Source organism: Battus philenor, unplaced genomic scaffold (assembly GCF_028537555.1).
Source record: "Battus philenor isolate CCGP_79_NKW_IND1 unplaced genomic scaffold, ilBatPhil1.0.hap1 SCAF_1, whole genome shotgun sequence".
NCBI classification, from domain to species: Eukaryota; Metazoa; Arthropoda; class Insecta; order Lepidoptera; family Papilionidae; genus Battus; species Battus philenor.
Window position 1 is genome coordinate 4633253 of NW_027181661.1, and position 72089 is coordinate 4705341.

The 72089-nt window shown below is 31.6% G+C and overlaps 1 protein-coding gene across 1 annotated transcript; it reads left to right on the plus strand.

Annotated features, from left to right (window-relative positions):
* Window positions 1–13819: 13819 nt before the first annotated feature.
* On the plus strand, window positions 13820–59164 carry bma (SCY1-like protein bma). The gene is made up of 17 exons (XM_068771164.1): window positions 13820–13981; window positions 33227–33451; window positions 34387–34548; window positions 39982–40102; window positions 43644–43739; window positions 44753–44898; window positions 46865–46995; window positions 47251–47374; window positions 48491–48636; window positions 51103–51256; window positions 51331–51580; window positions 51967–52103; window positions 53816–54074; window positions 54527–54786; window positions 54931–54999; window positions 57283–57423; window positions 59138–59164. Exons 1-17 carry the CDS (start codon window positions 13820–13822, stop codon window positions 59162–59164), a joined length of 2610 nt encoding a protein of 869 aa, XP_068627265.1.
* Window positions 59165–72089: the final 12925 nt, after the last annotated feature.

Here is a 72089-nt window from a genome sequence, read left to right on the forward strand (position 1 = left end):
TCATACCATTATTAAGAAAACGTCCTATTTTTGATTCGCATACGTGATTTTAACTAGATGGTCCTACATCTCCTATGACTAGAAAAACCATTGCCTTTTTCTATAATTTTCCCCTGAAATATCGATAAGTCGTTTTAGTAACATCCCATGACTACCTACATCACTGGATCTAATCCACATGGACTTTTTTGAGGTGATTATCTAAGCGCTTAATTATGAACACGTGACGCTTGAAGCCTAGTTAAGTCTAAAACTTACAATACACTTCTTCTTCTAACGAAACTATTAAAAATTTAAGTATGAAATTTGAACACAATAACATAATTGTTTATATTCTTTATAAATCATATGCAATATTTAATTAAACTTTGTTCATTATGAAATAAACTTACGAATGTTTTTTGTAGCAATATTTAACAAATAAAAATATATCGCCATAAATCACAAAGAGTTCAGGCGTTCATTGAATGAATAAAGTAATAAGTTTCTCAATACGTCAAACGAATCGGATGACTTACTTGCATTAAACTTACTGTCAATTAAACATTAGTTCAATCAAGTGTAAGTTAAATAAACATTCACAAGACTAGACTTAACTCAAGATGCCTCACAACTTAATTAATGCCTAAGTTATGCATACAGTCGAGCATAACTTATAATTTATCATTAATTTTTCAAAAAGTTTGGATTTATAGAGATCTGAATAATCAGTTTACTCGTTTTTGTAATATGAAATAGATTATAGTTGTTGTATAATAGCGGTAGAAAATTTTTATATATTATATTATTGTTACTGATTTTGAAATTGCAATCGTAAATTTATATTCGTTTAAGTAATAAGTTGCATAAAACTATATTGTTTCATTTTTTTTTCATTGCTATCTTAGTGCAATGGCTGTAATAAAAAAATACTTTGAATATAACATTGAAAGTCGATATAAAAAGCTATAAAAGCAACAGATGATCTCGTATAGCTTTTATTAACAATCGCTAGGAGCATCAGAAAACAAACCACTTTATATATGCGATAAATTGAGATATAAACTTTATATCGCTTTCCAGCTACATCGCTTAAATATTAACAGGGCTCTTTGCAAATGCCGTATAAAAAATTAATCACCGGATTAGATTTTAACACGCGGTGGTTTAAAAGAAAATTTTTGTATGGAAAACTAGCTTAATAGTAATTTTTGTAATGGATGTTTTATATAGTTTTTAAAATTGTTATCTCTTTATAGTATAAGATTACTAAATGGGGCGTCGGATTCTTATGCATTACTGCAGAAAAGCGAATCAGCAACGCTGATCTCGTTGTTTAAAAGCGTAAAGACACTAAAGAAGACCACCAATCTCTCGAGATCGAATCTTGTTCTGATGACTCTTATAGTTCGCGAGCGACAAATTAGAGAACTTCGTCGTTCATCAGGCGAAGTGATCTCTAGTTATTGCCTCAGAGAGGGTGCCTGTTCAAGTCTAGCTTCCAACCGGGATGTAAACGATCGCTAAACCTTCATACAGATATATATATATATATATATATATATATATATATATATGTAGAGGTATATCTATGTATATATATATATATATATATATATATATATATGTGTGTAGAGGTATATCTATGTAGCCGCCCACCATGAGGGTTTCAGTGGGATTGAAACCCACAACTTTTCGTCTCAAGATATCTTGTATATATATATAGAACATTTTCACTAGCAACATAAATATATACATGTTTTTATAGATCCGTAGGGGAAGTTAGAAATGCACTCCGGGTTTTTAATTAATTATAAAGTCTACTGCATTGGCAGGCAGTCTTACCACTTGTTAAGTTTTATTAAAGTGCAATCAAAAAGTTTTTCGTTATCCCGCAGAAGTGCGGTATGAACTCGCACTTGTCTTAAGAGTTCTTTACAAGTTGTAAACACTGAAGGTTCGTTTTATCAATGATTATTCGAACAATGTAATGTAAGAGAGGTTAGTTTATCAAATCATGTTATTGCTACTTTGCAAAACATCCAGAGTCGATTATATTATATTCCCTGGGGGTAAAGATAAAACTCTACTTTGCTGGTTGTACTTTGAATAATCTTTCGACCTTTTTATGTTATTTTATCGAACTACCTAAACTAATATTTCAATAAGTGATTTTTCACAGCTGTTTCTCCTGAATTCCTTTGATGTCGATCACTTTTAAAAAAAGTACATTACTTATATATTAAGACGTCCTCTTGCAAATGACACCTTTAAGTAAAATTAGTGCAACCGTAAACCGGTTTTCTTGAAGCGGATCCTTGATCTATTACTGAATCATCATCATTTCAACTGTAGATCGTCCAATTCTGGACACAGGCCTAAAGATGTAAGTTTTGGGGATGGGCGTCTTACACAACCGTCGTCGCTCCGTGATCTCTTCTTCAAAGTTTTAAGGCATGCCTGCATACTTTCAAAGCTTAAAAGCCGTGAACCGCCACTCCAACTCGTCAATCTACTAGCTTATGTCGATTACTTTGGTTATTCTACCAATCACCTCATTCCTGGCCTCGTAGAGAAACCCCTAGAATATCCTTTCTCCATGGCTCATTGAGCAACAATGATCCTGCAAATTAGACCCGAAGCAAAGGACTACATTTCACTGACGCAATTCATCATTGGTTACACAAATTTCTTGTTAGTAGACAGTGAGAAATCCTAGATTCGGTCAGAATTACAATAAGTATGTTATTCCTAATTATTTTATAGAAATGTGTAAACAATGCAAGCAATTAAAGACAAGAGTACCTGAAAATTTGACAATGAATATTCTAATTGATATTTTTCATTTGTTTCTTATTGGTTAAATATGATGGACGATATCAGTTCTTAAATAAAATAATTATAAATTGACAATGTTTTTAAAAATAATATTTTTGTTTCATTTCGACGGGTTAACATTATTTTACAACTAGCTTTTTCGTAAGTGATAAGAATGTACATTTTCAAAAAAGACGTTCAATCGGTTTATCCACATCTGAAATTAAATTCAGAATAATTTAATGTACCAAGTTTAACAATTTAAATTTTGTTTACGTTTAGTTAAGAATCTAAACCCATAAAGTAAATAAAATATATTTGCAGGGGAAAAATGTGTTCTATTCGATATCGATTTTTTTAACAATACTTTTAATATATAAAACATTATGTAGAATTATTAAAACAATATGTAACAATCAGTAATAAGTTCAACAATAAGTTCATGTAATACTACTTATACTTGTTAAAAAAATATCGTAAAAAGAATGTCATTAACAAAGACACGATAAAATTTTACAATCAATAAATCACCTGTAACAGGTTATACTACACGTCCTTAGGGAAATTTGTTTAGGGAATTTTTTGTTTTTTCAACGTTATCTGAGAGAAACGAACGTCCGGGTTCCAGAAGGAGAATGAAATTTCGAATGAAGAATGCAATTCCGGTCTTCCGGAATGGAGTTTTAGTCATTCATAGCTGTTGTATCTACTCTGTGGTACCCATATTCTAAAAAAAGATAAATATATTATTTTGTCATAAATTGTATTTAACCAACTTCGCCGTCTAATATAAACCTTTCAAAAATACTGGCTGAACTTAATCGTTAAAAAAATTATGTGCTTTTGCTTATTGATTCAATATTAAATAATAAACAAAAGTAATCTGTAGATTACTTATTATTATTTATTATTTATTACTTATTATTTTTGTAAAAAAGTATTTTTTTATATTGCAAAATATTAGTATCAATGAGATTATGTCAAAACAGAAAATTTTTATGAAACACGAATTTTTGTTTGATTATTCCTTAATACGACCATTTGTGTTCCGAATACAGTCGAATGTAAAGGAAAGAAAAATATTTTTTTATTACTTTCATTACAATTTTTCAATTGCTTCGTTATCATAATTTTCATAACTTTAACGAATATATAAAAAATTACCGTGTTGTTCGAGCATTATTTTTACAACCACATTTGGTAATCAATGTTTAATAAAATTTATTTATAATAAACGAATTTTATAAATATTAAGAAAAATGAGCTTAATATGCTAAAATATTAAATTTACAGCCACTCTTAACTTGATCTGATCCATTAGTGATATTTCTATTTTTTCTCAGCCTTGTATTCTCATCGTACAAAAATAGATAAATATTTTATTGTCTTCACTACATTCAAAAGATTTTCAGATTGAATACCTTGTTAAAGCCTTAGTACTCGTACAACCTTTATTATATTGGTTTCTGTATTACAGATATATCGAAAATCCTATTGATTCCGCCTCCTTTGTACAGTTCAAGTGTTCAATTACATGTTGGAAAGGAAGCGTATGGGTGAGGCCTGATTTACGTAAATAATCACATGCTTTATATTCACGTGTATAAAATTAAGCTTAAATTCATTTCGCATCTTTATACCTATTATCGGGATATTCTTGTTCGGTTGACGGAAAATAAAACGTTTGTTATTTGATAATAAAAACGTAAGATCTTACTACTAAAACTCTAAGATATGGACATGTTGATTTGAATAAAATAAGTTCTTTTCTGTTGTTTGGTAATAAAAATATTAAAAATTGTTCACTATCATTTTCTATCTGTCTCGAAAACGATGACTGAAAAGCATTATGTATATTAAAGTAATAGATTCAGACTTAACTAGTATGTTTGTAAACATGTGTCACCTGTTTCAAAATAAGAGGCCGTATATTTTTTTTCCACGGACAATAACTATCCTATACAAACTACAGAGTAAATTAAACCACTAGTCCCCGTCATTCGATAACCAACTGGTCTTAGAAACGAAGCCATATCATATATCACAGGGGACGCCAAACCTCGATCATAATAGTTAGATATGTTACTATAGTTTCTTCCACCACTTCTTCTTCCAAAAGACAATAGCAAGCGACCAAATCGAGGTTCAGCCCTCTCCGTATATTGATGATTAAGAAGCGAATATTATCGATGAGCGACACACCAAGCCGAGGTCCCATCGTGGTGGACATTGGGAGTAGTCATTCCATTACAGCGTCAACCGAAGAAATCTAAGAGCTCGACCACTTTCCAATCCGATGAAATAGTAGTACAGCGGCCCATGCAGAGGCTCCCCCAGGACCTAAGAGCTTCTATTTTAAAAGAGATCTCAAGCCATGCGCCTTCTATATCCTGCCGTTGAACCTGCAAAATCTGCAAATTCCATTCAGACAGCAATAAGAGTCCCGACCAAAATAAAATTTTTACCTAGATTGAAATCAAAGAATAGCAGGTTAGGCTTAACTCTTGCAGTGTAGAAAATAGAACATTTATTTTCGCAAATAGTGGTTTGTTTTTAAGACAGTGAATAAAAATAATCGAGGTAATCAAGCGAATTGGGAAATGAAAGTGTAAGCGAGCAGACCACATAGAGCCAAGAAAAAATAGCCGCCGGGGTCTTAAGTTTCTGGAGTGGTGACCATGAACTGGCAAGCGTAGCGGAGAACGTCTAACCACGTAGTGAACAGAAAACCTTGTTGAGATGATCGAAATACGCTCAAATTAATGGGGGAGGTCTATGTTTAGTAGTGAAAGTCCTTTTAGCAGAAACGATGAAGTTATGACAATTACCCATTAAATAAAGTGATCGACATGAATTATGTTTTATATCGCAATTTTTAATACGGTTCGTCGATAAAAAACAACCTTCAGTAATTACGATTTCACGCAGCGACGGTCCGTTTTAAATTTTCGGATCCAGTCCATCGGATTTTTAATATTACAATGCTGCGATATTAAAAAGGAGGAAATAAAATTTAAAAAAAGATATTTCCTTTTGTACTCTGTGTTATTTTAAGTTATGATGATGTTAATATTGATTCGCGATCTTGAAGAATAACAACTTTACAAATGTTATACGATAGATAGATTTTCCACTTTTACACGAGTATAATTATATTTTCTAACAGTAGTAATCTAATTCATATCATCTTAAACAGTAACTTTCTTAAAATCGGCTTAAGAAAACTTAGAAGAAACATATGTAATCTTTTAATATTATAGTCCAAAATTTATTGAACACTAGTATTCCTTTCGTAGAATATTAGATTTTAATTAATTCTAAGCTCAGTAACAACAACATAAAGGCATTTTATTATTTAAATTAAACCTTTAAACCTTATCGCTTTGATTAAAATAACATCTTAAATTAGATTACTTTGAACGCTTATTTACGCTATGGTTTTAATTTTAACGAATATTTATCTCGGCTGTTTTCTATAGAACTTATAATAATTAATCTAGGTAAAATATATAGATGGCTTGACTATTGGCTACTTTAGTTAGTGGCAGCGTTTAGAGTACACAGTTTTACGAAAATTTGCATTAAAAAATATCACTTAAATATTAGGATTCATTAGAACAAACAAACGCAATTCTCATCTGCTTCTATCATTTAGTAAATTGGAAGTCTTTGTTCCGATATTGTTCAAATTTAACATCCCGGTCGAGTAATTTCTGTAAATCTATTTCGATATTTATTTAAAGTCGTGTTCCCATTGATGATATCAAGTACGCTCTTCTGAAAGTATGTACACGTTTTACTCAAATTTACAATTATAATACCGCAGTTAATAATAAATGGACGCCAACCACGTGGTTATAAATGATAATGATTAGTCACTATTAAATTGACCCACCCTATATTATTAATACACTTTTCTAGTGATCGATTTCCACACGCGATTACTAAATCTTTTTATAACAATACCTGTATCAGTCTGGTACACTACAAAGGTCCTAGTTTTTAGAATGGTGTGACTAAATACCCTCTTCAAAATATGTCATAAATGTAATAGTTCACACATTGAGTGAAGGTATATGAGATTCGCACACTTTAGCAGATTTTTCAGCAACCGGTAAATTTTAAGATGAGTTAAATTTCACATTGAAGTATAATAGGAAGATATTTAGGAAACGCAAATCGATTAGGTATAAAATTTTCAGTGGACGTATAACATCTAGGACGTGGTTTAATTTTATCAAAAAAAAAAATTAAACTCGTCTTGGACAAAGCCAAATTTCGAAGCATATTAGCTAGCCTCTAAGACAAAAAAAAGCAATGTAAAAACAAATTTGAAGTATTTAAGATACTGGAAAAAATGCGAACCCTTCTTAAATATTACAAAACGGCCAAACAAAGTACATGAATGTTGTAATTTGAAGAGGCACAAAGGAAAGGATTCTAAATACGATGTATCGATTCAAATTATAAAATAAATGTAATTCTAAATAATCGTAAGTTCAAATACAATGTGTAGTATATTCTCTAAAAGTAAAAGTCTATCCTTACAGATGTTACGAAAATGGCATATTAACCTAAGTTAATATTTCCGCGAACTTCATAAACAAATATAAAATTCAAAAGTACTAACACTAAAAAATATAAACGAGAATGATTTATTTTAATTTTAACTCTATTAGTTGTTATTTAATTATAATATGATGTGCGTGTAGTGCATATAACATAAATAAAAACTCTCCGATTTTATTTCTGTCCACGGTTAGAATCCAGGTGGTCTATAGAAAAAAACTAAGTATGTAATAAATTATAACACAAAAATAGGTTTCGAGCTGAGTTTCTAATAAACAGATCTTTACGAAATAAAATAATAATCGTTACATTAAAAATGAACTTGTATTATTAAATCTTTAGCATATGTAGTGATGATTGAAAATATAAATAAATTTTGAGTTAAATAAACATTTGCTTATTTAAAAGTAATAGTTGCTTAATCTCTGAACGTCTCGTCTAGTGCTCTCGACGCCCGAATACCTCTTAGGATGCGTCCAATGTTACCCTACAGGCAAATGTTGACATTCAAGCGGGGTAAATAAACGTAACAAGTTTTAAATTACTTTCAGAGATTTCTTCCGAGAAATTGCAGCTTCGAAAAATTTAACATTTTTTTTTCCTTTAAAAAAACTTATGAAAACGCTGGAAATTACGTCTGGTATTGCTTCGTGAAATATTTTTTGGATAGAAAAGGTATTTTTTAAGAACATTAATAAATAGAAAATGAGAACATAAAGAACAATTAAAAATATAAGAAGGCTATTCAAAAGTTTTCACAAATATAAATAATACGACAAATATTGTCAGTATCATAAATATACAATACTGTTCTCTCCGTTCATATTCTGAGAAAATCTCATTAACCATGACTTGCAAATCTTGACTTGAAAAAAAGATGCTAACGGGTTATTAAAAACTATTATAAAATAATAATTAATGTAGTGTAAACTTAAATGTATGAGTCGTGTAATATAATAAATTTAAAATTACTACACAATTTTTGAACGTACAAAGTTATTCATCTTAATAATAGGAAAAGGCCCAGTTAAAATGTGATGATAATTATGAAAGAAAATTTTAAAATAATAAATATTTTTTATAAGATTCTGTAAAGTATGTTATATTTATGAGATCATATTTCTACTGACGTCATCAGCGATGTCAGAACAAAGACGCACATCCTATCTAAGACCGTGTAAACACTGTTCACTTCCGGCGGCAAGTAAGGGACATTGCTAACTAATGTAAGAGGAAATTCTGGTAAAAGATCGTAATTATCCGCCTTGCACATCCGGTTTTAGTTGTTTTTATTATTAAACGATTTTATTTAGTTCGACCCGCACGGAATTTATTTGTTTATTTATTTCGGTCAAAATTAGAAATTGAAATTTAAGCACCTTCCTGTTGTCAGATTTAACTGAAATTTTGTTCACACATTTAATTTAGATGACAATACAATATAATAAAATCAATAACATTATAAATCTAAGATAGCTGCGATACAAAATGGCGGATTACATATTTTTTTTAACCCCCTCATATGGGTATCAAATGAAAGGACTATACTAGTAAAACACGATGATTATGTCAAAATTTAAAATTCAAGATGAACGCCGTTCCAATATGGCGGACTAGGTACATATTTTTCCACAACCACCACAATATGGGTAGCAAATAAAACCGTTTAACTTAAAAGTTTTTTTACCGATTTTTAATTATTCTCATAAATCGGTTTTAATATTACATCTAGAAAAAAAATCGTACGTAAATATGATAAATAATATGGTTACCTGTACACCATACTTTTACTATTTGATTTTATAACTGGATACGAACTGCTTAATATAAACAATAGTACGGTGAGCCCGTATTTTCCGAGCAGCTCGACTCTGTAAGATGCGGTGGCTTAATCTTTGAGAGCTCGTTCTGAGCTTACTGAAACGTGAGTAAATGCACAGCTATTTTCTGTGATGTATTCTGTTCGTGGAAATGTTAATTTTAACTTTTTCTTGTATACAGTTACTTGTTGAGTTGAGGTATAATATAACACTAAAGAAATAGTTACCCTTGATTTATTAAACGATTCATGTTAAATTCAAAAGTCACTGTTTGTTTTTAAATAGTCAAAAGTTTTGATCAAACAAAAATCTATAGACGTGTTTGCATATCTCTTCAAAAAATATTTTCTGTTGATAACTTAAAACGATATAAAAACGTCAAAGTGAAATTTCCAATTTATTAATGGATAAAGTATTTATTAAGACATCAAAAAGGAACGGCTTTTTTATACTATACAAAAATCCTTCGTTCATTTACTTAATATCTAAATATTAGAAAAAAATTGACGTAAGAAAACTTTATGCAACGATATATGTTCAAACTCTAAACATGTATATTGTACGAAATAAATCGTCTTTTCACCGAAGTGTACGGACCCTGGCCCGTTAGTAGGGATAACAGGAAATATTTATTGATTTTCGGGAACGCTACCCTACTATGGGGCTACGGTATTCTTGAGCGGGAATCTGAGCCCCGGATGCGACCTCGGAGTAGGTTGATATCTGTAACAATAATATTAGGCACATCTAATCGATAAGCGGTAATATTTCTTTCTTTACGCTTATCGGAAGTTGTATGAAATGAGTTCTTTTGCATTTTGATTAATAAATAACATTCAGATTCATTTAAAAGTCACCCTGCCATTCAATAATATTTATGCAATAAAATATATAATACATATATAATATTTCCATCTATGTGCTTAGTCATCACGATATCTCTTGAATCATAAAGCTTATAGACTAGAAATTTGGTAAAAATATTTCTTTCAAATAAACGTCTCAGGCAATGTGAGTTTAAAAGGCGTTAATCAAAAATGCATATTTTCATCTTCTAAGGTTCTTTTTATGTTTTCTTTAGCATTTTAATAATTATTAAAAAGTTTTTTAAAAACACAAATGCAGTGCCGGCGAAACTGGCGGAGAACAGCTACTGACCACAATATTAAACAATAAATACCTTTGCTTAACAACATGAGAAACGATAGGGCATATCAAAATCTTATCATAAGAATAGCACGGTTGATAAAAGCCTTGAGTGTCTTGCATTAAAAACTTTAGCGTTTTCCCGTATAGCTAACAAAGTTTATTTTTACCATCAAGCTCAGTTTATATAGACACTTAGAATTAACGACTACAAATGCCACCTGAAACTTAAAAGGGATCATTTGGACTCTTAGTTATATGCTCTGTGAGTATATTTATTTAGTGCAAATTTATTTAGGTCCATTTGCCAGGTTGGTTGACTCTCCGTTTAATAATGACTTCAACGGAACTGTCCAATAGTGTCCGAAGTGATTACATTAGAAATGTCATTGTTTGTCGATGTATACGCAAATTGATGGACGTTAAAGCAAATCAACAACTTAATTATGCTGCTTGTATTTTTTTTTTCGTAAATTTACAGTGAAAGAAATATTTTGCATCTTTAACTAAGTGCCTAATTAATTAACATTGTCTTTTAATATTGCATCTAAATACTGTCGGTATATTCTTAATTAAATAAAGAAATATAATTTGAATAGAAAAAGAAGCCAAAAATAACTCAATTTCAATTTATGTTATGCCCATGTTGATTTATAATAGATAATTATTTCAGAGTAACTCGTATGGGAGCCCATTTTCACGTCATTTCCGCACATTCATGTTTATTTCAATCAACATGACGTGAACGAGGTCTGTTACATTCTGTGATTTCGGTTCTTTACCATGAATTCGAATTTTATACAATAAGGGATTCGGGAAAACGCCCTCGCAAACTGTGTGTTTATGTAACATTTATTATAGGCATGGCTAGTAGATGGAACACAATGAAATGAATGTCATATCAGTTACATTCATTTTAAAGCATTTTCAAGCCATATTTAACCGTATTACGTTCATTTTTAAATGTAATTTATATTTAAAAAGGTTAGTTATAATAAATATAAATGTAATATTTCTTTTCAGCCTTTGGATATCCACTACAAGGCACAGGCCTCCCTCAAATTTCGCCATGATCACCGGTTTTCCTCTGCCCACATTCAGGTAGTCCTGCGACCTTAAATATGTGGTCGTTCCCCAAAGTGGGGAGCCTACCTAAGCCGCATGTACCGGCTTGTGGTCGCCACTCGAGAATCCTTTCTGCTCCGATGATCATCGATTGCATGGGCGATCTGCCCCGCTCACTGCATCTTCTACACGTCTAATCATTTATGATTCGATCTCACACTGAAACTCCGACCATATATAGCAAATGTAGTATATAACTTATTTTTAATTTACGTACATAATTTGTATGGTTTAGAAAAGAGTCAATCGAAAGCTCTAACTTTTTCACTAGAGGCATAACCAATAATTTTTTTTTAATACTGTAAAAATAATATTGATGTAACCTCGAGTTTGAATACCGTTCAAATAAAAAATAAACTTCATTCCTTTAAATATACAATTATAAACGTTACAAATCGTCGGGGCTGCTAGAAACGCCTGAAACCGTTTATATCTCATTTAGTGTCGACAAACATTTATTGCTCCTCTTCGTTGCAATTTTATTTAGTAGCGAGATGAAAATCATTCGTTTGATATTTCATTTATGAAAAATGGTATGTGCTCACAATTCGTTGCGACACGTCGCTTTAAAATATAAAATGTTGCTGATGATACTTTTTTATAACGTTATCTTGTCCTTATCTATACAATTTACAAGTTTGTACGTTTTTATTGTAGTAATGGACTACGTACGCATTGATATCCTTTGAAAAAAGTCGCGTTTTTTTTTTGGGAAAATTTAATCATTGTAATCATTATTCGCGGTCCCCAAAGCTTACCAATGTCGCGTATACGGGTTCGTGGTTGCCACCCGAGAATCTTTTGGACCAACTGCCGTTGGTCATCGTGACGATCTTTAAGGGAAGCCAATACTATACAGTAACCGTCTATCGTCTGATATGATTATGATAAAACCTTTAGTTTCAATTAATTTTGACCGAAGATCACACTTCACATCTTACTGAAACTTACCAATTTGTATTGTATTGTGTATAGAAGAGGGCATGACGATTTTTTAACTAATTTCGAGTTAGGAGGTTGTAAGTTTGCATAAGCGGATGCCCAATATTGTGATCAAACGCAAGGGCTCCTATGCATACGGGTTTAGTATTGCAATTCAAAAGTACCTAAGAGTCGCAAATCTTGATTAGATAGGCAGCTATTGCATGATAATTGTTATTGAACAGACGCTAAAAAATATTTTATTACATTTTTTTACCAAGCAAATTTTAATAAAAAGGTACCAACTTTAAGATAATGTTATCAACTGTAATGTTATATTGTTTAATAATTCTGTAGTTGAGAAAGCGAGCCGGTATAAACATTATATTAAGATCTACGTTAGATGTAGGCCTCTTTCAACAGAACCTATTGAGAATCCTATAGCAGGCTTATATCCGGCAGAGGACGTTGAGCAGCTGAAATCACTCATCAATAGCACAAAAAAAAATATAAATACGAATAAAATTTTATTAATTAATTTACCTACATGAAGTTTATGTAATAAATAATCCTTGCGCTATAAAGATCAAATTATATGTTAATATTAATGTAAGCTCTTGTAAATATATCATGAAAATGGCTTAGTCCAGAGTAATACAAGATTAGTAAGTAAACGAAAGCTATGCAAACAACGGTCTGTTTTAAGTTACGGTATTAAATACTAGATTGAATTCTGCCTAACAATTTCCAAGTAAATATAGCTCAGATATACTTTAGTTCTACTACTTTTAGTTCAATATAGTAATGAAGGTGTATTTTAGAGAATATATTTTCAAATAGCATGACAGAGAGATATATTGCATTGTTTTGGATATATTTGATTGGCAGGAATTGCTCATTGCGATACCAGTACTTACAAACATATTGTCAAAAGTAACAGAAGCAGTATGATAAAAAATAGATAAAACTGATTTTAAAGGATTCTCTTTATTCATTGATTCATTCTGTTATTAATTAATAACAATTATTAACAAATCTCAATTTTGTATTTTTTACACTATATCATCCAATACGCGTTCTTTTTAGTTTTGATGATGTCAAATGTTGATAGCTGAGAACATGTGATTAAATTTACTCTATCTACTACTATCTAAAAAACAAAATTTTTCCATTTTTTTCTTTACGTAAGATGATTCATCATGTCTCGACAGAAATGAAAAATTACGCCGAATTAGCATAGGTATTCCTTAGTATATCGCTAGTCGATTTATTTTAAAAAATATAAAATAATTTAAATTAATCTTATTCCAATTGAATAGTATGGCAGTTTTTTATGTATTGAATGTTTATTTTTTGTTTGTTACACAGGCAGCAGCCGAGGTGAGCCTAAGCCGGCGGCCGCGTCTGCCACCATCACTTTCGTGCGGGCAGCTTTCTCTCGCATGACCGCAGTCATCTCCAAAATGAAGAGCGGATCAAGTTCCCCTCCTTCACTGGAAAACAACCCGATCATGCAGTACTTCGATATCGGGAAGGAGAGCTGCAATGCGGGTCCGGGTCTGGTGTGGCGGGTCCACGATGCATACAGGAAGAGCGACGGCAAGGTAAGTTGATAAATATAACTAAAGGTTTTTTTCTCATCGTCAGCAACATCATAACTTAATATTTATCTTCTATTGGCTATAGAGGAAGTTATGGTTATTTTCATTCATCTAGATGAAGAACATAGTAAGGTCTCTTTTTGTATTCATAAGTTTCTACCACTGGCCCCAAATCACGATGAGGTTTTCATTCATTGGCATAAAGCTTTATTTTGAATTTTTATATTTATCCCTTAGAGGTTTTAGAGGGTAAAAGCATAACTCTTACTGTCATCAGAAGGAATGTTTATAAGATTTCTGGTGGATAATAAATGTTTACATATAATCTTTGTGGTCCACAAATCACAAACTTACCTCGTGCTTTGGAAGTAAGGAAAAGATAAAGGTCTTCAACGAAAAAAAACTGAAAGAAAACTGTATTCAAAATAAACAGTCAAGTATAGTCTTTAGAGAGTACAGACTCTTGAGTAATTTAGTAATCATTAATACCTCAATTTTTGGTAACGGACACAGTATATTATGAAAAGTAATTTCAAGAAATATCTGATCAATAGTATAAATATAATAAACACAAAATTACTATTTGATTGCTCAAGCTAATAATTAAAAATAATATATGTGCATATTTCATAAATAATAGTAAATAATAGAGATTGAGAAATGACCAGTGTTAGAATTGTGCAAACCGTAAAATAGCAATAGTTAAAGACGTGTTTGAATACTGGACGTTCTATTAGACTGTAACATTAAGTGGCAAATGCAGTACCAACTTAAGCCAATATTATATAATTTATATTCAAATTCGTCTGATGTTGGTGGCAATGTGTAATAGCACTTTCATTTGGCTAGCACTCGGTTGACACGATAAATTGCTGTTGGCAATGCTATTCAGACTCCTTCGCACATGAATGCGGCTTATTAAAAGGCGCTATTTGGAAAAGTCATTTAGATATTTGAACGAAGAATAAAACATAACGTAATTAAAAAAAAATCTTATTATTTATTTACACTTTATAAGATAAGTGTAAGTTGTTAAAAAAATGCCAATGCACGGTTCAACACGTCCATGGAATATATATGTCAGTATATATATAATTAATTATTCATTCGCTGAATCAGTGAAGAAAAGATCACATGATATATGTTACATAAGGGGCTATAAGAATTTAAAAAAAGGTTAAGGTGGGGCATGACCCATAAAAGGTTGAAACATAATGCCCAATGCAGATTCAGTAATTTAAAGAGCCACGTAGAGAGCTACGTTCTGACTTCTCTAAGAAATCGAATTATCAATGAGATCCCGTTATTACTGATTCCTAAACTAACAAAAGTAAGCGGCGCAGACCAGGAATTGATAAGTTGAAGTGGCATTGTACGGATCACATTGCTTACAGTATAATTGCCGCTAGAGCCTTAAAGTTCTGAAGTGAAGACCACGGATCGGTGAGAGCTGAGATTCAGGATGATTTCAACAAGTTCTATTGGAATTATCTATGAGGAGTACCGATGTCATACGGCTGAAACGATGGTGATAAAGCTACAATATTATAATTTATTAGTAATGAAGGAACTTACGATTAAATAAATTAATTTAATTGAAATTAAATCAGGCGAATAAACATAATACGTTCAAAGCGATAAATCAGTGTGTAAGTTAAATGTAATTTATGCATCGAAAAAGTTATTATGTTTACTTTGAATCCTCACATTGCGAAAAATTAATATAAGCTGCCTGAAAATGAAGAAAGAAATATTTTATTACATTTGCGCTTTAATTTTCCGTTCACCAGACTCAATTAATCCAACGAGGTATAACTTCTAAGTAATAAGTATAATGTGGAGGTATCTTCTACTTTCGTTATCGAGGTCGACGTGAATTTATATAGAAATAATAAGAAAAATACTGACTTTAGATATACATTTCTAAAAAAAATACGTACTATAATGCCTAATATCAAAAACGTTGGGTAAAAAGTGACGACTCATAGTGACCAACTGGCTAAATAAAACATAGGTAACTGAAACAGTATGTCAGATGATATTAAATCATTTACAGAACGCTTCTCGAATTATAGGTGACGTTTTGTTTTAACGGAATGAAATAATGCTAAGTGCTTCCATTTGTATAAAAAGTCATCCAAGAAAACCTCGCTCAATTTTTTTAGTAATAAATTTGTGACATAAAAATAAAACACTTTTATAAAATACCACTATATAATATAATCACTTAATTAAATTCCATTTTAAAAGCACAACCAACAATTTCACCTGGCGCGTTCTGAAACCATTAGTGTACGGTTAACGGGCCGGTTGTAAAAGGAAGATCATAAAGAGAAATATAAAATTTAAAAGAATAATATTTAGTACAAGCCTCCTCGATGGAGAAGAAAATCTGTTTTCACACTATTAAGGTACATTTTACATCGCATTTCCTATCGAAGGGACGGCAAATGAGCTGTGTCATTTCGATATTCTCATCGGTGTACCTCTATTATTATAGGTTATTGGAGCATACTACTTCACCCTGTTCCACAACAGGGTGACAAACTAAAAATATATTTCTGCTTATGGAGTTCCAAGTCGCTTATTTTTAGCTAACCTCATTAAGATTACAAATGCTGCAGTTAAGAATGGAAATTAAAATATTCACAAGACTTTAATCTGAGTAATATATTTAATGAAATCTACAATAAATGTTTAAGTTTCATCGCAATATTTTCATTTTAAACTCCCAATGTTGTTTTTTATTTAATCATAACACAACCTTCAAGATTTTCATAAACAGAGAAAAATTTATTTTGATGTATTTGTCAAATTATACTGTTTACAAAGTTATTGTGGACATAACAAGTTTTTTTTTTAAAATTACTCAAAGTTCACGCTATCGACCATTCTGTTGACTAATTATGCAGCATTGATATCTGTTATTGGCCATTTTGTCATTGTTAATGAGCAGAGAGTAATTAATCTTCTAAAGTAAATGATAAATTTATTATATTTATATGAATAGTATATGTAGGTAGTTGAATAGAATACTTATATTATGCAATTTTTATATAAAATTATAGTAAGTAGTTCCCTAGTCCTATTCAGTATATTATTATAAGCTGTTTTTATGTGATAATTTATCCTCTCAATTTGTTTTTACTTTTTTTTTGTTATTTGACATTACTTGTTATATTTAACTTTATTAATTTATCTTTGTACCGCTTAACAGTTAACTGGTAAAAAATGTCTTTGGCATTAAGTTCGCCATTATACATAAAATGTGCAAAAAGTATATTAAATAAGTAAATAAATAAATCGACTAGACCGGAATGGCCGAGTGAATATCATTTTAAACACGTTGATAGTTTAGCACTTTACCCTGATAGAATGAGATAGGCCTCTGGAGAGAAGGACGGCTATTTTCGTGTACAGAGTTTTGATAGATCAAAATAAAGATCAACGCATGAGAATAACCAACCAGTATATTTTAATTTGCATTCATCATCTTTTCAACTGCAGGTCATATACTGCTGGGCATAATTGAACCCGTTTTAGAATACGGCCGGTTGGAAGACCTGGTTTCTGTGTTGTCGGACGACCTTCACTAGAACCTCTATTCATCTTGTGGGCAGACTTCAACGAAGCGCTTGGTGGTACATGGTCTTCACTCCAGAAGCTATTCACTGCTAGTTTATATAGTTTTAAAGTTTATCGCTTAAAAGGTTTTATTTACACTTTTTTAAATTATGTATAGAAGAAAGCTGAAAACAGACAAAGACGTATGTAATTTATAAAAACATAAAACAGAATAAGACGTACCGATTGTAAAGATGTGTTCAGAAAGTATCTTAATAAAAGTTTTATATAATATAATCCTTAGATGAGCATAACCCTTATCGTGTTTAACTAAGTCTGAGGTTATAATAACGAGGGATTATTTGCATATCCGTTCCCACTCAATCACATCTTGGAACTAGTGTCTATTGAAACCAATTAAAACTTAAGGAATAAGGATTATAGCCTTCAAGTTTGTAGTCCCAAGGTAAATAATTTATACCTTTACTTACGTAGTCTTTCTTATTTAGTTAAATTTATATTCTACGTATGTTTTTTTTTTTTAATTTTTACATAATCACTACTACAGTTGCACAATCTGACAACCACATTATTAATATCTCTTTACCATGTCAGTGAAGACCTCGGTTGTCTTTATCCAGGTATTGGTTGGCCTAGATAAACAAGAGCATTGGTTATAGATTTAAATGCTTAAATGGGTGAATATATCGCTTATTGGCCAGCAAAAAGCTTTAGAGCTTTTACACCTTTGCAAATCACAAAGAAGTGATCACACTAAAATATTACTTTCAAAAAAAAATCTTATTGGAGGGTGATCAGTGACTTCCATGTAGTGGTTTGAATTTTGTTAATCATTATTCTTACATTATTTATTATATTATATCTAGTTTTTAAAACCAAATTTTTACAAGGTGTTCCATATATTAATTGACACCAAACTTTTACAAACGCCTTTAAAGATTTTACACCTATAACTAATCAACCTGTAATATATCGAATGTTGTTACATATCTGCAACTTATTAGGTGAAATCTCTGCTTTTATATATATATATATTATCTTTTTGTTAATAAAAAGACAATTTTAATCGATATTTCACCTATGAAGCTATTCTTACTATAAAAACTTGGCTATAAAAATTCTATAGACGCAATAAAGCAGCGTACCGATTTTGGGTCAAGGACAAAATATCTCATAAATTGATATGAAAATCATACTTGAATTTATCGCATATTTTCATTACCTGCAAATTGAATTTACCACACCTTTCCCCTAACTTATATTAAAAACTGTATAAACCGCTTTAGCTTACGGTCGAGCCTAAATGCTCATAAAAAGGGAGAAGTGGAGTTTTTTCGTAATTTACTTATTAATCTAAATTAGTTTGGTGTTTACTAGGACAGAATATATAATACATTTGTACATACACTAATAACTGAGCATTAATCCATGATAATTAGATTTGATTTGTTCTAGTCGTCGTTTCAGCCCAAAGACGCTCATTGCAAGTCACAGGCCTCCCCCAAAGATATCTATTGGAGGATATACCGAAATTGCCATAGATTGCAGGCAATTTGGCGACAGTAAGGTATAATGTTACGCAGAAGACGTTACTGTCAATTATGAAACTTATTTGGAAGCAGTGGCTATTCATTATATTATTAGTGCGTAAATAGTGAATAAATATGAGATTTTATCCTGGTAATAGAACCTGCGCCCTACGATCGCAAGTCACAGTCGTCTACTACTAAGCTAACACCGCTTCATTGCTGCTTAGATTTAATTAGTATGAGATATTAACGAAATGGGAAAAATCTAGCTAGTTATTATATGGTGGTCTACAATAAACTATTTCGGTTTCATTATGAATTGTTGCACCATTGTACCAGTGATATCCATATCTGGTGAAAAATTAAATTTTTGCTAAGCTATTTTAGGCGAGAAAGCTTGTATCTTTACATGTTTATAACATCAAAAAAACTAAAAACAATATAACACACTCCAAATTGATATAACATACGTAATTGTAAAGGGCTGGTTTTTCCCGGGCCGATTTATCCTTGCCCTGGCAAATTTTTCCTTTTACCACGGTTCATAACAATGTTACAATAGCGAAAAGAAAATACGACAAATAAGAATGATTCACGAAATATGTATTTGACGTTCTGGAAAAATATATAAAGCTGGTTTAGGCTTATGGCGGAGAATCAACTTCTTTAGATCCATTCCATATTGAAAAACATTTATTTTATTGTGTGATTTTATTTAAGGCTCCAACAATAGAACATCAGAAAATTTAGCAAAAAAAAACATTTCTTTTTCCAGAAATAACCAATACACGAAGTATTGGTTATTTCTGGAAAAAACTGATCAGTTTGAAGATTTCAAGAACTACTTTTTATTAATTTTATATAATTTAAGATATTTGGCACTTATATGACTGTTCAGTCATCAGTACGTAGTGCACTCGCTTACATGAAATTGGTGCAGGTAAGCTTTCGTCGCTTTAGTCTATAGACGGCCAATGCAAGCCTTCGTCAGAGACGTCAATAGGGTGATGTACTATGATCACCACGCTTGGCAAGGGGTTTCGCGATCGTAGTGTGGTATTAGAGTACGCTATAGATATTGATGCCTATCCTCTAGAAATTTGTTTATATTATTTTATGAGCAGTTGTAATCCTTTATAATTAACACACAAAGGGTTATTTATACAAAATTGTATTTTGAGAATTGAACTCGCGATCTACTATTGCTTCTCTCAGTCCTCTACCCCTAAGTTACATTGCTACTGATACAAATGACAATAAGATGCTAATTACAAAATAACTATTATATAATGTAACGTAACAAAAAATCATATTGTACAATTAAAGAAACAATTAACATTTATTTATTACTTATACACAATAAGTAAATAGACATTTTTAATTGTGTTATGGTTACAAAGCTTCATTTTTTTCAAAAACTTCACTATACCGCAACTCTTCTATTACCAGCATGCAAAAATTTATTACGAAATGGTCTGATCCTGTAAGGAAAAAATATAATAATATCTAATTTTAACCGACCGTGTTGTAAAACAAATGCACTACGCATTGCGTTTTTTTTTTTTCAATTTATATATGTAGTGGCTATTCCCAATAAATTTTTTTAATGTTTTTACGTTGTACTTGATTATAGAAACTTTGTATACTTTCTTAAATTGAAATCTTAAATTCTGCCTAGAGTAAAATTGTTAAGAATATTTGTTGCTGAATATTAATTTAGTTTTACTGAAGTTTATAATCAAATTTTGTTCAACGTCGTGAACAATAAACTGTAACAGTAAACAAAAAAATAAATTAATTTGCCATACTTTGTTAAAGATAACTTTTAAACTTTTATCAAAAATTAGGTAAATTCAAAACTTAAAGAGGTAACAGTTGCTTAAAGTAATTATTTTACTCGTCTTATTCGGAATGTACATACTAATTTTAAAAATCGGACTATATGGACTGGCGGTATCTTGACTATTGAATGACCTGCTCAGAGATGGACGATCCGAATTGAGGCCTCCTAGCCTCCTTTAATAAGGTCATATAATTAAAAAAAAATCAATATAAAAAAATCAGCCAATGTTATTTCGATTAATTAAATCACGACGGGTTTGTACAATGTGATTAAGATATGTTTATGTTCATGCCTCCACCGTTGATTTCCAAATTACCGATTAGAAGCGGCTGCATTCGGTATCTTCCGATGACCTTATAAGGTACTCTGCCCACTTTACGGGTGGTCGTTCTACGTTGTGCTTGCCGATCTTGCCGACACTTTATTCTGCGTGCTGTGTGGCCTATCCACTATCACTTCCATTTGCCAATCCGCTGTGCTATATTGGTAACTTCCGTCCGTCTATGGATCTCTTTCGTCAGTTATTCCTGATTCGATCTCATGGGGAGATTTAGAGCATATGTGATACTTATTTAATTTTGTAAGCTTAAGCTTGATTATGTACTTTACTAAACTATGGACAGTATCTTACAATCAAAGGTACCCACACGCTCATGTTTAATGGAATAAAAAATACGGCGATGTAATCGTTTAAAACACCGACTACTTTGACCCAATATTTATATTTCACGTAATACCCTTTTACGTCGCAAACCCACTGTAAAATTCATAATGGACGCCAGACTATAATGGCTCGAATTCTCACAATTTTCCATGAATCTTTCATTTAATCGAGCTAAACAGCAGGAGTTTTAAACTTCAGATGGAAATTGCAAATTAGTTGTAAATTAGTTGTGTAGTTGAAAATTAGTTATTACATGTAGTGACGCTGTACGGACGGTAGTTTGTTTATGTTAATATCAAATATCTTTTTTATTTCCATTACGAATTATCAATGAATGTTCTAAACAATTATCTACACTATTTCATATCTACATAACATTATTGTTTTAATTTTTCTTCTATTCCCAGAGTTCAAACCTGTTTGAAAATTAAATGTAACGAGTATTTAATCTAGCTACAAATATTGTTACAAGGAAAAATACATAAGCAATCTATGTTAGTAATTTCTGTTAGTTAATACATGAATATTATAACATTAAAAAAATATATGATGCTCATTGAACTCTATACAGAGATAATCCAAGAGGGTTATTGGTAAAGACGTTTTGGTGAGCGCTAAGCTTCAGAGTTTAGATCATCTATGGAAAAGAGCCCGTTTATCAGTGTTCTATAGGCAGCATTTTGTGAGAGTGTGCGTCGATGTTACATGAATTAGTTCTCCCGTTACCTTTGTTCCTTCGGACATCAAGACACGTGAATTCCAGATCCACACACAGTTGAAATCCGTTCAACCCGCAGTAGTTGTTTTGCTATTACTTTATAGTGCGAATATCAAACGAGTGGCTTAACCTACCGGCGTCGTTGTTTACAGCTATAAATTAGAAGTCTTCAAGTCAAGAGTGAATATTCATCTTTTAGGCAAGCTTGTACCATAGTAGTATACCATAGTATACTATAGCATGTGACCTCTGTATCACCTGCTCGTCAGGTGATACAGAGGTCACATGCCAATAAGCAATTAAAAAACATTATCAACATTAAATTTTATGCAACCCTTTAAACGTTGAAGTCGTTTATCAAATGAATCACGCAATCTCCTCGTGATGTTATTTTTCCTTACCAATGGTGTTGACTGTTTTAGAGAACTCAAATTATTTTTGCATTTAGAGCATGAAAAATAGTCTATAATTGAGTATAAATTATAATCCAGCGGATTAAAATCGGAGCTAGATGACAGCAATTATTCAGTTTTAAGAAACTTAAACTTATTTAAAGTCTTTTTTTACATAATTGTTACAGTATTTACGTCTAGACTGGGCATATTTAATAAATTTGATTTTTTTTTTGTTTTTTTATTTTTATTGCGAGAGTTATAAGAGTATAATAACACACTTGTGTAAAAATGCTGAATATCTTCATAGTAAAGTTGTTTAATTTGGACATCTATAAGTTAATAAATTTTATATTTAAACGAAAGGTCCTATCACATTATGCGTATATAGTCGTTGCCTAAGTGCACTCAATTGATTTGCGTAAAATGAAACAAGTTTAGTTGCTAAAATTTTCGCGTTCCACGCATAAAATTATTATCACATGTATGAAATTAATGTTTGCGAGATAATTTATGGATTACATATAACTTTTTAAGTATAATAAATGGGTAAACCAATACGTTTCTCTGAAAAACCTTTTATCCAGTATTCAAATAGGACTATCCTCCAAAACTTCAATAGAATGCCATCTTGTAACGTTATATAAATATATACTCAATTCTGCGTTCGTGTAAAAAGGACTAGTTTAAAAATAATAAAAAAATATATTTGAACATAGAACTCTACCAATCTTTTCACATGCGTAACATCATTCTCTAATTAATTTTCACAATCTAGCGTTACTTAAAATTTATATTGCAGAATTGTCTATGATTTTCGTTAGTAGGTTTATTCACAAAAATAAATGAAGTTTTTAAATGTTCACAATAGTTTAACTGGACAAAACGATGCATATACTGTCAAAGTTCCTCTTTTTTTTAAAAAAAAAATGCTTCAATGAAAGGTCGATACTAAGTTTAACTTTTATTATTTTAAAATCTTAGTGTCACCTCTGGCATTGTAAAAGTTTAGTATATCAGAATAGGACCTGCATGAAATTGTTAACTATTAATTTTGTTGACCTATATTAAAATATGAACTTTCAATCACAGTCTATTATTTAAAAGTATGTAATGCCAATCCGGGAACATCTGAGGATGTCAACAGATGGTAATTCTTACTGTCATTGATGTTTTAATATTTCTGCGATAGAGACCTGACTTAAAACGTATAATGGCATTAATACTATGATCTAATAAAGTTTTTATAGTTATAAAATTCCAATTTTAAAATGATGAAAAAATAAATTTCTCGAATGTTCTTTATTGTTTGTGCAATAATTCAGAGTCAATTCTGAAGAGTGGAAAGGCATTTCCAATATAAATTCCGTTGAGGACGTTTAACGCGTAGGAAATGAATGGAATGCAATTATTATGACCGGAAGTCTTACGCTAATGTCAATTTACATCATAAACTACGATTCACTTCCGCCTTTGTTTGCGAGGAATTTTGATCGTTTTTTTTTATACGTGAAGCAGAATCCCGTATATTATTTCTCACATAAAAAATCAACAATAGGTGTAAATGACTGGCGTGTATGTTTATGGGGTAGTACCTCTATCCTCCTTCTTTTTAATTCTTTTGATCTCTTTTATTCGCAATCGCTATTTGATGTGACACCATTGTATCGATTCCGATTATTGGTTACCAGTTTGGCGACGTATACAGTAGTTTCCAGTTAAATGCGGATCTGATACAAGTCCCATTGTGCTGCTTTTACGTGCAATTCTGCCTTATTTACTTCACCATTAAGCTTTGGTTTATATACGTTGTCGCACATCTTCCTGGCATTATATTCAAAATATTTAAGCACTCGTGGGAATCATCTGCCAACCTTACCACCTGAAAAAGATTCTATTAGTAAATTCTAAGGACAGTTTCTTCATATTTTTGCATTAATAAATAAAAATGATATTGAAAATAGAAGGAACGCTGTATCTATGCCTAACCTTTCAAGCGATTTAAAAGATAAATTATGTATGTAGTGCTACAGAAACCGCCGTACCGCACCTTAGTTATGCATGCGTCGAGACGAGAATTGTGTACCGCAGCTTTCCCTCAGTCAACAGCTTTAACTAGATGATCTGACTGGACTGCCTATGTTCCGCTGGCCGCTCCATGGTCTCCACTCCAGGATCCAGTGGCCATCAGTCATTCTCCAACCGCTAATTTAACTTGCTAATTTTATTAGCCATCAATGCAATGAACTAAGACATACATTATCGGTATTTTTATTAAACTATCGAATTTGATACGACAATAAGAGATTATGTAAAGGGATTTTTATTAAAGGAAGTTTCAGTGTTAGCATGATAAGGAGATCATAAGGAGAGCACTTTTGAATCGAATAAATCTTCGTATCGGAATACTCGAGTACTACAAAATGAACTGCTTATGCTGAGAGCAGTACTCCAATAATAGTTCGTTTTGGTAATATGTCTATTTGTAAATCATTGAGGCCGTCTCTATTTTTTCATAGATTTTTAAATTTAGATAGATAACCGAAGCATCATATTTTTGATGTAAAAAGTATAAAGTAAGGTGAAGTGAAAAAACTTTGTATTGCATTGTATACGGAACTTCTAAATATTGATATTTAAAAAGTATGATTTAATTTCGTTTAAGGCAATTAGAAGAAGCTTTCAAAGTCATACTAATTATAATATGTCTTTTAAAAAATTTGAACAGTAATATCGACATTGTATGGTCAACGATTTTTTTTAAATATTTATATCAATACAGCTTGTTTCGGATTATAACACCTAAAATTTAAAAATAAACATATTCGACTCTTGATTCAGTTTTAAAAATATAGAATTTTTTTATTACTATTATTTATAAGTTTTATAGTTTAAATATATTTAAACACAATTTACTCCGATAAAAGAACTAAGTCGTATGTGACGTTGCAAACTTATCTCCTCGCATCGTTCTCCTTATAGCTTGTCGGGTTCTTATGGACACGGAGTACTCTTCATAATTATTACGCTGTTTCGTCTTTTCTTATCTTTACAAATCTCGGCCATTTACCTTTGACTTCCCGTTTTTGGTTTGTGATTTTGGATTTCCTTCATGGCTTTGAGGGTTTAAAAGTCCAGCACATTGCAAGGTCAGACATTTATAAGCCTGGATTTTATTTTAAGATAGCTTAGAATGTCTTGTTGGTGCAAATTTTTTTCCAGTATCACAACTCGAAAGTATTCAAGGTTTTTGAGACGTCGTTGAATGGAGAAAACCAAGGAATTTACCATTATCATTTATTTTAACATTTCTGGTATTCTTCTCGTTCTTCCAAATTTTCTGCAGGTACGTTTGTCGCATTTACTTATTGCCTTACTATAATGCCATCTTTATAAATTCTTACAATCTTGTAGTTTTGAAATATTATAATAGTAGGTTAGGTTAGTTAAAAAATGTGTATTATTTAGACCTCTTAACGGACAATTTGATGATGTAGTGCTTTAATATATCTATATAAACGCTATTTATGACTGTACATTTTAATAAGATAAATAAATAAAGAATATTATATAGTTTGAAATAAGTAAATAATATAGAAAAGCGTGTCGCATAATGCACAGGTAATAAAAATTGTAAATGATAATAATTTTTATTTGGTATACAAACATTCCACACAATATTGAAGGTAGATAATTACTAACTGCATTTGATAGTGTAACAAGCTAGTTATGTTGCAATTAAGGACGCCTACTTCCGGAAGGGAACACGATGCAAAATGTTTATGAACACGTAATAAATAATTAAAAAAAAAACTGATCATAACGAAAAGTTTGTATATATTTGAGCGCGAGAATATGACAATGTGTAAATTAGTGTGTTCGTGTGTGTAAAACAGAAATAATAATAAAAATGAACCTGCTTAATTAGAGATTTTCTGTAATACCATATGTCAAGGACATTAGCAAATCAAAGCGTTCAATAAGCGCTTTGTTACACTTTCTATAAGACGAAAAATATACATTAAGCATTTTATTCACGTTTACTATAATAGAATACAGTAGGTGATTTATATCCTAATTACCCAAGGGACGAAGAAAATTCGTTTGTATAGAAAATAAGACGCACCTTACCGGAGCCATAAACGACACTTCAATCTTTTATATTTTCGACTACAGATGTACACGGATTAGGTAACATTTTTGATAAAAACTAAAGAAAAGTGGTAGTTACGATAATTTGTTGTTACAATAAGTGTTAACATTAAAAAAAATGAAGTAAAATAAAAATTAAATGTACATAGAACAAAATGTTTAAAACAAAATAAGGAATTGTAAAACTGAGAAATGAGGTGAAGAATAAGTGATATCGAATGAAAGAAAAAGGCAGAAGAAATGTTGAAAGAAAGACGAAGTATGAAAGATTAAAAGAAGAATGCAAGAAGAGCGCGCAAATAAAAGTAATGTTAAAAAAAATATTAAATAAAATAAAACAACCCCGTTCTTCCCAAAGATAGGGGTACGAGAGGCCCCCAATAGCGGCGGCCTTACGAAAAAAATTAATGTTACATAAAATAACAGAAACTTGTCTTTCGATACATCAATCGATTCACAAGTCGTTGAAAGCAAACTGAAATATGTAATTCACTTTGACGTTGTTTTAATTCTCTGTACTACTAAGATATTAGTCTACAAAGTCCCACGACCCTTGAAATCCCAAAGCACACGCGGCCCGGGTTACGTGAATGCCCTACGAAGGGCACTCAGCGCCTTTGGGACGTAGTATCGTTTCTAGCTATTATCTCGTATTAAAATCATTTACTTAGTAGTACACCTCTTAAACACAAAAGTTTCCAAAGAAGAATTCGTTCCAAAGATAAATTGAAAGCCGCAATAATCTAACGCTTTTAGGCGCGGTCTGTGAAACATAATATTTAATTACATAATAACAAATTTCTTAATGCCAAATAATCTATTTTTAATTTACCAATTTAACATTTATTAAGAAAAAATTGGTTCATTATAGCGCTTTCAATTTACCTGGTAAAAAAGAGAAAGTGGAGTCTCTATTTTTTTAATTATGGTAAAGAAAAAACCCAGTATTATTTTATACATTAAACTAATTAACACGGTTGTCGTAATCTTCCTATCAGCCTAATTTATAAAATTAATTTGGTTCAATATTTTATTTATGAAGTCACCAAGAATATTAATAATTATGTATATCTCCCTGTCTCCGACTGCCTATCTATCCTATGACAAAAAGGTCTATTACGAAATGCCGATTGATTTTCCCATAAAATAGCGAGTTTCAGGTTTCAAACCAGCAACATGTAATCGTTAGTACGAGTCTTCCCTACTAAATTATCGCTTCTCATCATTGCAGTAATATTTTTAAACGAGCTATATTTGAGACATATTGTAAAATAATTCCATGACTCATTTAACACAAAGCGAAATGATTGCGATGAAAAAAAAAAAGATTTTAAGTAAAATGTTTAAAGATCTTGCTTATTAGATTTTCATCGTATATAGGAATTCTAAATTATTTAGCTCCACAGTAAAATTGTAAATCGCTAGACTAAACTGTTTCTTAACCCCATTGTGGTATAACTAAGGAATGATAAAAAATAATTTACGTAAATAAATTATTTTTTATCATTCTTTAGTATTATTACATTTTTATTTTACCCAAGTCATACAGGCCTGGGATTTCAAGATTCCGGAGTTTAGAACCTCTAGTACAGTTTTCAATCCAGAACTATAAGGCACCAGCGGTAATCATATAAATAAATAAACAAATTACTTGCTAAATCGTTAAGGTATTTAAACGAATATAATGCTAGGGTAATAGTGAATACATCACATTTTATTGTATACAAAATGTTTTGCTTGACTCAATATTCACTATACTGATAGTGTTCTGTTTGCGACCGCATTCTTGTAACTAAGTCCATGAATTGTAGTTAAGTTTGCTAGGTTCACATGAATAAGCATTCTGTTAAGCAAACTTCGACTTAACCAAACCGTGCGCATATCTGTATTATATATGGCTTATATAAATTATGCAAATGTACATTTCAATAAACAAAAAAGGAAGTTTTGTAACTTGTTATCAAAGAAAAGCTTTAATGTCACAGATCTCAGGATTTATACAGGAGAAATTTAGTACATATCGTGCAGTGTACGGAATAGACAAAAGTATTTCTACGAGTAATCTTTCTTTCCTTTAGTCATTTCGGTTGAAATCACAAACGTCAGTATAAAAAAATCATTATATTAATCTGAAGACTTTCCATCAAGGTATAGTCTTTTTAAGAATAAGTTCGACATCTTAAAATACAAATAATGAAAATTATTAATGAAACACGTAATAATTAATCACTTCCATTTCACGGAAAAACTATAAACTATTTAATTTTATATGTTTGTACGTAGATTGGTATTCACAAAACGTATAAAAAGAAAAAAAGTTCACAAAATATTTTTTTTGTTTATAATATCGAATAGGTGTTATAGCAGCTATGTAACACGTGCCAGACACCTGTGGATTATACGTACGCTACTGTATGGAGTTGAACTAGTACCCGCTTCGACTAATTCTGAAATAGTACGGTTCACTGCATACATTATTCTTTTGTTCATTATTCTTTTATGCGTAGATATAGTCAGAATTATGTGATTGACAATTATACAGATCTCATGACATCGTTTTTTCTTATTTAATTACGTGTATTTTACGCGATAAATGTGTACAACAAATGTGTGCTATAAGTAATGATTTACGAATCACGTTGACGTGTCAACTTTCAGCTGTGGACTTCCTGCGGCTAAAAAGATGACAATGATATTAAGCGGTTTCAAAATAATGTCTTATTTTGAAATCGCTCGAGTTCAAGAAGTTAAAAAAGTACGTTCTGCCGGCGCCGAATTTTCACCATTTTCGTTAAATCTGGATTGCAGATAATAGTTTATCAAACCAAATTCTCTCGACACTTTACAGAAAACTTTTAGGTTGCACTCCATTATGCCCAAAGATGGCGTTTGGCGCAATGTAATGAAAATGAAGATTACTAGGTGCCGAAAGCATCACAGCCTTCACCAATCAGAATAACGATGCGAAGAGGGTAAAAGATTGGCTCAATCGACATGATATATTTTCGTAACGACTAAAAAATTCCAAAAAATATTCTTAGAGCAGCATCTATAGATTATAAGTATGTATATGTATACACATATAAATAGGTACCCTTGATAGTAAAAGCACTGTAAATGATTTCATAGAAGATAGAACACCTGGGGGGTGAAGTAGCCTTCAGGCCTCTTCTTCTTAAGTCTAAGTCAATCAAACAAGTGGTAAACTCAACTTGATGTCGATTAACGATGTAATCAACTATAAGTTGAACAAATATCTTTAAATTTTATTTTAGAATATCAAATTGTATTTTATATTATTTACGACTATACTAATTAGGACTTACATACGTATACAGTTCAGTGCAAGACTTAATCTCTTCGTATGTGATATGAATAATGATTTCATACATTCATAATACTAAAACAAGAGCTTATAGATAGCTAGCAGTGGTTTATATTAAAATTCAATTAGGATCAAAGGTGTTAGCTCTGTAGAGGTTTAATTTATTAAACGTCCATTATATAGCTGCTTCGAGTTAAGTTTGAGATATATGAATATTAAAAAGAAACTGCTACTATTGTATATTTTAAAAAAATAATGAAGTAAATAATAAAAAAAAACATGTTATCATTATTATTTTGATCAATTATAGGCCTCCCAGACAGATTTGAAACAAATCCGGTTCGAAATAACCTACATCAAGCATCTTTCGGCAACCTTAACAATTTGAACATGTTATAGGAATTGTTAAAATCGTGATTAATACTACGGAATTTATTTTCAAATTTACAGTCATTTGCAAGCATTCTGATACATGACTTAACTCCGTTGGCAGTTCTCGTAATAGAATCATATATCAAGTTGATTGCTTTCGATTTGTACAAACTATCTATTGTTTCGAGTGATCAATAGGTAGGTAAAGTCAAGCCGTCAATTTAGATAACGGATATAGATTATGCAATAAATACAGCGTATTAAATTTGTATTAATGTAACCCGTTTGTAACTTATTTTGTATGACTGTTAATTCTTATAGATTAAATTAAAGTTATCCTAAAGGTTCTAGAGTGGGACTCCACTGCACTTACACGCAGTGTAGGACGTATAGGCCTTACGGGTGGGAACTCCGTAAGGTCGTTTCGAACCGATCTTATTGGAAATCTATAGGGGAGGTGTACATTCAACAGTGAACGTCTTGTGGCTGAATTAATGACAGTCATAATCATTAACGTCTGCCGGTTCGATAGAAGACAGCACATGGCGGTGCTGTAAACATTATTTTAATAAATTTGTTAGAGTAAACTTATACGAAAATTTTTAATACATCGATAATTAATATAAATTTTGCATAACTCAGTTATAGGTGCTTATAATTAAACTCTAGGAAATATTCTTCTCTTAGCTTATTTCATATTGGCTTTTAATATAGACAAGTCACTTATTACGCCTTCGCGTGTAACTGGCGAACCGCACGCAACCGATCATTTAACGTCATTATAAAAGAATTAGTTTCTCTTACATTCGCCGGTCAGAGGAAAGAGAAAACAAATTAACGTGTCTACCGGTATATTTATCTTTTCATGTAACTACAATTTTTTTTACCTTTGTAATGTTGGCTTTGGAGGTAATAAAACGTGGAGTTATTGATTAAATATAAATTAATTTAAAATTGTTTGTTTTACTAAAATAAATTGCTTTTGAAGTTATGTATAGTTTTAACAGACGTTCATTTAAGCTATTAATTAAGATCTTCTTGACGACATCTGCCTTATTTCAATTATTTTCACCGACACCGCCTGTGCTTCATGGATCATAGTTAATTCTCTTGACAAATTTTCAAAAATACACACACAAACTGCTCGTAAAATGAGGCACAATTCTGGAAAATTCCGAAATACTTGCTCAAAGTCTGATGCAGAATCACTGGTATCAACATAGACAGAAACGACAAATCCCTCAAGACACGCTGCAGTTATAAAACCGCATAAATATATTCATGACCTGGTTGAACTTCACACCCTTGTCCCTTAGCGATAGTTCGCAGTATATATAAAATGCAAAGTGAATACGAAAAGATACTTACTTTTTTCATGGTACAGTGGCAACGGTGAGAAATAAATAAAACTAAATTGAAAAGTTAAAGCTCATCGTGATTTATACTTAAACTAATTGTTTTTATCGTAAGCAGTGGTAGCCGGTAGATTATTGAGACTTCGCGGGTTTGATTTCTAGAGTAAAATCTTATTTATATCCTATAATTGTTCAACTTTGTTTAATAATGACATAGGATTATCAATAAATCAAGTTCCACACATTTCAATTAATTAAAAACTCTTGAACTCTTGAATGTTAAAATGAAGATTTTTAAAAAATATATATTTTTATAAATAAATTTAAAAAGCTTCAATATGTCTTGAAGATTTTTTTGTTTTAATTTTTGCAATAAACAAAGGACAATACAACGGCAACAATAAAATCAGACTTTATATAGGTAAATAAAAACAACTATGTTAAACTCATGAAATTCAAATAAGCAGTTTTGCCTATGAAAGATGTAAACACATTAAATATACAAACGCTATCGACACACATGTCAATTAAAGTAAATTGGACTATATAAAATTATATCGCCTACAAATTGATTTATATTTAACGTATTAAACATTCACCTTATGAATTCTGAATTCAGCGAGTTAGCAGATGTATGCTGAATTTGCGTTTCATTTTAAAATACGGTTTAAAATTTTTTAACGTTTTGTTTATTTTAACCTTTTGAATCTTTAAATTGTTTGATGTATACCTTCAGCGTTAATATTTATTAATACTAATTCATAAATTGAATGTTTTAAATCATCTGTTACAAGTTTCGTTTTATACACACACACACTCCTTTCGTATTAAAACATTTTTTTTACACAAGACATTTACAACAACACATAACTTTAATCAAATGTGTAAGGCTACATTTTATTAACGATAAATATTCCAAAATTGTTTGGTAGTCGGTAATCAACGAGAACTAGATAAATAGATTTACAATCGACACTGAAATACCTCTCTATAGTAATCGTTCTTCAATATTCACGTCTTCAGTCGAAATTTCCAGTTTTATGAAAGTTAATTGTGGGAATATCTTTTTCTAACAGATTTAAAGAAAGTTTTGTGAAATAACCCAATAAAATCGCTTGAGTTTTTTGTATTCACCACCGATAAGAGACATTTGAAATCCTTGTAGTTTTATTTTCAATTGTAGCATTTCGTTATAGTGGAGCTCAAAACTATTTTGGTTTTAATCGAGAGCCTCAGGCATTTTTTTATTAATAAATAAATTAAATTAATCAAGGTGTAAATAAATAACTTTTAACGAGTGAATTTGTTGACAGGAATGCTCTGTGTTTGTCTTTGACAAGCGCATTGCTGAAAAGCTGTACAAGCCGAAGCGCAAGGAGACCATGCTCGACCGGATCCGCTACTGCGTCACGCAACTCGAGAAGATGCGTCATCCAAGAATGTTGCAGATCATTCATTCGCTGGAAGAAAGCAGCCACACCATCGCTTTCGCATCTGAGTCTGTGCTGGCCAGTCTGCACAACATCTTAGCTTGGCATGTAAGTATAACATAACATAACAAGTTGAGATATCAAATGTATTCTCCATAAGGCACATGACAGGTTTCCATCGACGGTGGTGTAGCCACAGGAAATTGAAGACGTTAAAAAACAACCCTGTTCTCATATAAAATATTTTATTTTACTGTCTTATAGTAACCTAATTATTATGGTGTAAACACTTATAAATAATATTCGTAATTAAGTTATACAAGCATTTTTCGGATGGCACATAGAAATCACTCATGCACATATTGCTCTTTATTCTATGGCGAAGAAAAAGATACGTTATACATTATAGATGTTATTAAAAATATTTTTTGACTCGTACACAATGGCATCGACTATGTAACTATTAGTGTTCGTATTTAAATTCGAATGAGCCATACTAATTTAATATTATAAAGTATTGATTACCGTTGTGACCAATAATATGGAGGAGCATTCTCATGTGAAGGCTACCAACCAAATAATTATACGAGAAGAACTATAATACAGAGAGAATTTTTAATTTTTTTTTTGATTAATATAATAAAAAAGTTGTAATATTCTTGTCGAAAAATCCCTTTAATAATTAAAATGAGGATTTTAAGCAATTACAAAGCAAAGTGTATACTTAAATCGGCCGAAATAAAATATGAGTAAATAATGAATTGAAATCGAAATTTCTCGATATTTTTTAATTAGAGTATTTAACCTTTTTGATAAAAATTTAGTTTTAATATATACGTGATAATATATCTAAGAGGTGAGAACATATCCTTCGTGGACGTCTCTGCAAAGTCATGGGAGAAGAGATGGGTGGGTTACGAAATCAGACATGAAATTTGTTTGTGAAAATTGCTTGTTACGATGCGTCTTTTTGCATCTCAGTATTTTAAAAATCTGAATTAACTGTACCATGTATGTAGTCAATGGAGTTACGTTTTGTTTAGGAGAGTACGCCTTCGATGGCGGATGGGCAACCACCCAGCTCGCCCAGCCCACCGATGGACGCGTCCAACGAGCCTCCATCGCCACCAGGAACGCCACAGCGTCCGCCATTCGCTAAGGAGTATTACTTCATAGACATCGAGTTGCGCTATGGCTTTTTGCAGGTAAGCGGAAAAGTCAATTAGAACCACAACGAGTTCTTAAATTTACTCATTTTATTATTTAATATTACTCATGAAACAATGATTTTCAATTGATTATTTCTCACTGTTCTTTGTGTTCCTGTCGTGTCGTGTGGTTTGCAGGTTTAGTAAGGACATACATTGTGTCCACAGCTGGATGTTGGTCTCCCTCATAAATTTATAATGAAATCATTTGGAATCGGCCTACTTCTAGCATTTTTCGATGATCTTTACAGGGTCATTTGTGTAGACAGATGACCTTGTCCAGGTGGATTACGGATTAACGTTCTAGGCTGCAATTTCCGATCCGTGGTCCAGAATCTTAAGGCCCCAGCGGTCATCTTTTCTGCGTTCTAGTTTTCCTGAGTGCTGCCATAGTATTACTATTATTATTTTTTATTTAAATATTTGTGTATCGTGTAGGTATGCAATTAATATTTATATTAATCATTATCAGTTATTGTGACACTGGCTGCTACATCTTTACTATTTATACATTATATGGTTTTTTTTATTCGTATCAACCGACAATCCTTTATTTAATACAAATAATTTACAATCCACCCAAAGATTATCTGAATTTGTGGAAAGCGATAAAACCGCCGATTGTACTTCTATATTGTTATTGTTTAATTTCTATGTTATTTTCGTAAAATGGACAATAAAGTAATTTATAAATAAATTATCGTGTTTCTGGCAATAATTAAAATAACAATATTTTGTCTTTGTATTGATGACACTTTCGCTATGTCTCATACAACTAATTTCAGTAAAGATATATATTAACGATTTACTTCATACTTTAAACTTTATAATATAATATATCTTTGTGGTGATGAGGTATCCTCTGTGATAGAATTTATTCTTCTAAATATTTCTCTTTTAAATTCAAACGACATTTATTCCTATATAGTAGACAGGTCTTAACATTTATAATGGTATAGTAAATAATCCTGAAAGAACATCGTTAAGAGCCAAGATAAGATTTGTGTAAGTTGACTTAGAATCGGATTAGGATCGATCATATGTACTCCATTTTCTAACCTAAAAAGGTTTACGTATTTACGTTTAAAAGTTACTATCCGTCTTATTATTAAAACTATCTTTTGATACCTAAAACGGAATTTTTAGTTTAAAACTTAAAGTTCCGTAGACGCGATGGGAGTGACAATAATCTTATAATAGTTTGAAATGGTTTTTTATCGAAATGGTATTTCGTGTTGTTCATAGTCATCAAAGATTCGTTAAGATCTCGTATGAATACGTGAGGTATATAGTTTGCTGTTCTTCAATATAATATGAACCTCTGTATCTTATTTGAATAAATATGAATAATCAAGTGACTTTCTAAGTGCGAAATTCAACAACGATTCTACCAATCTATTTGTTTTCTTTTTTATTTTGATAAGGAGGATAATACTAATTTTAAAAAATGGTAAAACTAAAAGCAAAATAGTATATTACCATACATTTCACGGAATAAATAAAAACATCTATCATTTTCTCTCATTTGAAACCAAACCAACAAAAAAAGTCTCAGGGTCCAACCAAACAAAATATATCGTGCAGCTTAAAGCATTGCAATGGAAATATAATCAATTAAGCAATCATTCTTTATAATTAAAATATTTTATGTTCTCTCAACAGGATTCAACGAGAAATAATTTAAGATTAATATTGAAAACACAGTAGAGTAAGACAATGTGAACTTTAATTACAAGAAAACGGAGATAATTGAGAATAATTTTAGAAATGTTTAGATAAATGATTAAAAGTACTACATGTATCGGGGCAGCTAAATAGTATTAAAAAAGTGTCACTAAAAATAGATGAATGACTTTTTTATTTACAATGAAATCAAAAATTCTACTAATCCGTGGTATGGCTATGCCTCTATACTTGCATTTATCCGTGTTCTACATTTTTTCTAAAAATTATAAAACGGATACCTTTACTTCGTAGTAATAAGGTAAGGTATAGTATATAAATAGGCCTTCAAGGATTGAATGTATAGTTCAATTGCGTTCAATTAATGTAAGGTTCACCATATCCAAAAAGCAATGATTTCAGAAATAATAATTAATTGAATAATAATTAATTGAAAGCTTTTTCAAAATTTCTTCATTATAAAATTAATTTGAGAATAATCACTTCATGTAGACATTGTTTAACTTAGCTTTATGATGGCAAATAGTATATATATATATATATATATATATTAATGTTTTTTTTTATTCTTATGAGTGTTCCACACACACTAGCATCCGTGCCTTTGTTTTATATTTACGTCTATTATTAACGATTTTTCGGCTCACGTTTTTGCATATTGTTGTGTTTAATTAAACAAAAAAAAATAAGTATTTTTTTAATCTACCTTAGCGCCGCCCTAAAAATGTCCTGTTTATAAACTTACTACTTATTTGTACATACTACTTCAAATTGTCATCTCTAGGTTGTACGCCAGTATTTTTTGCAGCGGTTACCTTTTTAGCTTCATTGATGAATCTTTCGATGAAATCTCTAGTCTCGTCTGTGTAACCTATATATTGAGCAAATTTAAACTTTTATATCCTTAAATTATTACGCTTTACATTTGTGAGAATTTGTTTTCCTTAAGATAGAAAACCTTAGAGTAGTTACCTGGTTTGTATAATTTATATTATAATAACATTCAAGATTTCGATTTAGAATCATATCTAGATGATATCAGTTCTACATTAAAACCACTGAAATTACTGCAATGCTACAATTCCATTTGCTTTGACTGGATTCTCTAAATTACATCAACGGCTTGACTATACAAAGCCGACCGAAATCGTATACAATATTATTGGCTTTGATGTAGTGATGTTAAATGAAATTTTAGAAATAATTTTATCCCAAATTCTATACATTTATATGTTAGGCATCAAAGTATTTCTTTATTTTAACTGGAAAGTTATGTCTTTTTGGACGCTGTTTCTCATGCATATACAGCATTTACTGCATTGCATTACTGCACTAACTTTGAATTAGTTGAGCACTAAAAGCACATCGTCTAGACCGCTTTTTTGTAATGCTTTCTGTGGAAATATTTTCTACTTGTTGTACCGTAGCGACATGAAACCATCCAGTGTTGCTGCCTTCCCGAGTTTAAGCCCTGGCATATCATAGCGATATTATTCTAAGAAAATCGGACTAAAAGGTCGACGGAGACTAAGCGACCGGTGCAATGACGACTCCGTCTTCGAGCAAGCACGGGGCTCCTGATTCCATTAGGCCCGTGTGACTTTCTCTCACGCCATAACGCTTATACAGAAAGAGACAATGGTTGCACGTGCGTTTTTCTAAGCAAGTACAGTCGCTACTGCTACTAAAGATCGAGAAAGATCTTGTTGGATTTTCTTGACCAGGATCCACAATTTGTTTACGACTGGACTTAAATATTCGATCAAATCTCCCGTAATTTTTAAGATTATTGTAATAAAATATTAATAAACTTCAACTCTGGGAAGTTGAAGCATGGCTCGGACGTTTCATAACGGATTGTTTAAATAGTTAACAAAATCGTAAGCGCTTGTGGTCTGGCTGATAGGGAAGCAATGTTGCATACGAAACCTTTCTCAACATTTATTTTTTATTTATCAACACTTTTTTGTATTTCGTAGACAATAAATGGAGAAAAGAAGAAACATTTTATATGGTACAAGATAAGATATATATAAGACCGCCTGTTCTTATCGCTCGAGGAAACATTATGTAAAACATCAAAAATTTCGTAACCTCTTGAAGAGTCTTGCATCCAGTCACTTTGTAGCTTGTTCGCCTAACTAACCTAAGTGCTTGGCTGGTTTTCAATCGTCCGATTAAAAAATCGTCGACACCGAAATCACTTTACCGCGCTTTAGGAAAGCGAGGCGAGAAGAGGGTTGACGGAAAAAAGCATAAACACTGGTGGAACGCGAATACCTTTGGCAATTAATGAAAAAAAAAATTATGAGGTTGCCAAGAGAGTCCTCGAGTATAATTACTAAAATATTGAGATAAAACGCTCTCGGTGTTAAAATACTTTGAACTGTCGGAATCAATATAATATTAATTCCACTAAGATGAACAGTGACCGGATATTAAGAAAAAAGATAACAGCACGTGTCACGTGTTGTATATTACTTATATAACAATTTCTTAGAAAAATTACAGAAAGAGAAGTGAAAAAATTAGAGAGAGAGAGGTTATATAAACTTGTAATTAATTATCTAAAGGCATTGGTTCATTTATGTATCATTTGTCTCTGTTCTGTTTCTATTATAGTATATGGGTTACTTGCGCTCTACGTTTTCCTCGAACCGTAATACCTTCCTACGTTTAATATCCGCCTCTCTTCCTTAGTTGTTTGCAGATGTCTTCGATAGTTTCCAAGAAAGTTGAAAGTATACAATAGTTTTTATAATTTATTTATCATTATTTACTATTTTAATATGCGATATAAATAATTAAACGATAAACTGTAATAAAATTTTCTTCTGTATTGATTAAAAATAAAAGTCAATACATATGTTTAATAAAATGGTTAAGAACTATTGAATAGATCTATGATTATTTATCCGTCAATTCATAACATTTCCTTGCTCTGTTTCTTTCTAAGGCAAGTGCGATCCAAATCAGTTTGATGTATTTATTTATTATTATAATATATTATATTATATTATATTATATTATATTATATTATATTATATTATATTATATTATATTATATTATATTATATTATATTATATTATATTATATTATATTATATGTATGTATATATATTTATATTTCGTACACGTTAATTGCCCATTATTTATACTTCTAACTATTCCATGCTATGGTTGTCTGTAAGAGCTTACCTAGTGTGATAAAACCGCCCATTGTAACTTTTGGTTTATTTTATACAATGTATACAAAATTGTTTATAGTGTACAATGAAGAATTTTAAATAAATAAAAAATGCTACTAAGATTCATCTCCTAAAACATTAGTCGTCTAGTTTTTCTCCCTATTGTATATAAAATAAAATACATTTCTTCATATTATCATTATTATCACCGTCATCATTTTAGCCGTAATACAGCTACAGCTAGACATATTCCTCTGCAAAGATTTACAGTAGGTTGAAGCCTGCATCCTGCGTCTTCGGACGACCTTGATAGGGTTTGCTTTCGACCTGGTAGGCACAAGACTAGTGCGCCTGCCGAGACATGATCTCCACTACAGATTCTTAAGGCGTCTGCGTTACGTCACGCACAAACTGCCACTTTAACGAATTTCCCGCATCACTTTTTAATTTAGATCCAGAAGGAAGAAAAGATCTCGATCTCGCAGCATTACATTAAGAATTTATGAATTAATTGTATTTATATGAAGGAGCCTAGGATAAATTTACACTTTTGTTGTAGATCATCGAGGCGCTGCACTTCTTGCACTACACGGTTCGCCAGATCCACCGCAATGTGAACCCACAAGTGATAATAGTCACTAAACGCGGCACATGGAAGCTGTTCGGGCTGGAGTTTGTGGGTGAGTACATTAATTAAAAGAATAAAAAAAAAACAAATTAAACGCTATTTATATATACATTACGTTAGTGGGTAAAATTTTATTCTTTTTCCATTTATTAATATTTTATTTTTATTATCAGTCAAGACCTTTATTAAATTAAAAATCATATCGGTTCCGAAAAATCTTATCTTTTTAGTACATTTTAAAAAGGGATGCGATTAGACTACTAATTTTACTTCAGTACTGATATTTTTTAGCTCTTTTTATTGTTCATATACCGATCTATACAAGTCTACGGCAAAGGTGTTACGATACTCCAATGCTAGAATATTTATTTTACACTATAAATATTGATCTATTTTCTTTTTTGTCCTAGATGAAATTATATAACAGAGCAGCATTATAAACTAATTTATAATATTAAATACGCAACTTCACTTATGAATACATCACCTTAACTCCGCTTACTATAGCAGTGATTTGAATAAGTATCGGTAATAGCGTGAAGTCAACAGTATCTCGCTAGAAAGAAACACTAAGAACCTACTCTCAGAAGTATAACAATTTACAAGCTTTGCGGGGAAAAAGTAGCAAATTATGATTACATTTTATTAGTGCTAATCTATTTTTATCGTAGTTATATTATTATTGTAGTTGCCGTGGATTCGAGAAGGTAGACCGCAGATTTCCTTTAGCCAAAATCTGTTTTATGCGGCAACACTCGATGGTTCTTTCAGGAACCACGGCTCGAACCGCAACACTCTACTGCCACCGAGCTTTTAGATCTCTTAGTCGAACATTCCATGGAGTTACATAGCGGAAAGGCCCCTAAGACCTAAAGGGGGGCCCCTTCATTCACATCCATTATAAGCTTAGTATTTCGAGTTAAAGGAAAAATCTAATTTCCATTTAGTCGCTTGATACTGGCTGGCTACAATAATGTCATGTGTAACCACTTCGGAAAGCGGGAATAAAAACTGTCAGTACAAACTTCAGCATTGCTTCTGTTTAAAATAATCAGGGGTTGGCTCGTATATCCATTATAATGTGATTAAATCGTATTAGTAAAATAACATTAAAATTTTAAAATTCTTAAATTTTAAAGTATTTATACAAAACATATAGATGAAAAGTACGCAGTATTCTTGATGTTATAAAAAAATATAATATTAATTTGTCAAAAAGTTAAATTTTCCTCTTTGCCATTTTATACCCCGGAGGCAGCGAATTATTATATGATATGCTCTCTACTTGTTCATCTCACTAAACAGCAAAACGGTAAGCATTATACGCCACTCAGAGACTACAGAGCATGTAACCGAGGCAGCTGAATGTAAATTATTTATAAGGTACACGTACGGGGAATTGCCTTTTACGAAGCTAGTACCTAGCTAGAAGGAGTCTTTTATCCACGAGCATATATAATATTCGCGTTTACTTTACGCACCCCATAAAATCGCGGTAGCAACAACAGTAACCCGGCACTTATGGCTCTCTTTAAAATTCAAGACGAAGAAAATTCATAACAAAATAAAGTCGATTCATATTACAATCTAATGTTAAACAAAGAGACAATTAATACTCTTTTTTATTAAAACAGCCAACCTTTTACAATCCATTTTCGTAAATTAAAATATCTGGTTCATTTGGAAAATATTTAATTGCTCTGTACACATTACTTGGTAATGATGCCGTATTTAAATGCATGGCCGGTTATAAATTTTCGTGAACAAATAAGTATATATTCGCAGAGAATCGTTGAAATTCTTTCATTGAGAGAAATTAAGGGTATTGACGTCGTGGTAATTATTTTTTTAAGCCCCGAAATTATTGATAAAAATTAAAAAAAATTATAAGTGAAAACACTGTACTCTTTCAAATAAAAATGATCCTTCCCGCTTAATATAGGTAAAAATCTTGAAATGTATTGTATCGTTACAAAGTATGTGCCAAATTTTTAGTATTGCCAATGGTTGCCGGCTGCTTGAGGTAATATAATTCTCATTTTAACTTTCTTGACATCTGTCTTTTAAATGTAAAACAAAATTCCATTAATCTTTTTTATTTTGTATGACATGATAATGTATTTACCAGGACTAAACAAGACCAATCTTTAACCAACCTAAATATCTACACAACAGTACAGTTTGTATGATATACTGTGATAAAGTTCACTTTTGAAAACGTTAAAAATACATGTCGTACTTTGATGATTATTTATATTTATTAAAAAAAATAGTAGTGTATTTTACTCAAGATGTCCAGGCAGGACAGTCCAGGTCTTCGGAAACAATATTCTAAACAACCCTGAACGTTTTCTAAAACACGCCTGCAAATTATTATTGACTATTAACCGTAACTATTTTTTCTCAAACCATTATTTTTCAATATTTTCTCTGCAAGTTTTTTCGAAGAGTTGCAGAAGACTGCTCTTTACTTTGCTCCTTCTCAATATTACCTCTGATAAGAATTTTCTTAGGAAAATATCTCGCACGACCTATGAACCGGTATTAGATGTATAACAAGCGGGCCTGTCCTGCTAGAACCAAGCCATGGAGTTCATAAAGCTTTGATATCAAGAAGTTATTTAAAAAAGCTTATGTAAATTATTTTACGGCCTAACCTGTGTAAAGAATACACGTACATAGATATATGTTGGAGAAATTGCACGTCCCTCGTTGATTAATCTTGATTAAACGGGGGATCAAATTTTAATTACATTTGAAATTGTATCAAATTCACTTAATATTTGCGAAGCTCTTGTCATGTAATCCGTGCTTAGTAAAATTGAATAATTCAATCAGATTCAATTATTTCGAACAAGCTGAAGCTCATAAAGTACAGATGTATAGTGGAACAATTAATTTAAAATGTAACATTATGTTTCTAGACATATTTTCTGCGTGTATGTTCAGACATGTATAAACGTACGTGCAGATAGCACGTACGTTTATAGGTATATGTTAATAAACCACTACTTTTAATGAAACCAGGATACAAGTGAAATTAACTTAAAATTAAATAAACCGATTTGTCTGTCTAGTGATTATATACACAAAGGAAAAACATACGAAAATGTTTTTTCCTGCGGTCTTTACTGGTGTAAGCATAAGTGAGCTTCCACTTGTAATGTAAGTGATTTTTGTAGTGCCTTTACAAGTGGTATAGAAATGAGACATTCGAAAACCCTGGAAAGCAACTCCTTACAATGAACAGGGCATATATAAAAATGGCTCAAATAATGAAATAGAAAAAGACATTATAATGATCATGAAATATTCCTCGTGGATAAAAAGTTCAAATATAAAAAAATATGGAATTTGAGGTACAATCACAGTACTCTGGTGTTTATTACGAATTTAATAAAATTACAGAGATGGAATTTTAACGTTGGTAGTAATGTTATTGAAATAGGTCGCTGGAATTTTATTTGCTTATTTAATTAATATTTTTTGATTGATGATATTAATAAATTCAAATGAGAAATTTACTCGAATTTTTTTAACACAATTCTGTTTTTTATTTATTTCATTAATAAAATACTTTGAATGTTAAACAGAAAACATCATGAGCCATGATCCTACTGAAATGATCCCGGTGCAGCCATGGTCCATCAAGATCGCGAAGCTATGCCAGCCTAATCTGGATTTCACGGGTATGTAAATTTATTTTAATCTTTCTAGTCCTTAATATGAAAAAGAAAAAAAAATAAAACAGTTTCTTACACATTTGTTTCTAAATTTCATCAAAAGCTTTAAAGTTTTCAGACAATCTACATATGCGGGTGGATATGGGTAGTAGTTATTGTTAAAAAGAATTTTATAATACGACGATGGTATATAGATCACATCGCATCATTAACAACACTTTAGTTATGTATCGTGTGGTTAATTGGTTAGTTAGTCTTTTACAAAGGTTTTGTGTTTCGACACCGATATTATTACAATCGGTGCGATCTCCCGATTCCAGTATTGCTTGTGATTAAGACTATGATCTCACTTAAGCTAACTTTTACTCTTCTTCTTTTAATCTTAATAGTGCTTTAACTATCAACGACTTCGTTCATGGTTTGATTCTCTCTTTTATCTTACCAATGGCTAACTTAGATCAACCTAGTTGAACTAACTCATCTCTACACTCTCGGACCTTAAAAATAATCTATTGAATATACTGCTATTAGTTGAAATGGTATAATTATTTTACCGGTTCAAAAATATACATTCAATTGATCATGATAGCGAAGGGCTGCGCGCTAAAAGCGATAAGTTTAAACCTCTTTATTAAACTAGTGAATTCATTCAGTATACCTGGTTCAGCCCGCTACATTATTTATTTAACCGTCTTGAAACGCCCCCAAAATCTAAGGTATACTCAGGCGTACGCTTTAAAGAGTGACCGGCTACAATACATTCAGCGTTTTTATTCAAGTGTGCCCGAGAGATCCAAAACTCACCTTGATCGATTGAAATAATTGAATTACGTTGATACTTTTAAATATTCACATCAAAATAAATTGCTTCATCATCATAACAGCTTATAGACGAAAACTATAAAGCACAGGCTTTTCTCAAAAATTACCACAATGACATTTCTTGCGTTGCTTGCATTCATCGACTTCCAGCGAGATTAATGCAGTACTTGACATCTAACTACAATAAACTTCAACAGCCCCTGAAGTGCAAACCAACGGACAGTGCAACATCTTGTCCGATATGTTTTCGCTCGGACTCGTGATCTGCTCCGTCTTCAACAGCGGCAGGTCTTTGATACAGGCGGCCAACAACCCGATCTTATACATGAGGCAGATGGATACTGTAAGTATTAAATTTATTTAATAACTTATTTAAATATAAAACTACTAAATGTCCAGAGAGACTTCGTACTGTGAAAATTATTATCCATGTCGCAGAACAATAAAAAAAATTGTATATCATAGTGATATATAATAAATTGAATTAAAATCTTAGAAATAAACAATGATTGTTTACAAACTGTTTTAATTTCTAGAAATATAGAAATAACGTGATTACATTTCCATTATAATGTTTTAATCTGTATCACATACGTTTTTCGTTATTGCATCCTAACCTGTTTTTGTAGACTCTGCGGTTTATACTTCTCTCAATTAGAATCTACGTCGCGACGCAACGAAGATTTGCAACGACCTGTTCTCGAGTTTTGCGTTTTGCTACACATTTGACTATAAATTTTTATTTATTTATACATAAGAATATTACAAGATCTGGAGTATTAGAGCACTTGACTGTCGTCTATACCCTGATGCTTGTAACCTGAATGCCTCATCTGATATGAATGCCGTATCTGATATTTTGGCCACGTTTCTCGTGACGATACCTTATAACACCTGTTAGTCTTTTGGTAATGTGGAAATAAATAGATGAGAAACCGATGTCGCAAACGGTGTTCAAACGTAATCCTCAGCACAGAAAAATAATAGTAAAAGGCATTTGAAATTCCGATATGTTTATTTAAAATTCTTTTCTTTGTAACATATAGACACGTGTACTGATAAATCTAATTAGCGATGTTCGTGTATTAAAGTTTCATAGCATTAACTTTTAGCACCCAACTTTCACAGTTAACGTCAAACCGCAATTAGTTATAACTTCAGTAAGTTCCAGCATTATTCATAAGTTCATTTATTAAAGAGAAATCTGTGATCGGAACTCATAATTGTAACAAATTTGTCTTACGCCTGAAATGAAAATGCGATTCAAATGCTTACCAGAATTATGTATAAGTTATTTCTGGTTTAATTGAGTAATAGCACCTGCGAAAAGTATGCAGTTTGTTAATTTAATACGGATGCTATTTAGCTCGTCAAATATTCCACAACAAATGAATACTCGTTGAATACGTGACCATGTAGATTTTTTTGTCTAAAAATGCTTTTGCGGCACGCATTGGTTTTCATATTTCAACAAATGAAAAACGCCAACAATTTTTAGCGTGATATTCATGAATTGCTTGAAAATTGAGTGCAATTGCCAAAATTCGATGTCAATATTTTGAACGAAAAATTGAATTTTAAGAACCGGAACAATCTTTCGCATACACCCAGACTTGTTTATATATAACAAAGTATTCAACGTTTGAAACAAAAGTTTTATAACGCGGCGACGTTATGCCAACTCTTTCTAAAACAATAAGAATGATAACTGTCAAGAGAGCTTTCTTAATACTATGTGATCAATGCCTTTCGTTACTGTCTACATCTACAACACAGACTTATTCGACAGGTGAAGACGAATTTATGCCCCTGAGAATAAAAACCGAATACCTTTTTGGGAATGTAGCTTGATTGATATTTTCTCAAAATAAATATTGTCATGGTGAAGGAAAATTTACATTGAGAAATTTGACATTAATAAATCGGTGATTTTATTTAAAGTTATTGGTAATATTACAGTGTATTCATGTTAAGAAAAATTATGACACATAGCAGCCATTTGCCTTTACTGTTTAAAGTTTAAGTTTATATTGTTATAATAATTACTGTGGGCATTACATTATCAATGCGTATATACTATAGTTTATTGAATGAACAAAATTGAAGTTTATCTATTTATAATAAGGTTCAAAGTTCTACTATACAGTTTTGGGCTCAATAATTGATAGAATCGTGTAATAGAACCATACATTAACAGTTACATGACGTCAGATAAACTGAAATACTCTTTTTTTAATTGTTTTTTTTTTAATTATTAAATATAACATTAACTTATTATTAGATTTAAATGTAAGTTTTATGTTATGTAGTTGGATTACCAAGTGAATGCGGTGTTGCAACGCGTGCCGGTTGCTCTACAAGAGGCAACTCTGCGTCTACTCTCGCGCGATCCGCATCCGCGCCCAACAACGCAGCTGCTGCCGTTGATCAAATATTTCAAGTAAATGAAATATGAATACATTAGAAATTATTTTTGGAGTACTGTTTTGTAATTTTATTCTTTTTTTGAGATTACTTAAATATTTCTATAATCATATTGACACGAATTAAAAAAAAAACGATGTCGTCTACATTATTAAACCAAAATACATAAAAGCTTCCTTGTAACATTTAAAAATACATTTTCAATTAACAAAAATTATTATTCATATCAAATTCATTTAAAATTAATTTTCGACTGTCATTTTTTTAATAGGTGCCAGAGCGAACCGGCAATCAAGGCTATGCAGTTTTTGGATGTGATTACCATGAAGGATCCAAACCAAAAAGCCAACTTTTACCGCGTTGTGCTTATTGACGCGTTGCCGTATATACCCAAGGTTTGTGAATATACACTTGAAATAATGAAAATAATTTCCATAAATTTATTAAATACATGTGAATAATTAATTTGTTTCTGAAGTCATTATAAAAGAATGGATTAATATGGACATCCTTCGAATTAAATTGAAATGGACAACATACCAAAACAGCCAGCAACGTTTAACAAGATGGCGAATCTTTTTACGTCACGTATTTTTAATTTTATGGCTGTAATCGACTTGTTTGACGCTATATACGATAAAATTTTAAAGTAGCTTGACAAAAATATTTTTGTGCTATTATATAGGAGATTTTTTAAGTCTGTGATTTCTTTAATTTTTGGCTGTGCCAAATGCGGTAGTCTGTTGGAAACCATTTTATTATTTAAAATAAAACCCTGTATTTATGAATATAATAATAACACTCTTATTTATGTGTAAGAAATCAAATAGAAAACATTAGCTTGAAACATAAAAATCCATACACAAACGAGCAAAGAGGTTTATTAATAACAACGGTTTGATGAGCGTCGAGCTTTAAGGCTAGAAACAACGGCAAAAATTTTGCCAGTTTATATCTAGTTCACGGACCCTTCCGCTCCGTGAACTTAGTACCGATGAAGCTGTAAAAGCCTCAGAGCTAACAGCATTAACATCTTCAGAAACAATAGAATAGAATAGCCAGCCCTTCGGTATTCTTTAGACTGCATTTTGGAGTATGCATCTAAGTTACATTAATTAATTCTTTCACTAGCTTTCTTCCGTTGGACAACAAGACGCACAGATTCACAACGTCCACACACGTTAGAAATTCCTTCAACCCGCACTAAACGTTTTGATCATACTTTTAATAGTGCGAACAGTCAAGGTATGGATCGACCTACCGACGTCGTTGTTTCCAGCAAACTATAACTTGAGGGTTGTTCAAGTCAAAAGTGAATAGGTTTCTACGAAGCAAGCATACAGCGTCGTAGACCTCGTAACCTCTTAACATCAGGCAAGACAGAGGTCAAATGGTTTGTCCGTAGTGTATAATAAAATCCTCTGTTAACTATGTCGAGTAAGATTCGGGTAATTTAATAATATTATTAGCAATTGTAGCTTGCTGCTTGGCTTAGTCGAGGTATTTTACAGAAATTACGCTGGCAACACGTATGGCCTGCCCTGCAGCTTGAAGTAAGAACTGCTGAGGTTCTCTGCTCAGTTTTGCAGCCAATAATTTGGCTCACGAACGAGGCAACGGCGGATGAGTTCGCGAACTACGTGCTCCCGACACTTAAGTAAGTAAATCTTTTAAAAAAATTCAAAACCCAATCATCCAAATCAATAATAGGAAGAAATTTAACAATATTACTACTACGATATCATCCTACAATTTGAGATCTTTTCAATAAATAAAAATACTAAACTTTGCGATAAAAGTGACAGATGTATATAATAATGTATATAGTAAGTTTTTTTATTACGAACCAAGTGAAATACATTACGGGTATTGAAAATTGTTACCACAACATGTATAAAAAACGATTGTCAACTTTTTTATTAACTGACGATTTGTCGTCGTCTGCTTTGGGGACGTTTACAGTCTTATTGTATATAAAGGTCTACTCTCTAAAGACACTCAAGATTTATAGTAATTCGTTGTCAATACAATGAAAACTTTTATTGGACGATGTGCGGTCGAAAGCTCTGCTAATAGCCTTGACTTATACTATAAAGCTCATAAGAACTACTAACTGAACGGGAGTTTATTTTAACCCTAAAGTAAAAATATCAAGTATTGCTTTCTGCTCGCTTTTTGCCAATTCAAAGCTCATTTATTCCTTCTATACAGTTGTGCGCCCGTAAAAGAGTCTTGACACTACTTATTGTAGTTTTTCTGTTCGACATGTATAAAAATAAAACTTCTGTTTACCATTGTATTCACATCTGTCACCAATTTATTAACGACAAAAAACATTTCCAGAGGTAGTTATTTTTTGTATGTAAACTAATTTTTGTTACTATTTATTGCATATACAATACTGCAAAGATGCCTATACTAAGGTTTTTAAAAACACTGAACATAATTTAACGGACGTTTCATCATCTTTAGTAAGCTTTACAGGAAATAATAGTTATAATAGACAGTTTTATTTGTTACGTGTGTTAAAGATTTAAAAACGTGAATATTTTTGTTTATATTTGTCAGCAAAAACGTTACAGCTTTTATACCTATTTAATTTGTTTTGTTATTGTTTGACTTAGATTCATTAAATGTTCTAAGAGAGATATTTTTAAGATAACAATTGTGTCTAATTTTTTATTTCTAATTATGCATTCTCTTGCTGCCCTTTGTTACTGTTTATCTCCAATAAAGTATATGAATAAATAGATTATCACTCTATATAAACGAGGATTTTATCAAATGTAACTCACTGAATGTTAACTAATCGAATAAAGTTAATCTGTCAATAAATTTATAACCGCGAAAAATAGCCTGGTAGAATGGCACATAGAACTTAATATATACGAGTATCTCGCATTTATGGCGCAGTTCGCGCTCAATAACTGTGATTAAATCTAATAGAAAGCATTATGATTTCATTAGTATTGTTTACATCACAAATGGTATCATTGGAGAAAACTTGACAGCAACAATTTAATATTGCTACAACTAATATGTTTTTTTTTAAATTAATTATATTATAGGTTTCAGGGAAAAAAAATATATTTTATCTTAATTATTTATTAATGTTAATCTTTTTATTTGTGCCTATCCAGGATCTACTGGTAAGTATTTAAGCATATTTTTCTTTATCACATCATTACAATAACCACATATTGCATATAGATAGAATTACAAAATTAAATTTAAATTACTATACTCATTAATTTATATTAACAAATTCTCTACTGAAAGAAAATCACCTACTTATATATGATGCATGTAACTAGCATAGGTGGAAATCCACCTATATGTTAGCCATAACATATGGCTAGACATCGTGATCTTCTCTAGATAAATCCTTACAGAGCCCACGTGGTTGACACAGGTTTCGTTCCTATCAGAAGAGGGTTTTATATAATTCTTAAATTATTTTACCCTTACCTATATTTATTTATAAGCAACTTCAGTATAATCAGTATTTTTTTTAATTTACTTCTTTTTAACAGATTGATAACAGTTTAATGTCATTGTATGTTGAAAATTTATAGTGAATATTGACGCTACAGTCACATCCACCTGGAGATTTTACAAAACACTCTTTACTTTACAAATGAGTAAATCTGTGTCTATTCAATGTGCAAGTTAATTTCAATTACAATCATACACAATAAGCGAGTTGAATCCTAGTTCCGAATTTATTTATCTAAATCAACGATAGGAAAATTCATACCTCTTTGAACGTGCTTAGATAGAACCTAAAAAAACATTAAATTCTATGGGAGATTTTTGTCACCGCGTGTCTTCCCCAATCTGTTAAAATTAATTTCTTGTCTAAAAATCTGGGCATAAAATATATTTATGCCCTGGTGAACGATAACGTAAATACGACCAAACAATGAACATTAAAGGTTTGTTTTTATAAATATGACACGAACGCATAATTTACGTTACAAATAATAATTAATTACTCGTAAATGAATGTAAAGATAACGATAATAACGAACACGATGGATATATTTTGATTCATTCGTTTCGCACTCTTTATAGGCGCTTTGTTAAAAGATTTGATAGAAAGGTATTATAGTGATATCCACAGGACACTTATGAGCTCTCCGAAGACAGTCCAGGCGTCTGTAACGATCCTAGAGAACTTGCATCTGATCTTGAAGAAATGCCAGGCCGAAGACGTTCATTCGCACATCTTGCCTGTGCTTTTCGAAGCTCTGGACAACAACAACAATCAGGTCCAGGTATGGGTTACATTAAAACATAAGATATTAACACATTTATTGAGTAGATACTGTATATTTATATCATCTTTCAGACCTCTTCGCTTATTGCTCTGCAAAACATCTCTGACTACCTCGATGACGGTCAGTTGCAAAATATTGTAATGGGCAGAGTAAAGGTCTTGCTGGAGAAGAATCCGGGTGACGTTAAGATCATCAGCTTGGTCCTTGGCTTCTTCGAAAAAATCATGTGCAGACTTGAACGCAACGATGTTATAGAGAACGTCATTCCGACACTTCTCGCTATGCGAATGACTGACCCGGACATTGTGAATCGGGTTGTCAGTAAGTATAGTTGTCATGAATGAAAATGAATCAGCGTGTTACTATAATTAGTTTAAGTAAATAATTTATTATGCAATGTATTACAGTATTTCAATTATTGAAGCGAAATTTATTGTATTTTAGATATTACAGATAACAAAATGCGAAATGATAAATCGATATCGATAGTTGTAATAAATCTGTAAAAGAAATAAAACTAGCTAATGAGTTTGAAATCAAAACATTATTTTAACTTGACCATTTTTATGCTCAGCGATTTCAGAAAATTTGATCGAATGCTTGTGGCGAATTAATTTCTTCTTCAATTTACATTTCAATAATTGAAAACGCTGACGCGATATAAATATATGCAAAGAGCGTTCTTTTAAAAAATATGTTGATTACAGAACTTTATAAGTCAATGCTGTTGGAAAGGAAATTCGGTTTGAACACCAACGTGATGGCTAAACAGATGATTCCATCGCTTGCCCCGCAAACCGTTAACCCGGGGCTGAACGCCGAGCAGTTCGCTAGCCTGATGGAGGTAATTTATCATTATCATCATTGTTATTTCAGCCGTAGGATATTCACAGCTGGAGATAGGCTTCCACACCCCCACCCACCGATTACCATCCCAACATGCTCATCATGCACTGGGCGGTGTCGTTTGTCTACAGATCTCCTCATTCCTGTTCCTCCCGGGTCCAGTCTTCTCTGTGGCTAGTTAAAACGACTAAGAGCTTGCCAATGAAAACTTTATTTTTATATAACCTTTGTATGCGATATTTTATCAATATATACGACCATATTTTTCTGTTTCTTCGGAATAATTACTGTCTTAGATAGTATAGTTATTGTTAAATTTTGTGCAAAAAGTGTATAAAACTTAGTATGAAAATTACGTCAAATTTAAGAAGCCAATGGAAAGCTGTTAATTTGTGAAGACGTACAGAGTACTACAACGCGGTTATCGTAAACTTTTATATTAACAACAAAGCAAAAGATATAAAATATTGAATTTGTTGCTGTGTACTCAACAAGTAAACATCAAAACGTTAAAAGATGCAGCTTTTAATAAATAAAAAGTAAAAACAGCTTTTCACGGTTTTATGCTACCCTATTCGGAATAAACTTCGTCGCATTTATAAAGGAAATGTAAAATATTTTACATTTTTCGAGGAAATAGTTTTCTTTTAAACATTTCTACTGAAAATGTTGCCAGTCTAAATTTTATTTTTAGTTACAAATTATAATCTATATCATAAATAAACATACTAAAATTCTTAAACATGTGCATCTAATTTTGTTATTAACAAATATTTTAAATCAAATTCAGCAGAACTGCCATTTTTAATATATTTTTAATTTAAACTGTCCAGCAGATCACCCCTTTTTAATTGACTGTTTATTTTGCACTTCTTAAATAATATATAACGCGAACTTAATATTAAATACTCCTAGAGCACTCTCAAACCCGCTGGGATTTTCTACTTTTTTGATATTAGAAACTAAAAAAATAATCCAAATAATTATATACCACGACAGACTTCATATTGATTTAATGACTCATATTAAAAAAGATAATAAGTTAGGAGTTGATGATCTTGATTGTTATCAATTTCGAATGAAAAAAACATTATCTATGATAAATAAATTTTATAATTCGTACAAAACTTTAATAATAATGTAATTATATATTCATGTTAATGCATTTTGGTACACGAATACTTTTTATTTACAAACCAATACCTTTTTTTAATGGCCTCCGACATCATTCTTTCAACCCGCTTATAGCAAGGTATAGGACTCCCTCAAGATATCTGTTGGAAGATAAACCATAATAAAGACGCCGCTGCTCATCTTCTAAAAATTTGTTTTGTCTGCAGCGGCAATTTTATATAATTATTTCACAAAATGTAAATAATATAAGATTGCATTACCATCGCAAGTGTCAATCCTTTACCGCTAGGGTACCACTTTTCTGGCTTTGATTGAGGTCAATTTTAACAACTAGACACGGCTTTATCTCTTTAGTTTTGTATAAAAAACAAAAGAAATGGTGCGTATTTTAATGTAAGTGGTAGAATTTTTAAATATTTTCTTAGTATTTTTTAAAGAAAATTCGAAAAAAAAATTAGATGAATTTAACAATCTGGTATCAAGTTTTGCACTTGACAATAAATTTGATGACAGGTTTTTTATTTGCGTAGATAGATAAATAATGGAATGAAATTAAACAAAAATGTTGTTCGTTAGATACTGTATGACATGCTCCAAAACATCGATCAAGTTCACCGCCACAAGGTGAAACCGGACAAGGACTGGTCTGCTAGCCCAGACCGTAACCGTTCTTTGCGCCACCAGAGGAGCACTGACAACATGAACGCCCCGCCGTTCAATATACCAAACCTGCGCGTTGAGCAGCGCAAGACTTCCAGCGCCGAAAACATGGCCCGCAAGAACTCTGCCAGCGGGCCTAGCAACAGCAACACAGGCAGCATCAGTGGCATCAAGAGCAAGTTCTCGCTGGGTATAAACCTTCCTTACTACAAACAGTCTGCATTAAGAAATCAGCGAATTATCTCTGTCCGCCAGTCTAACCATGCCTAACCCTAACTTATTAGCCTAAATTAGATAACATGGAGCCGTTCATAAAATACATTCATTGTAAGAAGCAACTTCTGAAACGTGACCATGGCCTTTAAGATACATCAATGCCGATTTTAAAAGTCCTAGAATGTTTAAGAAATCCTCGACATCAAAACTGTAAAAATGTTTTTTTATTTCAAATATTTACTATGAATGTAATTTATAATTTGGTTAGACAGGTGGGCGATGACGATTCATTATATTTTAAAGCAAATGAACTGCAAACCCATCGATATACTTCATTGATTCTTCTTAAACTGTAATTAAAAATACGTACGTGTAACAATACTAAAATCGCATTTGCACCCTCAGGTACAGGAATCGGGCAGTGGTTCTTTGGTTCTAACAACGCGTCAAACAACGATAACAATTTCTTGCGCGTAGGAAACGCTTTCCCGAACCGTCGTTTGTCAGATAACACTCTCATGACCCCTAAGATTCGCATTGCACCATCTTGCGCCTCGTCCCCCGGTGGGACCCCAGGAGGAAGCTCCACCTCTGGACTACCGACCCGTCGTCACTCGAGCATCGGGCCCCAGGAGCGCCGGGCCTCGGCCGTGAATCTTTCACCGCCAACCGTAAGTAGAACGACGAAATATAGTCTTTGTGTCACAGATGTCGAGTGAATTTAAATTAATAACGAGATCGGTCGTTTAAAATGATATCCCGCGATGTTAGATGGTACCCGAGATCACGGTCATGTGACGGTGTTGTGTTGGCAGGGATACCAGATCAGGGGACGAGGTGGTTCAGGCTCGAGCCTGTCCGTACCGGCGACCTCGCACGCTGTCGTAAGTGATGAACATCTCGTGCGCCTACCTGACGGAGCATTGTTGCTCTACCCTCTGTTGAATGTCGACTTGAACGGCTTTGTGTTCTATGTGGTTTGTCTTCTTCTGTGGTCGTGTCTTCTTCCCAAACCGACTGGGAGAGATAACTCCTCATCGCTCATACCATCATTTCATTCGTACATCTGCACGAACCTGGTTGGCGTTTATATCACACGCTGCGAACTTAGTCTGATCATTAGTCAACTCATCACATTACATCAATGCTGTCACATCTATTCGTGTGTGATCGAGTCAAAACACTTGAGATAAAAAGACATGATGCATGCTCGAATCTTGCGAATTGTTGCATGAGCGGCTCGCCTCGTGAAATGCATCCGTCCTGTTCAAGAAGAAGTAGATATCACCGCATCATGTGAATGCTACTGCGTGTTGTCATTTACATTCGCATTTACCTTCGTTGACTCCGTGTTGTCTTCCAAATTTCTACCCGTATCCAATTGGTTCTGTAATTCGGCAAACTGATAGTAAATTCATTTTTTTTTCTAAACAAACTTTAAACAAGCTGAACTGATGCGGAATGAATGTTGACGCAAAATGTCAAATTTACGTTGCAAATATTTACTACCGCGCCAAAGATCGCTTGTAAACATGGAGAAAAACGTCCGTCAATGTTATAAGTAAATAAAAACGGAGCGAGTTCACATCATCTAACAGAGGCTTTGAGCCGCGTTTACATCGCTGTCTCATTTACTGTTGCTATTTGTTCTTCTACGCAGCTTGCACGGAGCATGATCGTGAGTATTCTCTCTTCTACATGTTTTTCGTTTCAGAAGTGGATTGGACTTCGTTCTATACTTTCTTTAATTAACCATTACATTCTATGAACTTTCGCCAAGATGTTGCCAAATATTTTGTACCTAACAAAATTACAAACTATTTAGCTCGGGGAATTTAAAATATCATTTTACAATTTAAGTTTGAAATTTTCATATAATATAACGCTGCACCCAATTCAAAGTATTATTTCAAATGTAATTGTCTCCACAATAAGCGCTGTGCCTAGTGTTGAGTAATAAACCTTACTGCTTAACAAATCACGCAGTGGGTTTTATTGTAATTTTGAAGGTTATGGAAATAAAATTTTGTAGTAATAATTATTATAAATAAATTTCGACATGTAACTGCATGGATTATCGAAGATAAAAGTGTTACGAAATAAAACCTTGCTAACAAAACATGAAATATGTTCACTTATTTTTTACTACACTGCAGTATTAAAATTATAAATAAATTTTCTCATACGACGTAATATTTAATATTTACAAAGTCGGGACTTAAGAAATAAAAACTCACGAACTCGTAGGTATGGTGAAACGTTTGTCATGTTACAATCGAGAAAATTTGTAGATATGTATTTTTAATTACTATTATTTAGATGTAGATTACCTCATGCACCTACGTCTTCACGTTCGCAACTAGTTGGAAACTAGACTACTAACTCCAAAAAATAGTGAAAAAATATATCTAAATATTTATAGACGGGTGATGGGTTAGAGGTGCAAAGGATTTAAAAGGGTGAGGTATATCTCCTTCAAAAGTTTACTTTCGACCACGAGGGCAACATTTTAATACAATAAACACCAACTTTATTCATATTTAATAAGACTGAGAGAACAGAGTACTCTTTAGCATGCCGTAGAAGTTGCGAATCGCTGATAAGGAAAAGGTATGGCCGGTGTTTGAATTAAAAATCATCGTTTGTTAATTATTTATGTGCTTACGCCGACTCTCTTAACGCTTGGTTTGATATTGTGTGAAGCTTAATTATATAGCATGGAATTCTGTTGACTAAATATAGGATAACTTTTTGAAAATAAATCAGAGAAGATAATGATTCAAATTTTGCGCTTATTGAAGTAAAGTATTTTTTATATATATACTATATACTTTATATTCTCTAAGATCCTGAATGCATCCCGAATTTAAGAGTTTATTTTTAAATTTTTGAATTAAAATTGGTAAATCTGAAATGCAGATACAAATTTAACTGTAATACCGGATGAGCCAAAATCGAATAACATTTTGTTATATACAATTTTTTCCCAATATTTTCATTTCTCTTTCTCCCAGCTAATCGAAAAGACGAGCATAAGAATTTACCTCAGATAATAGTCCCTTTTTTAACATTTTGTTCCTTCTTTTATAAATATACCATCCTTGCTTGTTTGGTATTTGGACATATAAATATAGCGCGGTTTTAAAATCTTTGCTATTGGAATATAGGGCGGCTCCATGCCGAATACATCGTCGAGCGTGCCGTTCCTGCTGACGTCATCTATGCAGTCGATCCGTTCGCGCCGCCCGTCGGCTGCTTTCGGCGGATCCCAGGGCTCGGGCATACTGCAGCAGATCAGCAGCGGCGTGGTAAGACACCTCCCCATAGGTCACCACCACAGCATGCAGGCACACGCACACGCACCGCTCGGCGCCATCCAAAGTGCTACAGCAGCCGGTTACAGCGCGCTCCAACACACCGCCATGGCAGTCCGAAAATGCCCTTCTCTCAACATCACACTCACACGTTAAACGCGCTGCTTGCCACCTCGAAAAATTACGAGGTCGCCACCGAATCTCTCATCACTTCATAACTCTTCTTCAAAGCGGCCATGGGGAATCTTCATCGACATTCAGCAAATATTTTTCTTACTCAAATCCAACGACGACGATCCCCGTCCGATCCCTTTGTGTTGTGTAGTTACCTTGATGTTGTTACGTTAAACCGTTTTAAATTTATTTGCATTTACTTTCTTAGAAAACCTGTGTTTAGTTCTATGTATTTTAAAGGTTGTTCATACTTTAACGAAACGATTAATATGTTGCTTTAATAATTAAACATCGATTACTTTTACATGTGTGTGAAAGATTGGAAACGAAATGGGAAACACTTAAAGCTTTAAATTAAATACAGAACATATCATCCCTTCGAAAAATCTGAAACATCGAGAAAATTTTTCCACCTCTTAACAAACGAATAATAAATATAAAATCTTGTGTATTTTTTTCCAAATTACCTATGACTCGTCATCTAACCATTGTATGGTGTGCTGTGATATGGTGTTAAATTAGGAACTAAAATTACGATAAAATTACCTGGAATAGTTGATAAAAATATGATTTACTCAACGATTAACATGGTTAAATATCTCACAAACTTGTGCCAAAAAATATACTTTCCCTGAAGTGCGGTATGATTGAGAAAGCTTAATTATTTATTTTTAATTTTTCCAATGCATTTGTTCCCAAATTACAAAACGCAATATTAAAATTATTCACTCATAATAGCAGACCTCCAATAATTTCGTTCAACCATGATATGTTATTATTATTTTTATCCGTAATTTTCAATTTGGACTCGAACCTAAAAAAAATTAAATTTATTAACCTTGACTGCATCCACGTTTGACGTTAAGACGTGAAATATTTCACGAGTTTTCAAAACAAATAACTAACGATAACATTTTAATTTAATTTCTTCTTTTATGACACAACAATGACAGTTCCTGTGTTGAAAATATAAATATTTATTACAATTAAACTTATTTACAGCGAAATAGTTTCTTCTTTATTATATAGTTATTTAAGTTATATATTAATTTCTATGTTACATTATTGTATCTGTCGAAAGGTGGAAACTAGTTATTTTATTTAAAATTACACAATTTTTAAAAACAGCTTTAGGTGATCCAGGGACCGTGAAATCTTCACGTAATTGTTTCTTACTTAACTTTACAGTTTTTTTTATATTTTAACGTACGTTTTCATTCAATTGCTATGATTTATAAAATTAGTTCTTTATTGTTTTCCTTAGCCGTCACTAGTCGCACATTTAGGTTTGTGTACATGTTTATTTACCGTACGCGGCGGTCCAATCAGCCGGCGTGTGTAGTCATTTAGTCGTTCAGTCATAGTCATGTTTGTTTAGCATAGTCTGCGTGTGGACTGCATTAGTTCGTCGCTTACTGGCTCGTACCGTGTGTAGTTTAGAGCTTTTTTTTGGAGCGGGCGGGCGGGCGGGGGTCGACGTCTTCCGGCCGTTCGTGCCTTGATTTTAATCACTGTTTGTTGTGGTTGCTTGCAGTATCAGCTGTTTTCTGGGCGTACATAAAGGGGAAATGATTAGCATTAAGATCGGGTAGCGTTATCGAGGACGGCCGGAGCAAGGGAGGACTGAGCGGCTATTGCTGCCTTTCGTCGCCCGTCCGTCTCATCGCTCCTGCACGGCGCTCCCACTGCAACCATACGCTTCTATCACATCACATTTTCACATTCCTTTATCAAAATTACTATCTCATTTGAAGAAACTACAAAGAGACAGTTAATAGAGAAATTACTTCTCTTCTTAACGGTTTTATTAATGATGACAGTCATTCTGGTATTTCTTTACAGTCAGTATACGGTTTTACCGTGACTTCGTAATGTTTAAAAAAATATTAGTGAGTTTATTTACGCTTCGCATTTACTTTGCACTTTTCCCGATGATTTTTTACTATTTGCGTGCTCGTGTTTCAATGAGTACTTCTAAATTTATTTACTAATTAAAACAATCATAATTTTGCACTAAGCCGTCGGCAATATACTTTATTACGTTTGTTATGTTTAAATTGTTTTCACTGTACGATCTATTTTCTTCAAAATGGTCCCTTGAGATTACATTTACCCAGTATTAAAACCTTGTTAAGATATTCGGGCAAGAAAAAGTAAAGCGGTAGAGATTTCCTTCATACATGCGGGATTTATCAATTATCGTATTTTTATTGTATTTAGTTTTGTCATTATTTTATTAAACATTCGATCCTTATATTCATTATTTTTGAAATCGCAATTTATTTCAAACAGTTAATGGAAAAGCTAATGCAACTTCCGTAATTACTTCGTCTCTAGATTTTCTGTTTCGACAGTTCTGGTAAACTTTGTGTAGTTCCATTAAAATTAACACTGAGGAACCATTCGAGCTGCGTCCAAACTGTTTACCTTGCAATCTTATTTATTATATTTTAAGTTAATTATTTTTTGCTTTATTTTAAATTTAATTTCATTTCACCCTTTTGATGGTTTTTATTATTAAATTTCTTCATTGATTTATTTTTTTATTTTATATTCAATTTGATTTTTTAAGAATTCATTTTATGTTATGTTCATTTTTAAAATAAATATTTTTATTATTATCATATTTAATTTTAAATCCAAGGACGCTGCGAATGCTTATATTATTTAGTTAATACAGAACCGATACTCGTTCTATCAATAGCCGGGCGTTAATAACAATTGTTTAGTTTTTCTAAAGCATGATTCACAATTAATTTTAACTTAGTTATTTTAATTTTCGTACCAAATTTTTTACTTTTATTTTACTTGTAAATGATTCTCAATAACACCTTTTGCGTACAATAGACGAAAATATATAAAAACTACAAACTATTTTCCACCACACAAAGATAACATACCGCGTATTTATATATGTTTTGTGTATGTATATGTTTTTTAAAGATTCGGTACAAACATTTATAAAATGAATATTCACTATTTTTATATACATAAATTTTCCTATATAGTAAGATTATATATATGTCATGTTTATTGTATGAAGGAATAATGTAGGTACCTAAGAATGTCTAGAAAGTGAGAAATAGGGATAAGCTTTATAATCAGATGTGTAAGTAACAGGTGTCTGCAAGCGTAGACGATAAACTATTGCTAGCCTATTATTAAACCTCTTAATCCTATCCAATATTGCCTTCTTATATTTTAAATACTTCCTATTAATTAAAACTATGTGATTCTATAATGTACCTTAATCGGATAGATTTTTCTCTAAAAGAGTTTAAATTTATCAAAAAAAAATGTAACGTTATATTGAATATGAGAAATGAAAAGATCGAAACATCAGACCTGTCGTAAATCACTTTCTGTAGGACTTGGAAAGTAAATGAAAGTATTGTAATTCTTGCTATAATTAATTTGTATGATTTCTTAAATATAGTTTCACTGTTAAATATATTAATAAGTTTATAAGTTATTTTTTACAATACTTGTACCAACAAGTACGCCAACGGTGTATCTCTTTCTTTCGCTAAAATATAATTTTATTTAATATGTAAAATTTATTAACGATATATGATCTTTGTTGGTATACTATACATTTACTTTTATTACGATTTTGGTATTTGCTCAATGTTAATATTATGTCAAGAATTATTTATATATGTCCTGTACTGGTACTCTCGAAAATTATCATTTTTTCTAATTTTTTAGTATTATTGTATTAATGTATTTATATATGTATAATAATGAAATATAAAAATATGTATTTACAAAGACGCCCTCTTGCGATCTTCTATGTAAATCCTTCTTGACTGTTGATTTAAAATAATAATTGACAATACTTTTGTAAAATTTCATACTACTTGCTTCTTACGGCGCATATAAGTATAGGGAAAACATTCGTATGGTTGAACATGATACGAAATAATGATCTTAACTATCATTAATATCTTTTTCTCTTAAAGTCACCATCAAGTTTTGGTCGCCGCCTTTCAATTTGTTTCACCTCTTTGCTATTAACCAAAGCTGGAAACATCATAAACCTCTTCATTCCATATTCATGTCCACTCTAATGCGAGCCAATGATGGCTGGATAAGAATAACGTAATATTTAATCTATATTTTTTGCTATTAGATATCACGCTATATAGTGATGTAGTTGAAAAGCTTTTAATGTGTCATTAATATTGATAACTATCTATTGTCTACCTTCTTAGTATTAGTATCTTAGAACGAGCCCTAAAACCAAAAAAAAATATTCACGTTTGAGTCACAGACTATCCAAAGATTATAAAATGTAGTGTTGAAATAGATTAAATGAGAAAATATATATTTAACATTGTACACGTTTAGATTTTATGCAGAAAGATATCAAAAACAATATTTAAATATATTTATTCACCCTAGAAAAAAAATATCTATATATAGTTACAGATTGTCAGACACTTCAAATATCTCAATAAAAAAGGTTATAGTAGTGGTTTAAATGTTATAAGTAATAGATGAATATTTATCTCTTTCGAAATAGTCACCCAAGACGGATTACAAATTATAATGTTTATTCGATTCGATGTATTAACAATATAGTTACATATGTTTAATCGTTAGATAATTCTGTTATCGATCGCCGTTCTATATCTGTATACGTGAAAAACGTACGTAGTGAAATAAAAATACAAAAAACCCAACAAACGAGTTTTATTTTCTCTACCTACCTTCCTGTAAGTTAAGGCGAAATTTCGTTAAGCATACAATGGTTCTTTATTCAAATTTGTTGTAAGAATTTAAACATAATTACTCCTCGACACAAATTTATTATCTGTTAAATTAACTGAACACATGAACGAATCATTTTGTCGCACCAGCAACTAAATTTCTTTTTAAAAATAAGAAACTATGTTTTATTATTAACCTATTGTTTTGATAAAAAAATCAAAAATAACTTGAACAAAAGCTAGTTGGTCGATATCACTATATAATAACAATCAAACGAAAATAAATAATAAAAAGGGGAGAGCCTAATTGGAAAACGCATATTGAAAATAACTAAATACTATGAAAATAACTAAAAAATAAAAAAAAATACTCATTGACACCGTTAACAGTAGCAGTTCGTACATATTTTTTTTACTAAAACACACATTGATTAGTAAATAGAAATTTTGGGAGCCCCGTTTAAATCTACTTTAAATATAACACAAAACAAGAAATCAATTAATATAAACTTAATTCTTAGAATAATGCATATTTACGAAAACTCTAATCAATTTTATTTATACGCACCTGGAACAAATTTTGAGAAAAAAAAACAACTTGAAAATGTAAATAATTTACGATACGTTTCCTGGTAAGAAAAAATATAAAATGATGTATTTTAAAAAATTACATATGAGCCTATTAAACAGTACTTATTTATTTTTATAGAGCACAGCCGTAAAATTTCATAAAAGAATTCAAAATTTCTAGATAAATATTATGTTTATAGACAGGTCATATAATGAATTTGTAACTATTGAGACTTTCTCTAGTTATCCATGTAAATTTTTACAGTGTACAATTACAAATATCTATATACCGCCAGTTGTTTCAGCTCATAGACGCCCGCATAACTGCACGCCTGCAAGGCATAACTCTTCCCCATGGGTACCAATCGGTGATATTATTATGCCACGCATGACAGGCGGGTTAGCGATCGCAGCGTGGTATTATAGTACGCTGAGGACGCTACTGCCCATTTCTCTAGAAACTTGTTTCTAAGCAGTGGCAATCTTATATAATTAATGTACAAAGTGTATTATATTATTTAAGATTGTATCTCAGGAATTGAATCCGTGACCTACAGTCTCAAGTCTCAGTCCTCTACCGCTGAACTACCACTGCGCACAAACTTTTATAATAATATTTATGGCTGGCCACAGGAACGAAACGAACTGTCTCGGTCAAGTTCAACGAAGCCAGGGCCGATCGATTATTTACTGAACCTGGAAAATTCTGAAATACATATTTGGCTAGCGTAACGTTACGTCCGACTTCTAATTTATAATATTTGACCATACCTATCATAAATATATCCGGATAAAAATTTCAACCGTTTCTATTCGAAATCTTTGACCGAAGCTAATATCCATCTAACAGTGGACGTTCTACGGATGAAAATACTTGAGTTTCTAATGCTTTTACTACTACCTCGTAATATGTATACTTTTATGAATTCGACTATCTACCCATCCCTATTCGTTCGAGCATACCGTTTAGATAGGTTTAAAGTGCAGGGATTAGTCAAAACCAGTTTTTAGTTTAAGGAATTCCATAGTAACTTCGGCTCACGTTGATACATTAGTCATTTCATCGGGTTGGGTAACCTTTAGATCAAATTTATAAGACTAATACATACGAGTACATACACACTTACATACAGTGCTGCCGAAACCCCTACATCGCACTTAGGTATGTGCGCGACTAGACAGATGAGTACCTACCGCCCCATTCTTTAAGTTCGCCTTAAATGCTCACGGCTTTGGCCACCTGGGTACAGTAGTTTCAGAATTATGCAACGCAGTTCTGTACATAATATATTAACAATAAATAAATAATGTTATTCTAAATGGAAGAAAATTCGATACTCGAGTTCGCTGTTTTTTGTTTGCTTAAAAGAATTATTATACACCATCAATCATGTAATCTACTACCAAATATTATATTTGGTTAAAATTACTTAGCTGCATGCTTATACAATTAAGGTTGCCGTAAAGAAGGTTAGAAATGACAATGTAAATATGACAAGGGCTAAGCAACTTTTTAGTGTTAGTGTTGGTTTACTTATTACATTGCAGTATAGATACAAACAATTTATAAATACACCGTCAACTGGGCAGACTATCTGCGATCTGCGGTGACAATAAATCAACTCAATTTTATTGTACACATACTAGTAACTTTAATTTACAATGTGAAATGTTTTGTTGTGATAGCGAATTCAAGTTCAAATTTTGAATGTTTTATTCAACATACATCTATTGTTAACACCAGAATTACACTACCATCTGTTCAGACGATAAATACCACAGACCTTAGAAGTATAGACGATAGAAACTTAGTGTTACTATGTAATTAAAAAAAAACTTAAAATTACTTTTTTAATATAAATATTTTTAACTGAATTAGACTAGAAGTTAAATTAATTCTAATGTGTATGTGTTTTTGAAAAGTCAATTACAGTTAGTTACCGTAGGCATAAAGGCACTAACGATATTTGACATTTTCCAAATCTAGCGATACAAGCTTACTAAACATTATAATAGATCCTAAAAGCGAGTGCATTGTCCAAAACAAAGTCGAGTCTTTGTTATACAACTTTTTTTTTGTTCAAAAATCACACATATATTTTCACATACCTGTTAACAAGCAGGAGTAATTTATTTAATTTTAACTCTTTGTATTTTTGTCTACATGTTTATACTATTATATACATATGTTTTGTTTTTTCTCCGCTACATATGCTTGTTCTCTAAGATTTTATTGATTTTAAATCTACGAACGAATTCGTTCCATTTCCAACACCGCAGTGACGAAGAATACTAAGAGAAGGCATTCACAATAAATCATCAAGCCGTTTGTTCTACGCCATTCTACGGACCTGAATATTCCTTACAATTTTGCTACGAACACGTATGATAAAAATCGCACTTTATTTATAAAAGAGAATTATTATCTACGAAAATCGTAAATTTTATAACGATACAAAGTATTTGCGTTTATGAGTTCATCTTAAATATATTAATACTTATAATAATTTGCTTCGAAACCTCTCTAAAATAGTTTTTCACGGAATACACCTAACAATTCTATATAAGACCTATCAACTAATTTTACAGAACGATTTGACCATTCAATGTAACTATATAATATAATATGGAAACAATTATAAGAGCTAATTTCACTGGACATACTCGTTATTGTTATAGCTGCATTTCGCATTTTTATGAGCAATTGAAAGGGATAGATAACTAATTGTAGCGAGCGTCAACAATTCGTAAGGAAGTCTTACTGCCTTTTCTCCTTTTTTTGTTTTTTTTTTTTTAATTTATTCTAATAATTCTTTTTGTCTCATTCTATCACCATCTAGGTTTTCTATATTAACACAAAATTCCCAATGATTTTATGGATGTTGGCAATTATTTTAAGTTCTACGCTATCCACAATATGTTTCATTAACTTGTGTACAGAAAAATCACAAATATGCAAGTTCGGAAAATTCAACAAAAACTCGTCCGAACAATACATACGGTATATCGTATGCATTGTTCGGAGGAATTTTTATTGAGAGCATATATGCAAGTGAACGTGTCATCTAATTATTAATATCTAATGAGATAAGATATGCTTTTTCTGGTATTAACTCTTTCGGGAGAAAACAGCATAGTATGTTATTTCTTATAGGCGTTAAAATAATGGAATTCCAAAATATATACAAGAAACATTATAGTATTCCAACGCTGGTTTCACTTGGTTTGGCTCCATGTGCTGCCAAAAATGCGAATCAAGACATACTACGAGCAACTTTTAAACCGATTGTATGACTGATGAACTTGGGCTTCGATTTTAAAGTACGCATACTTGACTGACGAACAAGTTCGCTTAGCTAGAAGAACGTATGCGAAAGTTTGTCAGCCCAATTAACGTTGACATAACAAAATAGTTTTAACTAAATAAATAAAGTTAATAAACATAAACACCATAATAAAAGCTAACGTTTAATAAACGGAAAGATTTATAATAGTGAACGTTTTATCATCTTTGCCATTCAATAAAACTTGGTCTAATAACATTTCATTTTAATCCTCTAGAGTACAGTGCTACTCAAGTATATTCGTGCATTTGGCGCGTTACGTAACGAGGCACCCGATTTAATGCACCTCCATCGATCTTTTCTTTCAAAGTTACTTGCAAAAGTAACGAACCTAAAAAGAACTTGACACCCTGTATACGAATGTTCTCAAACAACAATCAATCACATTTTGTGGTATTTCGTTGAAAATTGCGTCGATATTTACTGAACAGAGTACATGGTTATAGGTGTCGAAGCTTTATAGGGAATGTATAGCTCATTTACTGTCAATTAATACATTAAAAGGGGCTGCTAAAATATTTTTTTTTAGAAATTATAAATAAAAAAATGATATAGCAAAAACAGGCGTTTTCAAAATTTAGATTATTGCATATTAAAATTAATTATTGTTTACCATCTGTTCCTGCAGTTTGTCAAGGATAAAATCCAAAAACCTGCATACATTTATATGTGAATATATATATATATATATATATGTGTGTGTGTGTGTCCACAACTAATGTAGATATAACACAATGTATTAAATGTAATACATAACGAAATTGTGATTCTTTCGTCAGGTTGTCAAGCAACAACATTTAGCGAAATCGAAGTAGATTATTTACTCGTCAAGGATTATTTATTCGCAAATATATAGTTTCATCTAAAACTCCTTATTCTCCTTCGAAAAGTTAAATCATTATCTGAAGATTGGGTACCATAGACGATGCTTCTTGCATATGCAAAATCGATTTACTCATTAATGAATATATTACGTAGCTTAATGTTTATCTCGACTTCGTATTTAATACTGAACTGGTAACATGTTTTAACAAGGTTTTATTTGCGCACTTAACATAAGTATGTATGTATTATTTTAGGTTGTGTAATGTGTATTTCAATATATTTTGTAATAAGTATCGATTTTCAAAATCCTTCTTGCATCGAATAATATAAAACTACTACTAATAGTACTTTCTTTTCCGGCTTTCACGACTTACGCGTCAAAAAAGAATAATTCGTGTAAAGAACAATATTATTTACGATTATACACTAAGATGTAAAGTAAAACTCAATTTAAATTGTGAGAAATCTTTAGATAAACTATGTATTTTTTTTATTTTGATGATTATAATTAAAAATATATAATTAATTGGTATCAATTGTTATAGCTTGTTTTAGTATTATCTACAGAAACCGTTGAAATATTTTTCATTAATTTATTAACGTTTTAAGGTTGTGATATAAGAATTATCACCGTCTATATTGAAAATTATAATATTTAATAACATTTAATTATAATTTGTAATAACATTACACAAATTGCAAAACGTGCAAAAATGCGTAATAATATTTTACTATTATTATTTATAATGAATATACATAAATATATTAAATAGGTACGAATTTATCTATTTCAATAGGGTTAAATCCTTTACCATTTGTTACAAAACTGAAAGGCCGCCAATATTCGATCGGATAGCTTCGTGAACGTGTTTATAATATAGAACGTTGCTTCAAAAGCAGCTTACGCTAAATTCAATAACATTTCACCTGTGGGCACAATATGCGAAATATCATATTTTGAACAATGTAAATGGCTCTCAATACTTTGCGTAATACGCTAAGTATCGGTGCAGACTTATAAAATAAAATAAGTATGAGTAGTTGATACTATTACCATTAAATATTAAAATTACTATCTATTTTATTGCTTGTCTGTCTCGGTAGACTTCTTACTGTGAAAAGTACTAGGTCTGTCACAGTTCAATAAAAAAAAGATAGTTCTAGAATGATTAATTTTTTTTCTTACTTCTATGATTCCATGTTTTAATAATAAACAATAATTACTAAATATTACAAATTTTATTATTCGCACACTGCTAGACTTTAATAGTAATATGATTATATTTAAATTATAAGGCTTTTTGATACACTACATTTTTTGTTACACCCTCACAAGCCTTTTTTGTTTGGTTTGCCGTCCAATAGTTTTGACAGCAGGAGACGGTTGTTTTAATGACTGGTTTTATACAAAATAAGAATCTTAAATTTTCAACGTAATCTTTTCTCTCTATTTTCTCCACAAAAGAACCTTCTTTGCAGTTGTAGTAGTATTATTGCCAAGCATGGCAGGCAAGTTGCCGATCGCAGTGTGGTATTATTCTACACAAAGGACGCTGCTGCCTCAAAACGAACAGTGTCCATCTTATAAAATATCCATCAGAATCAAACTTGCGACTTACGATTGCAAGTGTTAGTCGTCTTCCGGGATACCACTGCTCAAATGTTTAAAGCAATTATGTCTTTACTTTTAGAAAGGTAACTGATTTCCACGACCTTTACATTTATAATCATAGGTACATACCACTACACTATCATAATACTATCAACAAATGTCGGAGCCTACAATTAAGAAAATTCTTTAATAATTTCATTGTTTAATTAGTAGTCTTAAGGAATTTTCTTCTACCTTCTCTAAAAACGACAAAGTGTTCTCGAGATTTCATTTCAATAGATTTATGCATCACCAAAACCTTTTAAAATTACATTTAGAAGCGGAACCCCACTCGTCTTTAAGGATGTTTTCCACGGAAATTTCGAACACAGGCACTTCTTCCTCGGCATCTTAAATCCGTATTTCAAGAAGTTTTTCTTATATTTTTGGCCGTAATTGAAATTAGTGTGCAAGAGACTGTAAGGATAATGACCCAATAATTCCACACTTCAGATAATTAAACACTTATTTGGTAATTCATTGTGTCGACTACAGTAACACGTTGTGTAAAATAGAGCTAACATTTCATAACGGCCAGTACGACTAAGGAAAAATGCGATCGACTTTTACTTATTTCTTATCTCTCTTCTTATCTTTTTAATTTTTGTAGATAATTCTTCTTAAGGAAATTCCCTACTGTAAATTTTTTCTTTGGTTTCAGAAACATTGCAATACATCCCATTCCATTTCCATTTGGAGTCACGTGTATTTAAATAGTAACGAATAATAACGCACGAGTCACTTGTATTTAAATAGTATTTGACCGACCACCGTCATACTTTTAAGTACAATACGTTTTACGGCACCAATCAATGCAGCGTCGGATTTAAATTTCTATTAATTATTTAGGTATCCGTCTAGAAAAACGCTTTCTAATTGAGATTTTTTTTTTAATATTGCTTACTCTAATTTTGTGAAAGAATCTTGCCAAATTCTATCACATGTCGCACAAATTCGATATTAGTTTTAGTATTCGCTACTAAGATTTCCTTTCACACGGATCATCACAGAGATTAGTATGACCACGTTTGAATTCGTTAAAGGAGTTTCACAAGATAGAACTTGATCACCCAAAGCTAACCGAAGTTAATATTGTAAAAATATATGTTTTCTAAATTATTTTTAAACTATTACAGTCGCGCCAACTGTAAATTTTATGTATTATTGAATTTCGCTAGTTTATATCATTTAACCGTCTATAAATATGCCAAAATGCTTTAAATAACAATTTAATTTTTGTTATGTAAAAAAAAAATCGAAATGTTTTTCATCGATCGATCACGCTGCTTAGATATAAGCTTTTTCAGTGTCAGCTGAAATTTTAGCGTATAATAATAAAATATAAATTAAATTCGTTGAATGTAACCCTAGTACTTAATACAAATAAGTACTGTGCTATAGCTCAGCGGTAGTGCTCTGAGACTTCCTATCGTATGTCCTAGGTTAGATTCGGGTTAATTAATTGACAGTTTTATAAAAAAAAGGTATATTTAAATGTAAATGTAAATTATTAATAACTAAAATAACAAGTATACAACGCTTTATGTCTCTCTACAATAGTTAAAGTACATTGTAACAGCTGTTGATTACTAAATAAATAACAATTAAAAAACACTGTTATATGTAAAATAAATAGTTGTCACACAGTTAAAAAAATCAAATGGTTATGAGATAAAGTTTATGTTGCTCTGATAACACAAGAATAGATTTCAGCTTCGCTGCAATAAATCCCGCTGGGATGTCAAAGATTCTGTGCCACAATAACGTCACAAACAATTGACATTGGATCGGGAGTCGATTTAAGCTAGTTACCAAAGCTGATCCGATTTGGATAACCAACCACCTGCACAAATAAATTCATAATGGTATATTACATGTTAGTTAGATAGTTTTTGTTCTCTTTTTATTTTAATCAGTTTATAGTTATTATTTTATCGTTTATATTGACTTAATGATTTATTGCTGAACTTATCGCTAAAATTATGTATCGCCATTACAGGCACAATTCATGTAAACTTTTGAGCTAACATATAATAGAAGACATAATTAATGTAATAATCCGCTTTCACCGAACTTTCACAAAGGTTTACTTCAATTATTTCAAGAATAAGCTACATCATATCACAGCAATTTATCGAAATCAAGCATCAAACTCGAAGTTTCAAACCGTTTCGCACCCAAGGGCGACTAATGCCGCCCTCGCTTTCACACCTAGCTAGGTTCGAGCTAAGACCCGTACTCCTACTCTTATCGCTAAGACTCGCTAAATATATATATTTCTTCGCTTTATACAACTATCACATTCAACAATCACAATTTGATGCTCGCCATTACCTATGAACCCGACACCGGGTACGTCGCATTAGTTTTGAAGTTGCACAGCCTTCGGTTCCTGGTTCTATAAGCTCATATTTGATAAAGCTGTAAAAGCCTAGTAGTAGTAGTCGATCTAACAGCATTGACATCAATAGATATAATACACCTTCAGTTTTATAGAATTGAGATCGCGTATTTATACGAGTGATTATAAATTATTGTATATATCACATCTAAATATAAAAATGAATACCTAATCATGCCATAACTAAAGAACGATTTTAATAATTGCAATGTCCCTTTTTAAAAGTTTCATAATACCAAGTTGCAGGTTGTTATAGATAAAAACACAAAAATCTGCGCATAAATAAAAAAAAATTAAGGATGTGATGCAATTTTTAAAAATTTGCACGTTAAATAGTTTGTTTTGAGATTCGAATCGATTATTCATAAACAGGAACGTCTGTATCATCAATATCATTTAAGCTGGTAGAGACCCACTGGAAAACAGGATGTCCTCAAAGATCGCCTCGATTATCGGTCTTGCGCTGCATCACTCCAGCGACTTTTCACAACCTTTATTGTTTCGTCGATTCACAAAGCGTAGGCCTGTAGACTCAGCTAGTAAATAATAATTAGCATATCTCCTTAATTTATTAACATTTTAACTAAACACAGGGAAACACTAATTTTCCGGAACATAAAATTTAAAACATCCACCTTTTAATTAAACAATTTAATAGACCTGTTATCTTTTTAAATAGTTCATTGTCATTAAAAATAATCCTCTGTATCAGCCGTGGTATTTTCACTGCTGCCTATAAATTTCCTATAGGACCGATAGAAGGCAGCCAGCATCCAGCGTCGAATACTTCAACGTGGTCCTCTGTTTTATTTTAAGTTTTTTTTTTAAAACACTGAAATTTGTGAAAATCGCACCAGCTATGCGAACATCCGCAGCGAGCAGTGTTTACCTTGCCGCTAAGTGCAGTATGAGATAAAAGAATTTTCAATTTTAAATTCGTTAACCACTAAAAACCCGGAAAAAGCTTTGAGCGATTGAAACTT

Bases quoted from the DNA above. Each gene is read 5' to 3' on its own strand.
- bma (XM_068771164.1), top strand. From the start codon at position 13,820: ATGACCGCAGTCATCTCCAAAATGAAGAGCGGATCAAGTTCCCCTCCT. The intron at 43,740-44,752 runs GTATGTAAATTT...AAACTTCAACAG, and splicing joins GCCTAATCTGGATTTCACGG to CCCCTGAAGTGCAAACCAAC. The intron at 48,637-51,102 runs GTAAGTAAATCT...TGATATCCACAG, and splicing joins TACGTGCTCCCGACACTTAA to GACACTTATGAGCTCTCCGA.